The 69,505-nt window shown below is 52.8% G+C and overlaps 1 protein-coding gene across 1 annotated transcript; it reads left to right on the forward strand.

Annotated features, from left to right (window-relative positions):
- The first annotated feature begins 15,792 nt into the window (after positions 1 to 15,792).
- Positions 15,793 to 48,537, forward strand: SMAD6 (SMAD family member 6). Its single transcript, XM_082769229.1, has 4 exons — positions 15,793 to 17,059; positions 19,494 to 19,550; positions 20,750 to 20,827; positions 47,944 to 48,537. The coding sequence occupies exons 1-4, from the start codon at positions 16,300 to 16,302 to the stop codon at positions 48,483 to 48,485; spliced, it is 1,437 nt and encodes a 478-aa protein (XP_082625355.1). The 5' UTR covers positions 15,793 to 16,299; the 3' UTR covers positions 48,486 to 48,537.
- Positions 48,538 to 69,505: the final 20,968 nt, after the last annotated feature.

The raw sequence follows: 69,505 nt of genomic DNA on the forward strand, positions 1-69,505 counted from the left end.
AAGCTCTGATACAGCCAGCACCAGCAGAGTCCCCATGCAGCGGCCGCAGCGCATACCTGTGCTCAGGAGGTTTTATCTCTTCCTTTCACCCCACCTCCCGTTAGTTGCTTGGCAACTCGAACAATATTATTGCACACGCACAGGTGACATTACCTGCAGTTAGCCTTTATTTATCATTTTCACTTAGCAGATTCAAGCCCTGCCATTTTGAAGGCTGCGCACGGGGCAGCTGCCAGGAGGGAGGTAGTTCCCAGCGCCACGGCAGTGAGTCACCTGCCTACACGCTCAACAGGATTAGGCATTTCACTCCTTAATGCCTAAATGGAAGGTCATTAAAACAACACTGTGGTTTGGGGAGGATAGCAAGTCCGTAGCATGCTTGTTTTGGTGGCGAGTGAGAAGCTTGGTTTGAATCTGAACTGGTTCACGCTGTCCCATCCGGGCTCTGCCCGGTGCTGGAGGCTGCAGCCAGCCCGTGCTGACTCTGCTCTGGCTTTCCTGGGGCCAGCCACGTCTCAGAACAGCAGGGACCTCGCTGGGAGCCTTTGTGGGTTACGTTCTGGTCCTGCCAGGGTCTGCCTGGAGAGCAGGAGCTGGTGGTGCCACGGGCAGGCACAGGAGAGCCTCTGCTCCAGGAGCACGCAGCCCTCGAGTCAGGTGAAATAAGGGATGTGAGGCGCTGGGGAGAGACTGAGGCTCGAGGGAGTTGTTTCATGCAGCCCTTGGTCTCTGCCTTTTCCAGAGGGAAAGCCCTTGGTACTCCCCCACAGCTCTGGAGGTAGAACCTTTTCCATTTATTGTGGCAATAAAAGTAATTTGCTCCACCAGGAGCACATGGTTTGGAACAATCTGGGTTCCTCCAGATTTTTGCCTCGCGATTGGATTCCTGGTAACAAAAAGCACAGCCTCCAGTTCAAGCTTTTTCTGACATGATATTTCCATCCTGCCCACTGATCCTTTGGTGTTGTCTCTTTTGAGCTTGCGCTTTGGCTTTTCCCTCAATGCACGGTGGCTGTCACAGAGCCTGCCACACGCGCTGCCCCGTGCCTGCTGCCCCGCTGCTAGAGAGACAGCTGCTGAGCTCCGCTTTTTGCAGCTCCTGCTATGGAAGCAAGAGCTTTTCTTAAAAGACCAGGTTAAAACACAGCAGATGGATGCTGGAGAAGGCCAAGTGAAGAGTGATCTCCTGAAGTGAGGCCGGAGGAGGGCACACGGGAGGCTGGAGCAGCAGCAGCGGGGCTGGCTGAGCCGGCGGAGGGGCAAGGACATGGGAAGCGTGCCCCAAAAGCTGGGTGCTGCCACCGGGTACAAAGCCCCTGCAACAGCTTCAAGAAAAAACACCGTGGAAATTGTTTTCACCCCTCAGCATCCCCATATATCTGAAATCAGTCTGTGTCGTGGATGCCAGCTCTTGCTGCAGTGCGATGGAGCTACGAGCAGCGCACAAGGGCAAAGCCTCTCGCCACCGTGCCAGCCTCCTATCGCCGCGGCTGGAGCCGAGGGAGGGATGATGAAACGTGTTCCTCTTTAATCTGCCGGGATTAGGTATGTTTCATTGCTCACTGGGAAGAACCTTCCGCGGGATCAGTGATGTTAACAGCGACTAATCTGATGGTGCCAAAGCAAGTTCCTACAAAGCAGTCACATGAAGCTGGGGGAAGAGGCAAAGCCCGGCTCCGCGGGGAGGGACGGCGAGCGCTTTCCCAGTCTATCAGCTGAAATCCACAAACAACACGCTTTGAAGGCCAAAGGCAAGGAGAAATGACGATAGGGAAGGCACCGGCCAAGCAACCACTTAAGAAAAGAGCAGCAGGTAGAGGTGACCCACCACAGGGGCAGCCGTGGGGTTTCCTAACGCCATCCAAAGGCAGCTGCTATGTCGAAATGACACTGCTGTGCCTTCGTGTTGAAGGGGATGCTAGCAGAAAATGAAACGGGTAGCTATTGGGGGATTTTGAGTGGAAGAAATGTGTCATTTTAAAAATGGCTGATTTTTAGTCTCGCTTCTATTTTGAGAAGTGGGGAGAAGGGCAGGTGCTACTTTCTGGTTTGTGAGTGCTGGGAGTTGAACATCTGGCTTGTTCTGTTTCTTGTTTCACCAAGACATCTCTTAATTTTATAAACTGTAAAAAGGAAAAGGACTAAGCCCCTCTGATCTTTCAGAAATCCATTCCAGGATGGTACCTGTACTCGGTGTTCAGCCTTCTCTGTTGGTCTCACCGCTGTGCGTCATTTTTGCGTGCGTCCCATTCCAGAATTGTTTCTAGACTCCGGCCTCAGCCTCTGTAGCACAGCTCCAGAGAACTCAGTGGCTTCAGGTGTCACTTGGAGCAGGATCTGGCAGGCAGCCTTCGTCCTTTTCTGCTTCCTCTGGAGCTGTGGTGCTGTCTGTAGGTTGGGTGCTGCATTTTTCTTCCCTGCTAAGGCCAGCATTTGGCTTGGAGCATCCGCTGCTGGAGGAGAGCGACGTGGCCTCCTCGGGGATGCTCTGCAGCAGGAGACACAGAGAGGAGAGGGTTCAGGAGTGAAATGTGGTTCCTTCTTCACAAAGTGAGGCCAAGGCACTGGCTTATGCATTCAGCAAGAGAATCGGAGGGTGAACCCCACGGGCAGCACCTTGTTCACGAGGTGGGTGCCAGGCAGGGAAACTCATTCCCCCCAGAAAAGTGCCCTGCGGTTTTTAAACACCACTTAAACACAAATTTTTGTGTGGCTCCTCTGTTCGAGAACCTGTTCACTCCTTCTTTGCCCTCTGCCCTTGGTTTCCATCCGTAATCAGCACAGCTCCATTCCCTTGCCTTACTCACAGCTGGTGGCCAGCTACTGACAGACACCGGGAGAGACTTCAGCAGGACAGCAGAGGAGGAGGGCAGCGGGACAGAGGAGAAGGGCAGCAGCACAGCAGGGAAGTGCAGCAGGACAGCAGAGGAGATAGAGAAGAGCCAGGTGAAGACCCCGGCCGAGCACCAGGCAGGCAGGTTCTGTTCCTTCCAGGGAGCGTGGGAATTGACCTCTCAGCCAGGGTTGCCCGGGCAGTGGGATGTTGTTTCTTTTCACCACTGGTGTTGTGTTTTCGTGAGTGGTGATTATGACTTACATGTCTTCTTCCCGTCCCGGCTGATAAAGATATGATAAACAGAGAAAGTGGGATGGCTGCAGCTCTCCAAAGTAACCTGGAGCTGTGAAACACCAGAGAGGGTTGTTCATTATAAAAATAAAGCGTGGAGCTATTCCCATGGCAGGGAGATTTCCCTAGAAATGTTCTTCATCCCAAAAAAACCCACCATCGTCCGGCTCCTGCCTCTCCCCTCCTCTGACTAAATATAAAATATTCTTCACGTGCCTCATTCCGCTGGGATTCTGCAGTGGTTTGAGCAGAGCTGTTTTTTTTCACTGCCATATTTCAACATATGCCCCTTATGGCAGACAGCAATGTGCCTTTCATCAGTTTTAGCTTTTTGCTTAATTTTGCCTATGGAGGAAAAAGAAAAAGCTGTAAACATCCCTCGGACAGGGGTGCTGAAGTCTGAGATGAGTTTGGGGATTTACAAAATGGCACAGACCTTAGCAAGGCATCCACCTAATGGCATCTTCGAGATCCAGCAGTTTTATGAAAACATCAAATCTGGGATAAAAATGGATTATTGGCAGCTCCAAAGTCTTGGGGAAAAGGGTTGTTCTAGTTCTGAATTTAAAAAAAAAAGAAAAAAAAAGTGGTTTACAACTTTTCTGAGAACTGAGGCTTTGAACAAAAATGTTGTTTTGGTTGAATGCATGGTTGGATTTGCTCTCAAAACTTCGCAGCCTTTTAAAAATAGAAAGAAATGTCATTTAGAAACGGAGATTATTTCACCTCAAAGTACCAAAACGTGTCATTTCGAAACACTCGAATTCTCTTCTAATAGAAATGCAGCATCCATATTACGAGGAAGTGACCGACCTCGGGCTGGTGCATGTCTGAGACAGCTAATTTTGGATCTTTAGCTTAAAATCACTCATCTGGGTGGAGGAGCCTATGACCCATCACCAGCGACGTCTGCGGGAGCGAGAGCTGGCGCTGGGCACCAGGTAGGCTGCGAGGCAAATTAACTCATTATGCCACGGCTCGCCAGCTCATTTTGCTCCCTTTGAACACCACGAGATTCCTCCTTGTTAGTCATCACTTCTGCAGTTGGGCCCAGATTCTTTCTTAAGCATTCACATATTTTATGAAGTTAGAAAGACTTTCAAGTTGCAAAAAACCCTGATGTTTTTTATGAGGTTAACAATAAACAGGCCGAGCCCGAAGTGTGCGCAGTCCTCGGGTGAAACCCGCACCAAATTTCCACTGGCCTCAGCACAGAGGAGCTGGAAGGCCACGCTTTCACTTCCAGATCCTGCAGGGATGGTAGAAAACAGGGTTTGTACTGAAGCTGTGCTCGCAGATGAAGAATTGTGGAGTTTTTTAGGGTCACTCAGAGCCTGCTGACCCACAGCCCATCCGCTTGGTCTGGACCTGCTTTGGTTTATGGAGGAATTGTCGTGCTCCAAATGTCCCGGTGGTATCCAGGGCTGCGGGGAACTGGCAGAATCTTCCTTCAGGTGCCTTTACTTTTGAGGCAGCTCAATTTTTACTCAATGAAAGGAAAACCCTGTAGCTGCCCGTGCTAAAGGCACCGCAGGGAGAGGAGCTCCAAAGAAAGGGCTGGTGCTGAGCGATCCTCATGCAAGGGCAGAAGGTTTCCAAAATCTTTCCAAAAGCTTCATAAAACACCAAATGAATCTTCAAGCATTTATTGAAAGCAAAGTTTGAATGTTAATTCCCTCTCGCACATCGGCAGCGATTCTGGAGATGAGGAAATGAAACCACAAACCCAGCCAGTGATCTGCCCGGGGCCTGGGCTGTAAATCAGTCTCTGAACTCGCGAGCTGCTCGCTCTGCTCCCCCAGCTCCTCTGCTGGCTCTGCCGTGCCCCCACGACGAGGCAAAGGGCTGCTCCTCGTGCGCCTTCCCCTGAGTGCCCAGGGAGAGCATTCAGGATGGGGCTCGATGGCATCCAGACATTGGTGATCCTCGGGCAGGTTTTCACAGATTTGTTCCTGTTGCCATCCTCGCTGTCCCATATGTTCTGGGGTCTGCCTCTGTGAGTTTCAGCCCCAATGTTTGATTCGAAGGGCGGCTCTGATCCGCGTCCTCCAGCCCCGCTGCGAGTGGAGGGGCACAGGAACACGGCAGCTGCCCCTGGGGATGGCTCAGGAGCGGCGCAGGCAGGCAGTGATTCTCTCATGCTAAGGGATGGATTTCAGGCCCCGGTTGTGCAGTGAGGGGTGAGCCCTGCAGCTACCCGGCGAGCACCAGGGAGAGCCCCAGATGTTGTCCCATGGAGCTGGCGTGCCTCGACTTCTGCTCCCAGCTTGTGTCTCCGTGCCCTTATCGATGAAAACACACCTGAATTTAGTTTGGTAGGGAGTTCTGTGAGATTACGGGGAAGAACAATCGGTGTCAGGAGTTGTGTGCTGAAAAAGGAGATTTTTCATCTATTTTTAACGTCCTTCTGATTTTGCCCAACTCTTTTGTGATTTCTAATCTGGGTGGCCCAAGCCCTACGTGCGCAACCAGTGCCACCAGTGGCCACCAGTGCTCTGGGTGCCCCAGTTCTCCTCCGGGTGACAAACTCACCCATTTCTATTTCCTTTTGCATCAAGCAGAGTGAATTAGAGGAGCCGTGTCCCCAGCGAGCACCCGGCCCCGTGGGGGTCCCCAAAGCACCCCGGTGCCGGGCTGGCTCCATCCCTGCTCCGTGCGGGGCAGATGTGCCGCCGGGGCCGCGTGGGACTCTGCAGATCGCTGGCATTACGAGTTGTTTACCCCGTGCTTCGAGCAGGATGCTTTCCTTATCTGCCAGCGGAGTAAATTCCCCCCGGTGCTGTCATTCCTGGCCCGCTCCTGACTCCGGCGCGGCCGAGCGCTGGCGGTGGCTCTGCGTTATCTCCGGGCTGCAGCGAGACAGACCCAGCCTGCAGCAGCCCCGGGCTCTGCAGCGCGAAGCCCGACGTCTTCAAAGGCGGAAAATTGCTCTGTAATTTGAATCTTTAACAGCACATGGAAAAATCTACAGGAACTGGCCTGTATCATGTCTCCGAATGGCTTCATAAATATAACACTGAGGAATTTGGAGACTCTCGTGTGTGTCGGTGATGGATGTTTGCGTTCTGAGAAATGCGTTTGCTGCCTTTCCCTATCTCTCTGGAGCAGCTCTAACCTCCTGTGCAGCTCCTTTGCCCGTCCCCTGGGTACCTCCAGCCCCTGCCCCGTGTCACCAGCATCTCAGCAGCACCAGAGGGCAGGATTTAGCCCGTGTCACCAGTTTTCCCGAGCAGCGGGCTCCGGGGGCCCCTCCTGGGCCACCGCTATTGTTGTCGAGCCCCGAGCCCCATCTGCCCGAGCCCCAGAAGCCACATGTAGAAAGTTCAGATAGAAAAAAGCTCGATGGAATGTATTTATCTGAAAACAATAGTGTGTCTGGATGGAAAAATCAGTGTTTTACACCAGTCATGTGGTTGCTATTAATGGTTTCCAAAACACCCAGAGGTACTCGATGTGTTAAGTACGAGCAGGCAGCGGCATTTCGCTTGAGAGGCAAAACGTGCATCTTTGCACCCAAAACTGCCCTTCTGCTCCTGCCCTGCGTTGGGGAATCGCCCGTTCCCCAGATGTGCCAGCGGGGGCTTCAATTCAGAGCCTGAGCCTGCCACAAATCTGCAGCGGGGTGTTCAGGGTTTCTCCTCCATCCCCTTCCTGGAAGCAGGAGAGCGCCAGGGAGGCGCAGCCGGAGCCGAAAGCGGAGCGGGCAGCGCGGGGCGAGCTGGAGGCTTGGCTTCCTCGGCCACAGCTCTGCCGCAGCCCCGGGAAGCGAAGATCCGCTGATAGCCATCGAGCAAGGATTTCCATTTTTGGTGCGAGCTCGGCCTTAAAATAGACAGTCTTCGGCGAGGAAGAAACTCTGTTGACAGAACATAGGGAACATTCCTGCAGTGTACTTTTGCCGAGGACTATCTCCGTCTTTAATCTCCGCGCCGTTTCCTGCAGGTCTCCTGGGCCCAGCTTCCCTCTCATTGTTAGTGGTGCCTTTGGAAATGACCTCAGGCGGTTTGCAGCAGCCTGGCGACCCACGGTCAGAATGACTAACCCGGCCTGTCTCCATCCCTTGGACATGTCCCATTGACTAAATAAATGACAGGCACTGACATGTGAATAGAAACACAAACAGCCCGACAAGTGAAATCTTAACTCTTTGTAGCAAAGAAACCGTCCGGGAAGCAGAGGGGAAGGGCAGAAAGCTCTCGGCCAAGCGGAGGGGAAGGGCAGAAAGCCCTCGTTGGGTGGGCAGAGGGGAAGGGCAGCAAGCCCTCGCCTGGCAGTCACAACCTGGCACGCCGAGGGGCGGCTGGCCGGCCTCTCCCAGCCGCCCAGGACACACGGGGCTGGGGCAGCCAAGCGCCGGGAATATTATTTTTAATTGTTGAAAATTGTTTTCCGAAGCTTTTTATCTCCGCAGCGCTCTAATTAAAAGCGCAGCTGGGTGTCTGCCTGCCTATTTGCCTGTCTGGCTCGGGCGTGAAGAATTCCAGCGAGCTCTGGCAGCAAGGGTTAACAGCCTGAGCGCGGCTGCGACCCCACGTTGTACCTACACAGGTTGTACCTACACAGGTTGTACCTACACAGATTGTAGCTACACAGATTGTAGCTACATCCCTCTATCCTGTACCTACAAGGAGCTCTGCAGCCAGCCACACGTCAGCCTGCTATGGGGTCCACATGTGCTGATGCCTCTCCTAACGTCGGGGTCCTCTGACCCCGACTGCACCCCAAATTGGGGTCCCCACTAATGGATTTCACCAGGATCCGTCTTGCTCCCCGGGCAGCCATCGCAGCCCGGGCTGGGTTTCGGGCCCAGACTGGCTGCCTTTGAAATCTAACAATAGTCTCACCAATAAGAATAGAATTAGTGTTAATAAGCTACATTTGTGGATTTTTTTGGTCGGAAAAGTAGGAAAGTATTCTCTTTAATATAATCAAAATGTATTTTAAACGCCGTAATTACAATAATTAATAATGCTGCTTAGCAGTTATTAGCACTCAGTGCATTGTTAGGATGTCTGCGTTAGCTAAGGCTTAATAATGAGCTCCGTATAAATCCAGAAGAAGAAAATAATGATACGGGGAGTGGTTGCAGCGCTGTGGTCTGAAGGCTTCTTGCTTTAATGTAAGTAACAAATAATTCCCTCTGGCTCCCAGCATTTGTGGATAAGGCCATAAAAAAAAAAAAAAAAAAAAAAAAAAAAAAAAGGGAAAAAAAAAAAAAAAAAGGAGGAAACCTCAGCTAATAAAAATGCCACCCTTGCTTTACGGCTTTGGGAGAAACGTTTGTTGTTTGGCTCACGACGATATTTAATAGCTCGTGTCGGGGTGGTTGGTGTCGTTCCTGAGCACGCATCTTGGGGACGAGGGTGCTGGGGCTGGTCCCCCTGGTGTATGGTCAGGCGAGGTGATGCGGGAGCTGCTAGGGGACAACCTGGCTCTGGGAATTTATTTCTTTATGCAACACAATTCATTTTCTCTCCTCCCAAATGCTTCTTCTCATTAGCTGTAGTTCGGGCACCGACACGGGAGCGGAGGAGCCGCTGCTCCTGGGTCCTGGTGTGGGTTTTAGGCTGGCTGCCTGTGTTACAGCCAGCGGTGCCAATGACTTCAGGGCGAGCTCCTTTCCTCCCTAATCCCGCTTTCCATTTTCGCATTCTTCTGCGTGAGCAAGCCCTGGAGATCCTGCAGCCCGCCGCCAACGGAGACACTCAAAACACAGCTTGAACACAAAAAGCGATGTTGCCCTGGTATTTCAGTAACGACTGCCCCTGGCTACCTCCGGTCCAGCCTCAAAACAGAGAAGTCACTCTTCTCCTCTGCCTTAATGATCCTCACATCCCCATTTCGAGGTTGCAAGAAATCCAGGGAAGGACCCAAGCAGAGCGTGCCGGTCCCACAGCCCCATCCCAGGACCCCTCTGGAAGCCTGCCTCCTGCCCAGCCCGTGACTCAGCCCCCATTTCTATTTCTATTCCCACTTCTGTTCCTCCTCCTCTGAAGTTTTGGTCGGTGGCAGCAGCTTTTGCTAATGTGTCTTGCGGCTGCTGTCTCCGAGTTATTATTGGAGATGACTGCGAAATAACAGTGCTGCTCTTTAAGCCGCTCCTGCACCGCTGCAGAAAATATTTCCCCGCGCCGTGGTAGGCAGCTCCCTGCTCCAGTGACTGGCGTCTGCTCTGGAGCAGCCCAGACGCCAGGCACTCCAGCAAAGAGCTGCTGCAACAGGACAAATTGCCCAGGGCAGCAGATCTCGGCGAGGGAGAAAAGCCAGCAGCCCAGCCTGTCTGTCGTTGTGTTTTCTAAGGGAGAAAAATTATCTTTTTACAAGCCTGCCCTAGTTGGCTCTGTCCAGCCCTTCCCAGAAAATGCCGTCGTAAATAGAAGAGCAAACTGGTGCACAAACGGACAGGTTGCCATTTATATCTGACCTTTCTCAGCTCTGCTTTGATGTCTTCGTCAACCTATGCTTCTTCCTCGTCCTGCCGCCCCGCGATGTGAGCTCCCGCTGCTCGGAGAGCACCGCCGGGCGCACCGAGCCCCTCGCAGCTGATGGGCCATTACCGTCCCCTTTGGACTTCCACCTCTACTCCCTATTTTTTTTTTTTTTATTTTTGCCTTTGGACCGTCTCCAAAGGGAATAATCTTGTTTTAACGCTGCCCTCCCCGGGGAGCTTCCAGTTTTGTGTTTGCAAATCGTGCGGGTAGATGTGGGTATAGGGGCAGAGATACCCCGCAGAGGTGCTGGGCTCGGTGTCGTCCTCGAAAATGGCAATGCACCAAAAAAAAAAAAAAAAAAAAAAAAAAAAAAAAAAAAAAAAGTAAAGGGCAGTTTCAGAACTGGGTGTTATCTGCCTGGAAAAGAGTCCAGCAAGGCAGACTGTCTCCACAGGCTGCTGAATAAATGCTGATAAAGAGGACAAACTCCTGTGTTTGTTCTGGGCGGTGTGGTTTTCAGACGCAGCCTCTGGTGGGTGAGGGAGGCTGCAGTTCCCTTCCTCCTGAGCACAGCGTCTGTGCTGGGAGATATTGCTGGGCTCCTACAGCCAGCACGGGACAGGAGGTCAGTGCCAGGGACGTGAGAGCTGAGGCTGAGGGGGTTTCTGCGAGCTCCCAAATCCCCAACCCGCCCTCGTGCAGGTGGATGGCTGCTTTCAAGCCGTGCTCACGCTGCAGCATCCCCAGAAGGGTGGCTGCTGGTGGCTGGCCACCAGGTGGGATGCTCTCCTGGTCTAAAGGCTCAGGAGGCAATGTCCTCCCCCTGTCCATCCATGTACCTCCTTTTATTAGGCTGTGGGTTCAAAAGGGCGCTGAAAATCACTGTCGGTGGCATCAGGAAACACACTGAAAGCTTCAGTGGCAGCACCTTAACAGCAGCTAGGAGGAAAATTAACTCTGTGCTAACTGAAACCAGGACACACAGGAATACCCGAGGATGTTAGCAGTAGTCCCTCGCCTCCCTAGAGGGTTGGGAGAATAAATACGGTGATGGTGAATTAACGGTGCTGGCGTGTGGGCAAGAGGGGGAGCATCAGGAGGTGGCCAGAGGGTTGGGAGCTGGCTTTGAAGAGGTGGCTGGAGCTGGCTGCTGAGCTGGGTCTCCCCCCATCCCCAGCACCTGCAATCTTGCCAAGGCTGTGCTGGGTTTTATGGAGCTTCTGCTCGAGTGTGCTCGGAGAGAGGCGATCGCAGCACCAGGGGGACCGGCAGAAGATGCTGCTCGCTTCTCGGCTGACGTGGGGGATGCATCGGGCTCATTTTGAGTTTGTTTTCCTAAAAAAGTGAAAGCAGCAGCACAGGGGATAGCCCTGTACTCATGGCCCTTGCCTGACAGGTGGGTTAAATGCTTGGGCTTCGACTCAAACCGGGGACCTGAACCCAAGACCCCACATCCCAGATGGGCACTCACATCTCCAGGCTGGAAATTGGACTCTCTTTCCATGGATAACTGCTTAATTGTGTATACAAACTGGCCCAGATGTTCACAGAAGGGATTTAAAAACTGGGCTTCTCCTGGGATGGGAGAATTTGTGTCCCCATGTCCCCGTGTCCCTGCTAGCAGCCAGGGGCCTCTCCAGGGGCCGGGAGCCCTGCGGATGGGTGCCATCACCTGCAGGTGAGGACCTGCTGGGAGAAGATTTTACCCCGTGGTTTTGACTAGAAACCCAGGCTCGAGCCCAGGCAACCTCCCCAAACAGCCCTTCGTGGAAACGGATAGGTTGCTACAAAAAAAGAAAAAAAAAAAAAAAGAAAAAAAGAAAAAAAGAAAAATTTGGTTTTGCCACACTGACATTTTCTGACAGAAGAAAACATGTTGTCAAAAGCTTCCCGACCGCTCTGCTGGGAATGTGCTCTTTGCCATCAGTCCCCAAGGCTGGAGCGCTGGGGTGTTGAAATGTTACTACAGCCCTGGAAACTGTGAGTCAGCTCGTCCCACCCACAGGAGATACTCGTGGGAAGGGCCTTGCGGAGCCCGGAGAGGCGGCAGCCGCAGCGCTCTCCTCGCGGAGCTGCCATTAACCCGTTCTCATTAATTGCAGGTCGGGTAAAAGGCATCGGTGGGCTGATTCGGTCCAATTTTGATCTTTTTTTTTTTTTTATTTTTTCCCCGTTTATTTTTATTTTTATTTTTTGCAGCTTCCATTCCAGCCTGCCCCGAGCAGCCTCGCTGCTGCGTCCCCGGGTCACCCCCTGGGTGCCACCACGGCACGGGACGGGGCCGCCTGGATGAAAGGTGCCCGAGCAGATTTGCTCTCTGCTGTACCCACGTGCAGGGATTTCCATAATTCCTCGTGCCAAGAGGAGGCTGGGGCGGTGCTCTCCCACCTTTATTTACCCCTTTACTCTGCCCAGCCCCTGCGTGGGGACGCGGGCACGGATCGGTGTGCGCCGTCCCCGCCAGCTCCCCACCACCGCGGGTGGTGAAATGCACGGGACACTGCAGCCAAAATGGGGTGGAAAGGGTGAAAATAGCAAACACAGGCTCCAAGCCCCATGCATAGTGGTGGGCACCAGCCTCCACGTTCCCTCGATGCCCATCCTCTGGGCTGGGATCACATCCTCAGCCTGGAGCATCTCCAGAAGCCGAGGCCTGGGAGCGCTGAGCCCAGCGGTTGTGAAATTCGCCACGAAGGAGAAGCCTTCAGATGGTTTGGGGTTGGGTTTATCCAAAGGCCTCGCTCTGGTTTTAGCTTTTTCCATCCTGAAGACCGTCCAGGGTCCTATCACGGTACGTTGTGGCGCAGAATATAACACCAAAAGTCAGCCTGAGCTGGAAAATCGCCGCGATGTCATTAAAACAAACAAAATGGGACATTTCTGGTGCTGTCAGAGTTTTATTTTTTTCTTTTCTCTGGTTCCTTTCAAACTCAGCTTCCAGCAAAACCAGCCTGGTTTTACGAGGCCTTTCAGCTCTTGGCAGAGCCCCCTGCTCACATGCAACACTTGAGCCGTGGCTGCTCCAGCTGGGTTCAGGCACTCGGTGCCCGTGGGCACGGGGTGAGACGGGGCCATGGGGGGTCCCCAGCCTCTGCTGCCCCCTGCTCGGGCCACCCAACCTTCAGCACCCAGCACATGGGGTCCCCACCTCGACCCCATTTTCAAGGTGATAGAATGACCCAAGAACCTAACTAAGAGCTTTTTATATGGCGATTTTTAGTTTTGTGTTTTAACCTCTGCGCCTTTCTCTTTGACCAGAGAAAAAGAACTGGAGACCAAGGAGCTCGAAAATTGGAGATTTTCATCATGCTCTGCCCTGCTGTTGCCTTTGACTGTTCCTCGCCGTGCCCCCTCCCTGCTGTCGCCCCATCCTGGCCACGTTTTGGCTCTCGGAGGAGGTGAGTGCCGGGGCCCTCATGGGCCACCCACGGTCCTCCGGGCCCACGAGGATTTGGCTTTATATAGCACCTGGGAGATGCATGTCAGATAACGCTGGCAGGCTTTCAAAACCTTCTCTGCAGCTTTTGTGCCAAGACCTATAGGACGCGTTCCAGAGCATCTCGCAGGAATGTTTGTTATTATGGCAGGCCAAGAAAAAAAGAGGGGGGAAAAGAGGCAGTGCGGGAGCACATCGCTGTTAATTACCAAAAATCCTTTAATAACCGACATTACTATAAATGATGCGTGCATTACGGGGAGGACAATTGAGGGCTCTGTTTTTCTTGCCCCGCGTTGGGGCGTGGAACAATGCCCCCTTGTTGCCCACTCCTGGTGAAATTGGGGTTTCTCCATCCCGTACCTGCGCCCGCCGTGAAAACCCCATTGTTCATCACCCAGGGACAGGCAGGGATCCTGCTGGGTCCGAGAGCTGGCAAATCCCAATTTCTGCTTCCACACCTGAAGCCGAGCCCTTTCTGCAGCCTTTCCGTGCCTCTGCATTTACCTTTGTCCCACCAGCACGTGGCTGCCCCGGCTGGATGCTGCCAGGTTCCTGCGCGGAGCTACGAAGGCGGTGCCGTGGGGCGCACGCTGGGGCACCCACGGGCTTCCAGCGGGGCCATCACACGACCTTATCTCCACACAAAGTCCATCAGGAGGTTTTTTTGAGGAGGTTTTAAGGTTTCCATAAGAAATTGGATTCATTAACCCAAAGCTCGCTCTCAGCTGTGCGGGTGCAGCCAGGGCTCCGGAGCACCGCAGGTGCCAGCCCTGTGCTGCAGGAGCTGCCCAAAATTGCTGCTCAGAAACCTGCCCAAAGCGGGATTTACAATATCTCGGTTGACAAATTTTGTTAATTTCTTTCTTTTTTTTTTTGCTTCCTGGAGTTATCCGGGTGCTGTGAGGCCGGGCCGCCAGGTGAAGGTGCCCCACTGCCCGCTGCCCTTTGGGGGCACCTTCCTGGGGCTGCTGCGGGGCCATCACCGCATCCCAACTGCTCGATATCCCCAGTAAATCACGGGGTATCCACGGGATATCCCCATAAACCACGGCATAAAGGTGCGGGGGGATTTTTCTTTTATTTTCTTTTATTATTTTATTTTCTTTATTATTTTATTTTCTTTATTATTTTATTTTCTTTATTATTATTTTCATTTATTATTTTAATTTATTTTCTCTTATTATTTGATTTTCTTTTACTATTCTATCTCCTTTCATTATTTCCTTTTATTATTTTAACTTTCTTTCATTATTTTCTTTCATTCTTTCTTTCATTTCATTCTTAATTTTTTTTTCTTTTCTTCCATACCCTTTTCCATCCCTTTAATTTCTTCCTTTGACTTTCTTTTGTGCTGAAACGCCAAATTCGTGCAGGGCAGCCCCCCCCCCCCCGTACCCCTCCCGGTGCCCCCACCGGGCCCTACCCGGGGCACGCCGCCCCCCCCCCCCCCCCCCCCCGCCCCTCTCCCAGCGCTGCCGCGGGCGGGCACAAGGACCCAGCGCGGGCCCCGCGGCGCGCCTTTCATTCACGGCCACGCCGCGGCGCGCGGAGGAGGGCGGAGCCGGCTCGGCTGAACAGCCAATGGGAGGCGGCGAGGCCGCGCGTCACTCTCCGACTGACCAATGGGCGCGCTCCGAGCCTGAACTTTTGCCACGGCGGACGAGTCGCTGCAGCGCGGGGGCGTGGCCCGGCGCCGCGGCTCCGGCGGGAGGGAGGGGGGGGTGGTGAGGAGGAGCGGCGTTAACCCTTTCGCTGCCGGAGCGCCGCCTTGACCTACTTTCCCCGGGGCAGCCCCCTGGAACCCCCCCCATATTCCCATTCCCATTCCGTGCTGCGAGGAGAAGGAGCTGCGAGGAGAAGGGGCTGCGAGGGGAAGGGGGCGAGCGGCGGCGTTACGGGGGGGGGAGACGAGGGATGTTGGAGCGGGGGGGGGGGGGGGGGGGGAGCGTGTTGGTAAAAAAGAGGGCGCGTGTCCCTTTAAGAGCGCGGCCGGCCGAGCCGCTGTTTGCGCAACGGGCGGCGCGGCGCGGGGCCGCCGGAGTGTCTAGACTGGCACATGATGGGCCGCAGCCAATCGCGCCGCCGCTCGCCAGGGGCCCCGCGTGCGCGCCCGAGCCACACAAAAGCTCCGCGAGGGCGGGCGGAGCGCGGCGGCGGCGGCAGCGGCGGCCCCGGCAGCCGGCACCCGGCGGCCCGAGCCCAGCCCAGCCCAGCCCAGCCGAGCCGAGCCGAGCCGAGCCGGACCCAGCACCCAGCGCCCAGCGCCAGCAGCGCCCCGCCCGCCCCCCGGATCCTCACCGCTGCCATCCATGTCCTGAAGCCGGCGTCTCTAGTTCCCAGCCTTTTTTTTTTTTTTTTTTCGCTTTTTAATTTTTTCTTCCGTTTTTTCCCCTAGTTTTTTCCTTGTTTTTTCACGTTTTCCATTTTTGCTCCTTTTCCCCTACCTTTTTTACCGTTTTCCTTTTTTCCCCCCTGATTTTTCCGGGATTTTTTCCCCCTAATTTTTCCCTTTTTTCCCCTGATTTTCCCCCTTTTCCCCCTAATTTTTCCCTAATCTTCCTCATTCTTCCCCTAATTTTTCCCTAATTTTCCCCTAATTTCCCCCTAAACTTCCCCTAACTTCCCCCTTTCTCCCTCCTAAATCCCCCTTTCCTCCCCCCTTCCCCTCCTTTTTTTTTTTTTTTCCTTTTTTCCCCATTTTTTTCCTTTTTCCCCCCATTTTTCCCCCCATTTTTTCCCCCATTCCTCCCTCCCCCCCCCCACATCCCCCCTTTCTCCTCCCTAACACCCCCCCAGGCCTCCTCTCTCCCCCCCCACCTCCCCCCTCTCCCTTCCCCCCGGTTTATGCTCGGCCTCCCCCCGGCCCCGTCCCGTGCCCCGGGCCTCGCCGCCGCCGCCGCCGCCCCCTTCTCGCCGCTCCCTTCGCGGCCCCGGCGCGGCGGCGGCCGATGGCGGAGGGCCCGGCGGGGCGGCCGTGAGCCGGGCTCCGGGAGCTTCCCCGCGGCGCCGTCTATGCCCGCCCGGCGCCCCCGCCCCGCCGCCCGCCCCATGGTGCAGCCCCGCCGCGGGCCGGGGGCGAGTCGCTGCGCAGGGCTGTGGCGGGGCGCCGCACGGAGGAGCCGGGGAGCGGGGCCCGGCCGGGAGGGGGCTGAGATGAGATAGAGGCGGCGGCCGGCCGGCCACCAGCCCCCCCCCCCCCCCTCCCCTTCCCCTCCCGTCCCCTCCCTCCCCTCCCCTCCGCCCCGGCGCCACAGGGGGCGGCGAACGGCGCCGCCGGCCCCCGGCCGCCCGCTCCTCGGCGTATGTTCAGGTCCAAACGCTCGGGGCTGGTGCGGCGCCTCTGGAGGAGCCGCGTCGTGCCCGACGGCGACAGCGACGGCGGCGATGGCAGCGCCACGAGCGGCGACCGCGAGCCCGGAGCCGGAGGTGAAAACGGCGAGAAAAGCCCGGAGCGGAGCCGCCCGGCCCTAGGGAGCTGCGGAGGGGCCGGGGGAAGCCGCGGGGGCCCCCCGATGGCGGAGCGCCGGGGGGGTCGGCACCGCCGGGACGCCACCGAGGGAGCGAACCCGAGACGCGGCCGGGAGCGCGGGGGGCGCACGGTGACCTGCTGCCTGTTCGGGGAGCGGCAGCCCGGAGGAGCCCCTCGGGTCGCCCCCCCGAGCCCCGACGGCGGCGGAGCCGGTTGCGGGGCCCCCCCCGGCGGTTCCCCGGAGCGGAGGGGCCGCGAGGCTCGGTCTCGGCTGCTGGTGCTGGAGCAGGAGCTGAAGGCCGTCACCTACTCGCTGCTGAAGCGGCTGAAGGAGCGCTCGCTGGACAGCCTGCTGGAGGCGGTGGAGTCCCGCGGGGGGATGCCGAGCGGCTGCGTGCTGGTGGCCCGCACCGAGGTGCGTTTGGGGGGCCAGGCGGCTCCCCCCCACCTCCTGCTGGGGAAACTTTTCCGCTGGCCCGACCTGCAGCACCCCGCCGAGCTCAAACCCCTCTGCGAGTGCCAGAGCTTCGGCGTCGCCGACGGCCCCACCGTCTGCTGCAACCCCTACCACTTCAGCCGCCTCTGTGGGCCAGGTGAGAAGCGGGGAGGCGGGGGGGGGCCGTGGAGTTGGGGGGCAAGGGGGTGGTGGGGAAGGAGGGCTGGGGTTTGGGGACGGGGGCCTGAAGTTTGGAGAGGGGGGCCTGAGCTTTGGGGAGCAGTCCTTGGGGTTTGGAGAGGGGGTCCTGAGCTTTGGAGAGGGGTCCTGAGCTTTGGAGAGGGGTCCTGAGCTTTGGAGAGGGAGTCCCGAGCTTTGGAGAGGGGTCCTTTAGTTTTGGAGAGGATGTTCTAAGCTTTGGAGAAGGATCCTGAGCTTTGGAGACAGGGTCCTGGAGTTTAGGAAGGAGGATCCCGAGGTTTAAGAGGGAGTCCCAGAGTTTGGGGATCCCCCACCCCAAATTACCCCACGCCCGGCCAAGATGGGACAGGCAGCGGCGCTTGTGAGACCCACGCAGCAACCCCCTTTCCCCTATTTTTATTTTTTTTTTCCTCCCCCCCCCCGCGGAGGTCCCCCTGCTATTTAGGTGCCGAAGGGGCGATAATGTGCAGTTTGCATCCTGCTGGCGCCAGCCTGGCTCGCCGCTTCTCGGGGCGGCCACGGAGCCGGGCAATTACCGCCGCGCCTCCAGCCGCAGGGCCCCGCGCGGGGCTGCGGGACCGGGGGGGGAGCGGGGGCAGCCACAGCCCCACCGAGCCCTGGGCTTGGCTTTTGGCTTTGCCCCCTTCTTTATTTTTATTTTTTATTTTTTTTATTTTTTTATTTTTTTTTTTCGATGCGGATGGAGAAACCCCGGAGGATATCGGAATCCTGCTCACGGTCCCCTTCTTGGCAAGGGCTTTGATTTTATTTATTTTGCAATCCGGAATCCTGCCTCGCTTTGCATCACTTGGTTGAAAGAAACTTCTGTGCTCGGCACGCAGCGCCGGCGCGCTGCTTCCCCCCCCCCCCCGAAGATCGCTAGAGGCTGGAAGTAGCTTTTTGCTTCGATTGGAGGGGATGGGCGTTTATTTTAGAAGCGGCCAAAGTTTCCAAGCCGCCTTCCCGCAGCGATGGCTTTTTCCCAGTGCTCTGTGGCTGCGAGCCCCGGGCGCTTCTGGCGCGTTCCTGCTCTGCAAGGGGGTCCCTGGGCCGGGGGCCCCCCCAGCTCCAACTCTGCCTCTACTGGGGGAAGGCAGCGGGAGGCCCAGCACGGCCCTGGTGCCGCCACAAATGGTGCTCCTGCTCTGGCCACGGGTGCGCCTTCATCCCCAAAATCCCCCGGGGGTGATGGGATGAAGCAGCACAAGAACTCAGCCGTGTTTCGAAGAACCGCGCCGTGGCACCGGGTCCGGCTCTGGCAGGGGACCTGCTGCTCCAGGGCTGGACGTTGGCTCCGTTTCCTGCTTGTGTGTTGTTGTTTTTTTTTTTTTTCTTGGAGGCTGTTAAGAGCCCTCGAGGAGAGCATCTAGCTGCTGGCAGCGTGCTTGGTTAGGGCCTTTCGGTGCCTGTTTCGGGATGAGGATGAGGAACCTTTCCTTTTTGAGGGGTATTAATTGGGCAGAGGCCATGCCAGAGCACCACGGAGGGGATGCTGACGTCGGTTTTGATGAAATAACCCCAAGGGAGCTGCGGTCATTACACTGAGGGACTGGTCTTCTGCTCAGTGTGGGAGCTGAGGAGCGCACGCTTGTTGGAGAGGCCTGGGGTCAGCGTCCTGCCTCCGAATTTCCAGTGCGGCGCCTCCCCAGCGTCAGCATCAGCCCAGCACCAGCCCAGCTGCAGCAAGGCCGAATTCTAGAAGGAGGTCGTGATTGAGAAGAAAACCCCACCTCTACCCCAGAAAATGATGGAGGACCTTCCCCAGCTCGTCGCGTGGTCTTTACGCTTCCGAGCACAGCAGGAGCCAGATCGCTGACCCGATTCATCCAGGCACTTCTGGGGACTTGCTGCGGGCACGTGGCTGTGGATGTGCTGCTGCTGAGCACCGGGCACCTTCACGGGGTGAAGGACCAGGAGAGGACCAAACTGAGGCCCCCGTGACCGAGTCCCCGAGCAGCCAGGTGCTGCTGGACACACCAAAGTGACTTCGGTGGCTTTTTGGCCGAAGCCAGCCAGCCCTCAGCATCGGTCTGTCCGTGCCAAGAAAGGAGCCTCTCGTCATCACCCAAAATCCCATTTTTTAGTCTTTGTAATGTGGAGTTTTGGGAGCTCTCCCTGGGTCCCCGCACGTGGGTTGGAGCCGCCGTTGGGGTGGCCGTGCTGGGAGGCAGGACGGCCACGTTCCCAGCCGTAATGTCTGCCTTGAGAGGTCAGGGCTGACCCCAGTTCTGCAAAGACATGGACGAGGCTTGGTGTAGAGTTCCTAGTGGGTTCCCAGTGCGAGTGGGCTTTCCTCCGTTGTGTTTGCAGCCTTCAAAGCGCTCCTGACTCAGAAGAGATTTCATTTATAGACCGAACACAACACTAACGCAAACTTTCCTTTTTTCCAGAGTCTCCACCACCTCCTTACTCTCGGCTGTCTCCTAATGATGAGCAAAAGCCACTGGGTAGGTGCCTTTACCTCTTCTGATCTCCTGCAGCTCTCGTGGTGCAGCCCCGGTGCCGGTTACCGGCACCTCGCGGTGGCGCAGCGGGCAGCGGCAGGGATTTTCTGCCTGCTCATTACTTCTGAGCAAGCATCAGCTGACGGGCTTCGAGCGGTAAACGAAGGCCGGTTTATCATCCCAAATTGCCGTGCAGGCGCATGCAGATTTCCCCAACTGAGCCGAAGCCCATGGGGGCGTAATGAAGGGTTCCCGGGCGCCGTATTTTGTCTGCGCGCGGGTGCCGGAGCGAGGGGGGCGTGGGAGCTCCCGGCTGCGCCCCGGCCGGCTCCTGCCCTTCCTGTGCTCGTTAACCCGAGACGCAGCCTCTCCAAAAGTTGCTGCTCTGTAATTTTGGAAGGGCATTTTGCTGCTCCTAACGAATCAGAAAAGCTTTGGAAAGGGAAAAGCCCACCCTAGCCTTCGCGTGCAGAGCATCCTGCGAAGGAGATTTGCTGGTCATGGGTTGCTTTTGTTTTCCTTCTCCTTTTTTTTTTTTCTTTGTTAGGTGTGGGAAAAAAGAGAGGGAAAAAAAAAAAAAAAAAAACACAACCTCGTCCCTCCCTGTTCTCCCCACTGCGGGGTAATTCCCTTCAGAAACTGCTGGTGCTGCAGGGAGGGATGGTAGGGAGCGACACGTGACTTGGTTAAAACAACAGCCAGGGCCTGAAATCTGCTTCATTGGCTTGTTTGATTGGAAAAATAATAGTTAATCTGTGAGCAAACAGTTGAGCACTTAATTAGAGGGGTGTAAGCAAGAGAGAATAACAAAGACTCTTAACTTGTTAAAACAAAGTTTCCTTCGCTTCAGCAAAGAGGAAGGAAGGAAGGAAGCAAGAATAAACAGCTTCAAGAATTTTAATGGCGATAATTAAGTATAGTAACTATGAATTGTTTAGAGGCTTAATGTAACCTTATCCAGTAAGCACCAAGTTCCTACTTGTTTGATCGACTTTGCTGCAGTTATTTCTGTGGTCGAAGCGATTCAGACTTTGCACGGTGGAGGTACAAAGCTAAATGCTGCTTTCTGGCCCAGCTGAGAGTTTGTGGGGAGCTGTGGGCAGGGGATGGGAAGCAGGGGGGCCCTGGGCACGCACGTAGCGCTTGCAAATGCAGGAGGATTAAAAACTGGGCTTTTTTTTTTTTTCCCTGTCTCTTTGCAGATCTATCGGATTCCACGTTGTCTTACACTGAAACAGAGGCTACAAACTCGCCCAATGTCACACCCGGAGAGTTCTCAGGTTGGCAGGCGGTCGTGCTCCCGGGGAGCTCGGGGACTGGAGGAGGAGGAGGAGGAGAATGGGGAGGGGGGGGTTTGTGCTGCGCCCTCCCTGCGCTCGGCACAAACGGGGAGCACGAGGGGCAGCCGCTCAGGGCGGCTGCTTGGAGATGTCTGGGCTCCGAGGGCTGCGATGAGATGCTGCTGGTGGTGGCCCTGTGTGGCCACGCGTGTCCCTGGGGTAGCCACGGACCTGCTGTCCCCACCGGGGTGGCAATGGGGCTGTTTTCCTTGCAGTGCTGCCGTGCTGAGCTCGTGGGGTCCGCGCAGCACCGCCTGCCCTCCCTGCTGCAGCCGGGCCCTGCGCTGCAAGCTGCAGAGCCGTCGAGGCTTTGCTTAATGAGGCCCTGGCTTTGCTCTGCCCCACCCCTGCACCTTTTCTTGCATTTCGTGGTGCGCAGGCACCACCAGAGGCGGTTTTGCCTTGGAGCAGAGGATCAGGACTTGGATCCGCGTGGCGCTAGGGCTGTGCTTGGTGGTTGAACCTCTCCGGCTGGGGCTGAGCGCTGTGCGGCGGGGAGGAGGAAAGAAGGGACCCGTCTGTGGGACCTGCTTTTTTCCATGCCAGGAAGGACTTGGTGTGAGGCAGGGCCTGGCAGATAGGTTTGGGGTGGACAAACCCACCGAGCTATCCGGGGCGGAGCACCTGGGTGGGTTTGGTGCTCACTGGGGCCGGTGCAAGCAGACGGGGTGGCAGTGACTTGGCTGGTTCGACAAAACCCACTCCTGAGGATGCTCAAGCCTTCAAGCATCATGGCCTGGTGGTGTTGTGATCGCATGGCACGTGGCCCCGTGGGCATTTTTGGGGGATGGTCTCCCTGGGAGGCTCCCCAGTGGCCACGGGTCTGGCCGTGTGCGTGCCAAGTGGCTGCAGCAGGGGAACAATTGATAGGAGCACTGTGCCGTGATAAACGTGTGCTCCCAGCGCCCAGCAAAACATCTCCTGGGCTGGATCCGTCCCCGTAAAGCTCCCCGTGCCCGTGGCTTTTATTGTAACTTGATAATAGCCATTAATTACAGCGGCGGAGTTTTAAAAGCAGGGTTCCTGAGGATGTAATGGTTTAGCTTCTATCACAGCTGAGTTCTTTATGGGACATCTGGTGGGTTTTCTGGGCTGGAAGGGAGATTTTAACTTTTACTCGAACAATATAATGATAACATGTGACCAGGATCGGGCTGAAATCGGATCCCTGCTCTCCCCCTGCGTGGTTTCAAATGGTGTAACTTTTAATAAGAGTCTGGGGCTGCGTGATTTATTTTTCCCCAGCGCTCCCGATTGCTGAAAGAGGATAAGAGCCTCACTGAAGTTAACCCATACTTGTCATCGCTGCAGAGTAAAAGGAGAAAAAAAAGCACTTAGGCCATGGTCTCTGTGCCACGTTTCGGTTTGTTTATTCTCCATCCTGACTTATTTAGTGGGTCTGTGCAAACGACACAGGAGGCACACGGCCTGCCCTGCCCGCGCTGTGTGTACCGAAGGAAGGAACTGTGCCTTTAGCTCCCCTTCCAGAAATAAGGGCGTTTTGGATCCAGCATCAAGCCGCTACTATTTATTGCTCCGGCTTTGATCATCAAAAAGGCTTTTCCTCCGAAAACCACAGAATTCAGTTTGGGGTAACAAAGAGAGCCATTCTTGTGCTGTCGCTCGTTTGCTTGACGGGCTTCTAAACGGGAAGCTTTAGCGTGAAGTAGAAAGATCATCTCAGAAACTGAAAATGCTGTTTGAAGTTGGGCCTTTTCATGGTTACAACGATGATCTTTACCATCTGAAAGGCTGAAGCCTGAGGTTTGGGCCATGACACGGGGCTGTCTGCCCACGGAGAGTGGGTTTTGGGAGCAGGTTGGGAGCGCTTCTTGTTCCTCTGAAAAGTGCAATGGTCAGGAAGGGTCTGGGGTGGTGTGGGAGGCACTTGGAGGTCTTTGATCCCAAGTTTCCAGCCGTGGAGTTGAAGCAGCACCACGTTTAGGCACACAGGAGTTTGTCGGGTGGCCTCTGGTGTGCGTTAGATTTACTGGTGCAGCCGGCCCCTGGGGATCCATCGGGGCTGGTCCCTGGGGGATCCGAAGAGGAAAACCTGGGGTTTCGTGGTCCTGTGCAGCCCAGGCAGGTTTCTGTGGGCAGGCTCTCAGGGCCGAGCAGCCACGTGGGGACACCCAGGTCACTGCCCCAGCCTGGGGCTGCCGATGGTGGCTCCGTGCCGCGGTCACCCAGGAGGGGACGTCCCCAGCCCAGCTCGCCGGGACGGGGCTGGGGAAATACCAGGGAAAGGGCAAAATCCAGCGAGGCAGAAACAAAGCTCAGCCCCGTGACTCATAACTGGTGGAACATTTGTAGTAATTTCTCTCTCTTTTTTTTTTTTTTTCCCTCTTCCCCTCAGACTTGGCTCCTCCAGCAGTGCCAAGAAGCTGCTGTACCCGTTCGACTCGCCAGGCTTGCAGAGGGCTGCGAGGCTCTGCAAACTGGTTCGGGGTGCAGCGAGCAGCCCGGCCCCGGGGGCTTTGCCGTTCCCTGCCTCCCCCAGGGCTCTTCCTCACCCCAAAAGACCCCGTTCCCCATTCCTTGCCTTCCCGGTGGACAAAACCCCATAAATTTGCACGGGCAGCGATCCCGAGGTGCTGTGGTCTTGTTCATGGTGGCGCTGAGCTCTCCAAGGGCTGTGCTGGAGCAGGGGCAGCGGTGCCGCTTGTCGGGAGCGGTTTATCTGTCTTTTGGGGTCCATGGGATCATGTTGGGGCACCTCTTTTCCTTGAGCAGCTCTCAGGACGGGGAGGTCTGAGCCGTAGGAGCAGGCAGCAGCTCCCGCGGCAGCCGGTGCCAAGCCTTTGTGCTCGCTGCTCTGCCCCAAAACGCGCCGCTGGTCGCGCCGCCTCGCCTCGTGTGCCGCCGCACGCCTGCTCCGTCGCATTGAAAGTTTCATTGTTCCGAGGGAAAGGCCTTTGGGAATCGGGCTGCCTGCGGGGCTCCAGCCTCGTGTGTGGCAGGGCTTTGCTCCTCACCATGCCTCCCTCCTGCACGGTCCCTTGGCTACAAGTCCTGGCGAGGGCTTGTACCTGCAGCCAGGGGCTTTGCAGGAGGTGCTGGGGAAGATGCTGCCTGAGGTGTTCCAAAAGTGGCGTGCTCTTTGCTCCAGAGATGAATTCGCTTCCCCTGTGCTCAGGCTCTTTGAGAGTTTCAGCCCTGGTGAGCTCGCTCGTAGCATCTGAAAGGTGTGGCTGCGACCCTGATAAAGATCTGGGATGAATTTGGGGCATTTGGGAGCCTCGCCTGAAAGGATGGAGCCGGTGTGAAAACACATGGATGGATCCGAAACCTGGAGAAGGAAGGGCTTGTGTGCAGAGCTGGGCTCTGCCAAAGGATGCGCTCCGCATTACTCCAACATTGGCAGAGGACAATTGTGAATTAACAGAGTGGAGAAACAGAGACTGGATGGGCCAGAGCTCATTTAGATCACTTCTTTCAGGTCTTGGAAAGCCAAAGGATCTGCTTGTGGTGGTGGTGGGATGCAGGGATAGCATCCCTGTATGCCTTGGGGTGGCTCAGCCCCGTTGCAGCGATGTCCCGGGTACAAAGGGAGAGCTGCAGGGTTTTTTTCTCTGCTCGCAGCAGCCTTGGGAGGCTTCAGGAAGCAGATTTCCAAATGTACCGCATGGAGAAAGTGAGCGTCTCCCTTCCTCTCCCCCCAGAAATAACAGACCACGAGGATTTATGCTAACAAGGAAATTTATGAAGATCCTCTGTGTTAGGGATAGGAAAAAAAAAAAAAAAAAAAAAGCCTATAAATATGTAAGGCGGATGTGTGTGGAAACTGGGCAAACACTGCCCTTTCCAGGCGGGGGGAGAGACTGGGAAATTACCTGCTAGTAGAAAACCTGCTATTTTTCTCGTTAGGCAGGCAGTTTCTGCTGGAGGTGATGAGGCAGGGGGGTTTGCAGCGGGTTTGGGAGCATTTTGGGGCTGGGGGCTGAGGTTGGGAGCAGGCAGCATCGCTGACCCTACTCCTCCTGTCTGTCCCCGTCCTGCTCCAGCAAACAGCCATCCCCCCTAAAAAACGAGCGGAGCGTATCTGTGCATCCAGCTTAATCACAGACAGATGTTTATTTGGGCCAGTAATGGTTTTGGTTTCCTTTTTCTTTCATATTTAACTTAAAGCTCGCTGGCGTGTCTGACTCGGAGCAGTCCATAACAATCAGGGTTTGGCTAAAAGGTTTTCTCGTCGGAGGAGCGCGCGCCTTGCCAAGAGCTACTTCTTTGATGCAAAAAAATACATCCTGGAGGTGCTTTGTCAGATGTTTTTATATTAAACATTTTTCCTCCATAGTTTTAAGTTTGCCAACGGGAAATAAAGTGCATCTATTTTCCAATGGGCTTCAAGAGAGGAATTCTGCGCGCCGCGTGAAGGTTTTCCCCCACGGCCCGTGGGCTGCGTGGATGCTGGAACACGGATCAGAGAGCGCAGCCGCACAGCATCCCTTTTCCCTTCCTTTCCTTTCCCTTCCCTTCCCGAGGACTTCACACCACCAAACCTCGCTGTGGGAGCAAAGCCTTCAGCCCTGCCTGGCCCCGACATCAAAGGCAGCCCCGAATCGCCGAGCGAGCCCCCAGGGAAGGTGGGGAAGTCCTCGGGGTTGGCACCCCTGGCTTGCAGCACTCACTCCTTTCAGAGACAAAGGTGTGCAGCAAGTGTCCTCAAACTGTCTGGGCTGGTGATGAGTCCTCCAGAGCCTGCAGATCTACAGGAGGGTCCTTGTTGGATTTATTACCTTGGGGCTTGCCACAGCGGTGGCTCCGGTGGCAGCTCCTGGCATGGAGACGTTGGTTCCTGCGGGGCAGGAGGGCAATGAGGAGCGGTGCCTGGAGGTGGGGCAGCACAGAGACCTCACCGACCTGCAGCTGAACTCATCTGGAGCATCAGGACTCAGCAAACACACCCTCTGGGGCAAGATGATGCATGGAGAAAGCCCTTTAGACCCCAGGCTGCAGGGACGTTCCCTCATGCAGAGCTCCCTCCGGTGCAGCGGGTGGCTCAGGTCAGGTCCGCAGCCCCGTGGTGCGTTTTGGGGTCTGCAGGAGCTTGCCCAACTTTGCTGCCCGTGCACCTTCGTCTTGCCTTGCACACCCAACGCCCCATGTGGAGCAGCAGGGAGGTGGTGCTGAACCCATCGGCACGAGGATGAAGTTCTGGCGGCGGCTGCGCAGCTGTGGAAGGGTTTCTAAGGCGAGTGCCACCTGTTTGTAAAAGTATCCTGCGGGTTATGGGCTCGCAATGCAAGCCTTTTGGGTTTCGGAATTGATTTCTGAGCTGGGCCAGGTTAGTAGTGTGGGGAAGGGAAATGAACTTCAGAAGGGGTGAGGGGCTGCTGGGGAACGTGCTGGAGATGTGAAGAGATTTGTGTGCGAGGAGAGGGCAGTTGGCTCTGCGGGCATCCCTAGAAGGGAGGAAAGGCTGTTCTCAGGGTTTGCAGCTGCTGTGCTGTGAGAGGACATCACCAGCCTGCAAAAATGCTGTCCTTCAGGAGGAAAGGTGTCATCTGGGATGGAAAATGGAGAAGTGTCAGCGATGCATCCAGGATCAGCGGGGCAGTGGAGCTGGAATCGACCCCGTCACCACCCACCACGTGCGTTCCTCCACCTATAAGAGATCCTTCCTCTTCCATCGGTCCTGCTTTAACAGGCAGCACTTAGAAAAATGTGGACAATCAGAGCTGTCCCTGCTCCAGAAGGACAGAAAAAACGGGAGCTGGCTGCCAGAGCCCTGGGATCGCTTGTCTACAGCAACACAAGCCCGCGACTTGCACAGCCAGCGGCAGGAGGTTGGGCTCATCGATATTTGGCCCCGTGCCTGCTGCAGGGATTAAAGCAGCTTTGCAGACGATGCCTGTGCATTTGTGTGTGTACACAGAGCTCCTCGGGACGTGAGAAATGGCCGTGGTGGAGCCGGTAGGATGCTGTAAAGGCAGTGTGTGTGTGCCTGGGGTGCTCTGGGAGCATCACCCTGTTCCAGAGGGAAGCGATGGCAGGGCTGGGGATGGGGTACCCAGTGGGTGCCTGGAGGACGGAGCCCCAGAGGTGCTGTCCCTCTGCAGCAGGGACTGCTGGGCAAGGGGACAGCATGAAAAGCCTTTGGGGAGCAGTGTGGGGACAGCACGAGCAGCGTTTGGGGAGCAGCAGAGTTTGGGGAGCAGCGTTGTGCTGGGGACGCTGCATTTTGCAGCATGTGTTGTAGAGGAGTCAGTCGCCTTTCCTCTTCCTTCCTTACCTGGATCCACGCTGGCTTTCAGCAGCTAGCCGAGATGTTTTCGGCGTAGAAGTTCTTGGAGTAAGTACAACACCCAGATAAAATATGTTTTTGTCTGTGGTTCATTGAGTAGTTATGGTGTTTGGCCTTGAATCACAGAGCAATCACATCCCTCACTTCTCCAAGCACCTCAGCATCACACTTGGAGGGAAAAAAAAAAAAAAAAAAAAAAAAAGAAACATCAGGAAGTAAGCAAGTTACTTAAAAGTAAATTAGTTTAATCTTTGTAGCCAAAACACTACATTCTTGCACCCTATTAGGAGTTGGATACGGCTTTCTAGGTAGTAAAAGTCCTTTTGATGTAACTCCGGTTGTGTCTTTCAAGCAGTGCACATCTGATGGCACGGCTTTGTTTGAACTCCCTCTCTGTGCGTGTTTTACTTCTTAAATGGATTTGCTGAATACTGGCCACAGTGTATTGCTGACCTTTGAAAACGGTGAATGTTTTGAAGGGGAATTTTGGCTTCTTGGAGCGACCTGTAGAGAGAGGCTAGCATTCAGAGTTACAGTAATAGATTTTTTTTCTTTTTTTTTTGGTGGCACTTTGATGAGTGAGAGGTGTTTATAGGCTTGATTCATACCCGAGTTACTAAGGTTTTCCACGGAAATAACTTATTAAATCTGTGGCGCTTACCGAAACGATTGAAGTCCGTCGATTTGCTATTCATCAAAGGCACCTCCTTTCCTGGACGCCAGTCCCTAACTCAGCATTTTACCTCTGGAGGATGCTCAAATCCAAGCGGGGTGTGCGGTGCGGGAGCTCGAGACGTGTTTTAGTAAGAAAGAGAAAAAAAAAAAAATACCCCAAGACAAACTGGAAAAAAAAAAAAAAAAAAAAGACTTCAGGAAAAACATCTCCCGTCCCTCGGAGCGGCTGATGGTTAAACCTGCCTCTCTGGAACACTGCTTATTTGTGTGGATTTCACTTCGCCGCTCAGCAGCCGAAAAGTACATCCCTTTACTGCCTCTGGCCGGGCTGCTGCCGGCTTTGAAGTGCCTCGCGTCCCTGGAACCACAGGGTAAATCTGCTGGCGAAGGAGACTCGGCTCTTTGTCCTCCCGAAGTGCTGGGGATTAGGCACGCGGCTGTTCCTGCTCACATCGTGCTGCGGGGCGAAGCTGCTGCCTAGAGAAGATGCCCCGTGCTGGGGGTATCGGGCTCTCAGGGTGCTGCCCTTGCTCACCCGCCTGTTTTCAGCCAAGATGACCAGATCTGAATTGCCCCACGCCACAAAACCCGTTCCTGCCTCTCCTTTTGGGTGCAGACTTGCTCTGGGAGCAGCCTCACTGCGATGCTTCTCCATGCAGGCGGTGCTTTATGTTCCGGGTTATAACCTGCTAAATTTCCCAATTTCCCAGTGATACAAGAAGGGAGGCAGGAGAGATTATTTCTGTATCTGTGTATGCATTGATTCATTTCAGCAGTTTTTCATTCCTGGGGGAGCAGGAGGCCTTTCCTGGCAGTCAGAGGGCCCTGTGCAGCAGGGTTGGTGTGATCCAGCCCTGCAGCATCCCTGCTGCTCCCCTCCATCACCTTCAATCCTGTAGCAGCCTCACTGTTGCAAGTGGGGCCAGGCTCTTCCCTCTGCCCTGGGAAAGCAAGAGGCATCCAGAGGATGTTGAGTTTTTCCCAGTGGCTTTTCTTTGTTAGCCTCCATTTGGAGGGAAGCCTCCAAATGTGGCTTCTGGCACCTGCAGGGGCTGTGCCAGCTCCACCGGGAGCTGTTCCCTTCTCTTTTTCCTTCCCTTCCCTCTCAGAGCGTGATTCCCGGAGCAAACCCTGCACCAAAACCCCCGTTCTCTCCCCAAAGTGCCATGTATGCATGTACCCTGTCTCACATTTGCTGTCCCAGCTGGACTGATGGCAGATGGGCAGTCTCCACGCTTGGGTTTTGTAGAGCTGTGCCGGTGGCTTCCCTCCCCTTCCTCCACCTGTGCTGAGGTTTTGGGGTTTGGGGATGGTCCTTGTCCTAGGTGGGAGGATCAGGCTGCCCTTCCCTGCCTCAGCTGGGCTTCAGAGGCTGCAGGATTTTAGGAATCAATTTTAGGAATCGGTGCTGGATCCAGCAAGCACCGTGCCGGGGATACCTGGGAAGGATTCCTCGCAGCAGCGCTGAGGAAGGTTCAAGACCCAGATGTGTCAGTTTTATCTATATATTCCATTAGAAGGAGCGAACTGTGCCAGCAGAAAGGCTATTTTTCAGCTCTTTCCATTTATTAAGGTCTCGTTTGCTAAGATTTTTCCACTCAAAGAGCCAAAGAATGTTAAAGACTTTTTTAAAGGAGAAAAAAAAAAGCCAGCTGCTTTACTCTTTCACACATAGTGATGCAAACCGCTGTTGTCTATTCAAGAAAGGGAAAAAAATATGGATATAATAAAGAACAAAATGCATTCCCTGGTTTGAAAACCAGCCTGGAACGCACCTGAAAAGAGCTGCAACACTTGGGGCATCTGCTCGGTGGGTACCGACAGCGCTGTGCCATCTCCTCTATGCTCACCCTATCTCTGGAGGGTGCGGAGCTGCAGATGTGCTGCTCAGAGCACGTCTCTCTGCCTTCATTTCCTTGTTTTTTCCCCAGTCCTTTACAAAACGTGGCTGGTTCTGGTAGAGGGGAGAGTGCCCGGCGCAGACAACGGCTGCTTGTGAGCTGCCGCGCCGGGCTGTGCGCTGGGAAGAATGGCACAGTTGATCCGTCTTCCCCCACCACAAGGCACTGCGCTCCCTGCCTGCCTGTCCCTGGCGTGCCCGGGCGGCAGAGAAAGCAAACATTGACCGTGGTGGCTGTAAACGCTCCTGGCTCTGCTCTCAGCCCCTTCTGAACAAATGCCGTTGTGTCCCCGCGGCGGCCGGGCGAGCGCGGTCACATCTTCCTCGTGCGCTGCAGCTCGTGCCCTTTTGCTCTCTGAGCCTTGAAGTGAGCAGCGTGTGAAAATGAGATCGCTGTGTGCTTTCTTTTTCTGTTTTAAAGTGAATGGGAATCACAGTATAACTTTTTGTAAAAAGGGAACCAGAGAATTGCACTGTGTTTTGCCTTGTGCTCATGTTTCTTTAGAGTCTGATGCTTGCAAAAGGGAAAGAAATGGATGGGGAAGGGTCTTCCCACTAATTAAGTCAAAGCAGTAAGCATAGCACATGGGGAGTGTCGTACTAAAGCATTAAAAGGCATTTTGAAATATCCCACAGACAGCTGAATGGGCTGGCTCCTGTAGTGTCCTCCTCTTGGGCTTAAGTGGCTGATGGTGCTCTCAGCTCGTGTCCAGGTGTTGCGTTGCGTTGTATTGAGTTGGGTTGCATTTTATGGTGTTGAGTTGTGTTGGGTTGTATTGAATTGGGTTGGGTTGGGTTGCGTTGGGATTCCTGGTGGAGTGAAAGTGGTGTGGCCCTGCTGGTGTTGGCCTCATGGGAGTATGGCTTTGGCTGTCCCTGCTTGTCCAAGAAGAGGAGTAACTCTCCTCATGCTTTGAAGAAAGGTCCATGGACAAAGTTGAGCCAGATCTCAGCTAAAAATTGCTGGTAATTACAAAAAAACTCCTGCTCTAAATTTCAACCCGTTCGGTTTATTTAGTGCAACAGCTTGGTGCACCCAGCTGTGCACGGAGCGAGCAGATGCAAAAACTGAGAGTTAAACATCATGCACCCAAACCAGCCCTAGAAGATGTGTGTGTCTGCAGCCTCCACCCAGGTCTCGGGCTATTTCTGCCCCAGGGCTGATAATGGTGCAGCTGAATCCATGAGGTTTTGATTGAAGCCCATTGAAAGCTGGAGGACCCCTTACAGAAAGGTTTTATGAAGGCCTGGAAGGGGGATGCCATGGCTTGGAGGGGCACGAACACAGGGGGCAGCCCTTCGTGGGGAGTCCTGGGCTTGTTTTTCCCCCAAGTGTCTCAGGAAGTGCTTTCTGAGATCTGCAAAGAAAAACCAACCAACCCCAAAAAAAAAAAGAAAAAAAAAAAAAAAAGAAACCAACAAAACTTTATGAATCAATTGGGAAGCCAGTAAAAATTAGTAGTAACAAGCTCATTTCAATAGAAATGGGTTTGCTGCTCTGCCGGCTGCCAACCATTTATGAGACTGGCTCGGTGCCGGCGAGCAGGGTCCAGCACACTGCATCCTTCCACCCTCCTGCTGCTGGAAATAATTTGTGACTTAAAAAAAATAAATAACGCTATTGTGGAGCTTGTTTTATGGTTGGGGCCTGAGTTGGGCAAGGGTGACAGCTCCAGCTCCGGAGTTTGCAGAAGCTGGCTGGGGGCTTTCTCCTCCAGCACCTCACGTGGGTTTCTGCTGGGTTTCTGCAGTGCAAGCGGGGACGCTGGTGGCTGGGTGCTGGATCCACGGCGTGTTTAGTCGGCTCCCCAAATCCAGGGCAAGCAGAGCAGAGCTGGGGCAGGTGGTTGTGCCGAGGCAGGAGGATGCCAAGTGTTGGGTAGCTCAGCGGCACGCGGCAAAAGCCTTACGTGGGGCAAGGAGCCTGGGTTTTGGTGCTGGTGCCCTGGATGGGTCTGCTTGTGTCGTGTTTTCTGCCCCATTGGGTCGGTTTTCATGCAGGGAACCTACTGAAATGCTGTCTGGAGGGAAGGGAATGGGCTGGTTGGTCCGAATGGCAGTGATAGGTAACTTCTTGACCTGCTGCAGTCTGTAACCATCGGTGGTGGTTGGTTGACGTGTTAGGAATGAGCCCACCAGAGGATCCCTGTGGTGGCACGGCCTTCGGGAGCTCTTGGCCTTGTGGGATGGGTGATCCTGGGATGAGGGGTGAGCTGTAGTGCGCTGGGTGCTGGCTTTCCAAGCCCAGCTGATGCATTTGCCTCATCTTCTGGCAGAGCTGAGCACTGGAGGACTCTGTCTGCAGGACCAGGTAGCTTTGGCAACAAGCAGCTCCAGGCCGGGCATGATGGGCCTGGGGACAGCCTGGACTGGCAGGAGGTGTCCCTGGATGGTCTTTAAAAACCCTTTATGACCCAAACCATTCTGAACCAGTGACACTATCCCTCAGGAGGGGACAGTGTTGCTCTGGTGTCCAGGCGAGGCGGTGCTGGGCCTCCCCAGCACCATCTGCTTGCACCCCGGCCTCCTCCACCGCAGGGCAGCTCCGTGCCCAGCTCCAGGGCTTGGGGGCACAACTCCTTGCACCCCCAGGGCCTGGGGTATGCATCCCGTCCGTCTTCTCATAGCCGAGCTGATTTACACCCGGGCTCAGAAGATTTTACAGCCGTCCTCTGTAAAAAGAGGCAAACGGCTGTGACGTGAGCCGGGGATCCGTGGAAACTTCCACTCCGGAGGAGATCAAGGAAATTCCTCTGCGAGTACAAAGTAAGGTAAAGATCCTATGTGCGCGGCGAGTTGCTTTTCCCCCCATTGTTGAGCTATTTTAATGAAAGGGAAATGTCAGCAAAAGTGTGTTTAAAAAAATGTCACTCACGCATCGCTGGGCTTGGAGTAAGAGCTCTCCGGGCAGCCTCTTCGCTGCCGAAACAGAAAAACGAAGCTGTGTTTTATGCCCAGATGATCACGGCCACGTATTTTGAAGCACCCCTGCTCTTTTCCACGTAGAGTCACTGCTGTGGGCCTCGGGAGCTGGCCTGAATCCAGCCGTGCTCGAAAGGGTCGGTCATTCGAGACTTGAAGCATTAAAGATCTTTGCAGATCAGTTTTGCTCTCGCCGTACTGCATTTGTTTGTGTAAAAAGCCTTGGTGGAGTCGGTATGCGTCTGTCTTTGAAGGGCTCTGCTTCAAAGGCTGCCTGTGCTCGGTGTTTTGTGTGCTGATACTCGCTGCCTCGCCTGGAAAAGCCTCGGCCCTCGGCTGGGTTAAAACCTGCAGGAAGGAAGAGCCGAGCTTGGGGTTTGGAAGCCATCAAGGAAACTGCGTGAGGGAGGGGTGAGCGTGCCTACATGGGCTGGTTTGTGGCTTAGCAGAGAAAAACGAGCTTTTCTTCAGCACCCAGGTGAGCGCATTGATCTGGGACCAGATTCATTCCGTGTCTGCAGGTGGAAGGATCCACTGATGTGTTCATGCTCACAGTCCCTTTCCAGCTTGATTTTACACCCAGAGTAACCCAGGAGCACGACCCATTATCCATGGAGAGACAAAGTACCTGAGTGACAGGTTGTAGGTCATGGGGTGATGATTTTGGGGCCACTTCAGGGCTGCCCGGGTGGCAGTCCTCGTACTGAGATTAATCCAATCTAATATTAGATTAATGCATAAGTCCGTGTCTGAGCCACTTTTATAGACTCTCACTGCAGGCTACAGGGAGAAGGAGGGTGCTGGGATGTGTCCTCATGCCCACCACGCCAGAAGAGGGGATTTAGGTACTCACACACAGGAAACCCAAACTATTTTTAAGGGATGGAAACGTGCCGTGCTGGCTTGGCCCTGTGCTCCCTGAAATGAATGGCACGGTTCTGGACGGGGGCCGTTGTTTCATAGCAGTTGGGAGCATGATGTCAAGGGCAGAAAACAGTGTTTGTTGTTATCAGAGTAAAAGCTGAATTTCTTACAGCCTTTTCCCGGGCTGCCGCCCCTTCCAGCCCTCCCCGGCCCCTCCTGATTGCTTTTCCAGCCCCGTTACACAACGCGCGGCCGCTTGGCTCGCTCAGCTGGTGGCGAGCAGCGTCAGTAGCTGGAGATGTGCAGAAAGGGGAGCGGGGTTTGGTTGGGGTTTTAGGGCCTTTGAGATGAGAGATGCCAAATCAGCAGGGAGTTCTGCTAACTGAACAGCTCGCGAGTGGGGCGCAGCCACCTGGGGACCTGGCACTGAGCGGGGCTCGGGGCTCATGGAGACAAATGTCCCCTTGGGGTTGGGGTTTGGGGCTTGAAGGATGGATTTACAAGGAGGTGAGGACAGGAGGGCTGCTAGCAGCACATGGGGTTGCTTAGCCTTCTGTCCTTGGAGGCTGCACTATGTCGATCAAGCTCTGCCCTAAAGGAACTTCACGTTCCCACTCATCCGCTGCTGCTGCTGCGTTGTCCTCCAAGAAAACCTTTCAGAGGATCTCTGCTCCAGGTTTACTCACAGCAGGCTTTCCCCCATTCATCCCAGGTCTCTCCTAGTTGCTCTTTCCTTGAGGTTTCACAGCACAGGCTGGGGAAGGCGCTGGGCCCCGACCCAACTTTGCCATTGCCTATGGGTGTTGAGGTGTTTGTGAGCCACGGTTGCTGAGAAGCAGGGAATGGGCAAAACTTGGGCAGCTGGACCCTTCCCTTGGGTGCAACCACATCGTTAGAAGAAGGAATTATCCAGGAATTTGAAGTGTGTTGGAGCTGTTTTGTGCCACTGATGGCAGAGTTTGTATGATCCAGGCTTGCTTTGTAGCTGGTGGCAGCCCGAACAGCCCGGTAGACTCTGAAAAAGACAATTTGAGTGCCGGGGGCAGTCTCAGCTCTGAGTTACAGCTGTCTAAATCCAACCTCAGGGAAGTCAGGGGAGTTACTTGGCATTTCTGGTCAGTATTTGGGGCAGAACCTGGCTTCCCCTATATGCATCAAGGAAGAATTGATTTTAAAAAAGGGGGAAAAAAGGAAAATAGGTTGGTGAGAGGCTGCTCGGTGCGGGCTGGGTGTTGTGGTGCTTTCCTGAAAGAGTTGGTGCTTTGGAAAAAGGGGTCGCCTCGAAGAGCAGCGGCCGCTTGCGGAGGGCACTGGGTTATGGCAATAAATAGAAGCGAGCGGCACTTCTAGAAACGCGAGGAATGTGAAAATGTTTAAATGATTTAGTAGGAGAAAACTTTATTTAAACATTTAATCGAGAAGCACGCTTTCATCTTTAAAACATCAGTGTTTGAACTTCCATCCAAGTTTTTTTTTCCTGGGCTTTCCTTGCACTTCATCATGCACAACACAAAGCCGTGCCTCGCGAAGGGAATAAACTCCGAGTCCCCCGTTCCCATTTGTTGTCGTTGCCTCAAACACACCTAAATTACAGCGAGGGAGCAGTTCCGGGGAAAACTGCTGAACAAGTTGTTCCCTGCTTTACTTAGGGAGATGTGCGTTTATTTGAAGAATGGGAGCTAGAAGGCCCCGTGTCCGAGCAAACCTCATAAAACTGCACAGCTTTCCATATGGAAAGCGCCCTGGGTACAGATGCAGCTGTCAGCACGATGTTTTTTCCCCATCACAAGCCAAAATCCACCTAGGGGAAACACATCTCTGTGTTGGGGTGCAGAAGGCAGCCGAAGAAATCCAGGTTCGGGTCAGCCCTGGCACATGGCACTCAGAAGAAAATCGGTTAATCACTTAATTCTGGAAGAAAATCACTTAATTCTTGAAGTGGGTGCTTAGCAGAGGCTGATTTTGGATGTACGTCAGCGTTGGCCGTATGATGCAAAATCCAGGGCTTGCATTTCTAAGGGAAGAATCTCAGGGCTTCTGTCCAGAGTGTGGCCCACTGGGTGGCAACTTTAAATTGATTTAAAAAAAAAAAACGACATAGTAATTATACTTGCTGCTATGGCTTGGTGCACACACACCTTCCATTTTGGGGTGAAGGAAGGGGATCAGCTTTGTAGTTATTTCCCATTTGTGCACATGAGCACGTGGCAGGATGGAGCCCATCGTTGAGCTCTGGGAGCTCTGTGCCACATTTCAGCCTCCCCACTGTCACTTCTGGCCCGTTGGGTCTGGGCTTAGCTTTGGAAACGTCTCCATTTATGCTCCTAAAAACGTCCCTGCGTGTGCCGCACCGATGGCCTGCCGTGCTCCGACGTGGAGATTTACGCTTCCTAAGTACACTGCAGAAATTTTCTAAAGTAGCTTAAATATTTACACAATAAGCATTTAAGGAAACTCTGTTATGTCTCTGAAGGAGCTGCTGCTCCTTTGGGCCCAGCAGACCATGAACGAGGTCTTTTTTTTTTTTTTTTTAATTGTCTGACCTCCAGGAATTTCTTTTTTTTTTTTTTTTTCACCTAACTGTTTTGAAGCAGACAAACAAATGGAAATTCATACACAGGAACCTATAAATAATGTTAATGGCCTGGCTTGTGTCCTCAAACGCCAGGAAATTTAGAGGCATGACGGCGAGCTGGCCCCGGCCCTGGCTGGGAAGGGACGGTGGGCGAGGGCAGCGCGCGTCCCGGCGGTGCCACCCAGGGGTGGCTGTCCCCAGGGAACGGGGGGTGCGTGGGGACCCACACGTGCCAGTTCCCGTTTGGCAGGGAGAGCTGTGAGCCCGGGATGCTGAGCATCAAGGGGTTTGGGATTTGATATTGTGGTTTGCAGAGGGCTCTTGGACCACGGAGCTTTTTCTGGCATCGAGGGCGCAGTCGCGGTGTGGTGGTTTTGGGGCAACGTGAGCATCCCCGGTGCGTCCAGCCCTGCATCCCTCACCACTCCTGGCCGGCTCCAAAAATGCTGTGCCGTGCCCCAGGGCAGGCTGTGGTAGCAGCCACAGCTCTGCCTGCTTTGCCTTGCCCTTGCCCCAGGGTGGAAAACTTTCTTTTGCCATCAAATCAGATTTTGCAAGGCTCCAGCACTGCTGCTCCTCTTCAGCGTGCAGCATTGTCCGGTTCACACGGGGCCCTGGTGCCAGCAGCCCCTCTCGGGGCTCCCCACCAGCACGTCCCTGTGCGCTTCCCGAGATGCACGTTTTATTTTTTTCCTCCTGCTTGCACGGCAAACGGATGTTTAGATCCGAAAGGAAATCAGGTCGCTGTTTTCTCGGCTCCGCGTGCAGCAAACAGCCCTCGAAAATAACTCCTGCCTCGCGGTGCCAGGAAAAACAGCAGAGCCAAAGCGTTGCAAGCAAAGAATTGCTCCTTCTGTGAGCGTCCTCCTCTGCTGCTCCAAGTCTGCATGTCGGGCCCGTTGTTTTTAGGTTTTGTTTTGAGGTTTTGAACCCCGTGAGCTGTTCCTTCCAAAGCGAAGGGATTTAGCACGCAGCGGGCGCCAGGTCTCGCTGGTGACTTCCTCGGACGGGGCAGCTTTAGGGTGGGAAATTGAACGACGGGTTGTCAATTTGGGACCCAGTGCTGGGACCCAAAGTGCCTGGGGCTGTGCTGGGGTAACCGAGGCGAGGTGACCCTGAGGGACGTTGGTTGGGAGAGGCAGTGCTCCCTGGGGTGTCCCCGCGGGGCTGGGATCCCGCAGGGCCAAAATCCCCTGCAGGGAATTTTGGCCGGGGCTGTGGGAAGAGCTCTGCAGCCTCCGCACAGCCCAGCCCGCGTGAGTCAGCCCGGGCAGGAAAGGAAAAGCTCGGGAGGTTTGGAAAAGCGGCTGGGAGGGCAGGCGATGCCCTGCCTGCACCCTGCCTGCACCCTGCCTGCACCCACACCCCGCCCCACTGGTACCCAGGATGGGATGGGTGCCACCAGCCCTTCCCCGGCTGCTGGCCCCCAAAAATCCATCACCCATCAGCCTCCGGCTGCTGGGGTGCTCCAGCAGTGCAAGAACCATGATTTTGGGGCAGAACCGTGATTTTGGAGCCTGTCCCCATCTCACTGGGGACCGTCTCGGTGACGCTGCGGTGACTGCAGGCACCGGTGCGCCAGGGCGGTGCTGGGGAGCAGGGGCTTTGTTTTTCGACTTGATTTTATTTTATTTTTTTTTCGTTGGGAAATGCAGCCTCTTGCAGTCATGCTGTCACAGTTAAAATAAGGTTTAAATTACAGGGCTGGCTGTGGCTTTTTCCCTTTCTTTCAGAATTTTTGCCAACTTGCAATTTACTTAATGAAATCCTGCTATTTCGTTTAACGGGGATATTTTTTGCAGATGTTGATTTAACCCAGCTTTATAAAATATGTGAACTGTGCAGTTTCTTTCCTATTTTTAACAATTTCAGGATTCTGGTGCAGTAACACGACAGAGTTTGTAACGTCGATAGCGTGGTTTGTTTGTCCCGTGCAAAGGCTGAGGTTGAAGGCTGAGGCTTTCCGTGTCGCTCGCGGCCGCTCCTCCCCATCAGAACCGCTCAAAATGTTGCAATAAATGAGCAAAAGGAATCCAGAGGAGGAAAGCGTCGAGAGTTGGAAGCTCTCTGCTGCTCCGTGCATGCATTTCTGCAAAATCTCGGACTGCTCTTGCATGCAATTATTCTTCAGGTGGTTTTGAGCAGAGGGTACAAAAATACTCATCTGTGTGTATCTGCTGTATGGATGAGCTGTAGGGGAACAGAAAGAGAAACGAGGCTCTCCCCGGTGGTTGGCAGGCTGTGTTTTTCGTGTATTTCCCCAAATACGCCTCCCTTTATTTTTTGAGCTGGGTTTCCCTGGAGGGAGGAGGAATTCGGCGTTTCTCCGTTAGCGCTTGGCTGAGTTGGGGCGCGCGGTCTTGAGCTCGTTAGCCGTAACGAAGCGCTCACGTGCTCCGGTAATCTCCCTGCCTTTGCTTTACAAAGAGCCCGACCTGCTCTGCCTCCCTCCTGCCCCTCGACGCACGAAGCATCTCGGGGATGGCCCCGGAGGAGCTGCAGCCAGGAGCCTGGCACAAACCCACCCTGGAAAAGATCATTTTTAGCCTTAAATTTCAGCTGCCCCCAAGAACGAGGATGGCTTGTTCAAGGAGGGTGGGAGGGTTTTTAACCCCAGCTGGGCCCTTCTTTGCCAACACCCGCTGGTACACCCAGTGCTGTTGGCTGGGTTGTGCTGAATGTTACTGGAAACGGGAGCCCTGGAGCCCCGTCCCCGCTGTAACACATCCAGCCCCTTCCACAGAGGGAAGCAGGGGGATGGGGGTGGCTGGGATTCGTGTCAGTGCAGCAGGACGCGATGCATCCCACTGAGCTGTGCGTATTTTGGTATTTTCCTTTTTTTTTTTTTTTTAAAGAAACTGTGGTTTTCAGAAATGAAAACAAACGCTCCGTGGCCAGGGAGGGTGAGGAGCGTGAGTCACCTCCACTCGCCCTGCGCACACACGCGGCGAGGAGCTTTGTCCTCTCAGAGATCCTCAGGAGATGCTTTTGGGGACTCGTGGAGACCCCACGTTGCTGTCCCGTGGGGGCCTGCAAACATCCTGGGGGTTACAAAAACGCTGCTTTCCCTCGTCCCTCCCGTTTATCCCTTGCAGAATGGGAGGCTCAGCAGTCACGGCCGTGGCGGTGGCACCATTCCTCCCAGGAGGCAGAAATGGCCAGCGTGGCATCCTCCCCGCTTGGCTGGTGAGGATGAGGGACCGGCTACGGGGCTTGGATCCGGAGATGCTGAAGTCATTGTTTAGTCTTTGCTCGAAGCAGGAGTAAGAGCCCGTGGACGTTGGCCACGAGCAATCGGTGGTGGAGCAAGCCGCTCGCTGCAGGGAAGGGCTGGAATAGCCCCAGAAGATGTTTACACATAAATACATGAAGCAGCTATCGGAAAATCTGGCGTGTGTGGGTGCACACGCATGCACGCAGCCCTCTGCACGTTCGGCCCGGCCGCGGCCGTGCAGACGTGTGGGAGCGAGCGGGTGCCGGAGGGCAGGAGCCGTCCCCAGCACCCCACCTCTATCCCAGAGCATTTCACTGCTCTCCACCAGGTAACACCCCTGGGACCTTCCCATAGAGGTTTAGCCCTGCAGTGTGGCTTGCACGCAGCCGGGATTGTTTCCTTGCACACCCAAGGTCTGTAAATTTCTGCTGAATTTCTGCAAAGCCACCATGAGAGGACTCGGGGTGAACGCAGGCGGGCGCAGCCGCGATGCTGCAGCCCCGGGGCTCGGCCAGGCAGCAGGGCTGGGGGTGAGGTCTGGCTGGAGAAGGGTCCTGGGCTTAGGGCAGTGAGAACAGAGCCTGGAGCCCCTGCCTGGTTCCTGTATATGTAAGGGCATTGGAAAATAAATATATTTATCAAGGTGGCTTGGGGAGAATTGGTAAGCCTGCAGGGAGGTGACAGCCAGAGCCCTTTTGGGGACTGAGGACAGGTTGGGATGTGGGGCTTGCAGACAGTGTGGGTATCAGGGAAGGTTTGGGGGGAAAATCCAAGGTTTTGGTTCTCCCAGAGCTCCCAGGCTGGGATCTGTGAGGTGGGAGCTGTGCAGGGCCGGACTCCGCACCCAGGCGGCCGGAGAGGAGCAAAGCGTCTCGTTCCCAGCCCCCTTGGAGAAAAACACTTGACAGGCTCCTGCTCATCGCCCCCAGGGAGCCTCCCCAGCCCAGCACTCCTCCGTGGCAGCTTGTTTTCCAGGTTGGTGATAGCTCCTGCAGCTCTCGCAGTCCTTGACACTCGCCGTTGGGTTGGCATCCAGCCGACAGCCATCTGTCTGCAGCGCCCGGCGTCGCAAAGATGCTGCTCAGGGCTGCACGGCGGCCTCAAGCCGGCCAGATCAGGGTGGCCTTGGGTTTTTTTTTCCCTCTTCTCACGTCGCCTGCCCCCTCCAGATCCCCTCTGCTTGTTTGCAGGCGTCACAGCGATAGAGAGGAGAGCAGGTGGAGGCTGCGCCTGTGCACACACTGGAGGAGGTGGCTCAGGCTGCAGCGTGGTCCCAGGCTCTTAAAATACAGCTGGCGGTGGTGGTTGAGGTGGTGTGGCTTGGATTCTCCTCTCAGGGAAGCATCTCCACTCACTTTCTGGTTAGAAAATGCAGAAAAACGTGGTGAGGCTGGTGCACTCTCAGCTGGCTTGGTGGTCCCGTGCGAGAGCTGCAGCCCCAAGTCCCCAGCACTGCTGGAGGAGCAAGGTTTGCACCTGGGGCAGGGCCCTGCTGGGAAGTGCTGAGCGTCCATCTCCTGGACACGGCTGATTTGTGGTGGGCAGGATGGAGCCAAGCTGGAATTTGGGGCTCAGGGTGGCAGGAGATGGGGCTTGGGGAGGTGGCGCGGCTTCTGCTGCATGCCTGGGTGTCTGCGCCTGCTGTTTGGAGGAGCTCAGAGCTCTGAATTGTGCAATAAGTGGAGTTAAAAAGGGCCTTTAAAAAAAAAAATCCGCTGTTTTCTTTCCATGGTGGGTGGAGGGGTGTGTGTGTGGTGTCCTGAGTGGTCCTGCTGCCGTGGATGCTTCTGTAATTTTAGCGAGCGTGGGGAGCGGGGAGGTTTGAGCATCCTCAGAGGCATTTCTGCCACTGTCTCTGCGACGTTCTCACCACGTCAGTGTCTGGCTTCCCAAAACAGCTCCGTAACCTCAGCATCACAGCCCCCCTGGGCAGAAAACCCTCAGCTTAGTGCTGGTGGGCACCAGGCAGGGCTTGGATCCCGACACGGAGAATTATTCCCATTTCTCTTCAGAGGAACCTAGTAATTAGTTTTTGCTTTGAAAACACTTGGAAGCTCTCTGCTGCAACTGCTCCTCAATCAAAAACTGTTGTTATTTACAAGCCCTTTTCCAGTATGTTTCTTCTGGGGATGCTCCGAGTTGTGGCAGTGTTTCCAGCTCTGGCCATGGAGCAGACGATTTTCCTTCCCAAGAGCATCCCCAGGGATCTCAAGGAGCACCCAGAGCTGCTCCGACATGGCCAGCTCCAAAGCCAGCGGCACAGACGGCTTCAAACAAGAGCAGAGCTCAGCAGCTCCCATGGGATTTGCCACATTTTGCTTACAGGGTCACTTGGAGGAGCTGAAAACTTAAGAGTGCTCGACCTAAAAATTAAAAAAAAAAGGGATTTTTGTCTTCCCATTTCTTTGCAGCAGCCTCTCGCTGTCATGCACTCTTTCCCTGCAGATGGACTCAGGGAATGAGGCTTTTCCCCAGGTATTAGTGCATTTTGTGCACCGTGCCCAGCAAACAAAGCTAACCCCTACTAGGCACCACTGGGGAGATTTTTCAGCAAAACTCCCCGATTTTATGGCACATCGGTTAGCGCAGTCCCCAAATCCGGGATTTCGCAGGGCTCGGACGTGCCCAGGGCTGGCTTCCAGGAGCGGAGAAACCTCAGCCAAATTACGGCTGATGACAGGTCTGGTGCTTTCATAATTGGCAGCGACTGCAGGTGATTACGTTCTGGGCTGCTTTTGAAGATGTATTTACATTGTTGTGCTCGCTCCGACGTGCCAGGCACAGCGCGGTTCCTTGCACAACGCCTGCAAGAGAAGCCGAGGTTACACCGAGACTGTTGGACTACAGAAAATATCACCCAAATCTCCAAAAACATCGACCTCGGAAGGAAGGCATAAAAACAGCAGTGAAAATACCTGAGCGATGCTCTTCCAGTTTTCTTACTTTTGGGGCTTTTTTCACCCTTGGCTGAAAAGACCTTTGGAAACCACGCAGGGGAGATGAAAAAAAATGTCCTAAAATCCCTTAACCAACCGCCTGGGCTGCGTATTTAACAGCTAGAGGAGGTACAGCGGAAACAACCCCCTCGAGTTCAGCTTGAAAATAACCCAGCTGATGCTGGCTTACGAATTTCAGGGCAGAACGAAACCCGGCCTGTGTTTGTCTTTGAAGGATATCAGAAATCAGCACCAGCTGATGATTTCACGGAGTGGTTCCTTCTATGCACAGAAAATTGTTTTCGTCCTCGTTCTTGGCGTTGGCCGCTGTCCTGTGTTGCTTTTGTTTCTCGGGCTGCCATGGAAATGTCCCCCTTTCCCCCCAGGCCTCTCCACGCGCCTCTTCCACCGGCTCTGTTGCCCGCCAGACCCTATTTTTTGAACTAATTCAATTAATTAACCCAGCGCAAGTGTTCTTCTGAGTTAATCATCTACTAGGTTAACGAATTAAATCGGCTCATGGAGGAGGCTGGGGAGCGGCAGAGCCTTGGTCCGAGGTAAGGGCTGGAGGAGGAGGAAGAGGAGGAAGAAGAGGAGAAGGAGAAAGAAGATGAGGAGGAGGAGAACAAAGAGGAGGAGGAAGAAGAGGAGAAGGCAGAAGAAGAAGAGGAGGAGGAGGAGGAAGGTGCCAGGAGCACATGCAGGGGATGGAGGAGCTGGGACCCCTGGGCCATGTGGTGGTGCCACCAGGCTGGTCGCAGTGTGAAATCCTGCTTTGTACTGCAGGCCCAAGGCGAGCAGAGCCGTGTGCCTCGGCCTGGCATGGAGCTGGATGCTTTGTAGCATGGGGAAGGCACAGACATGAGGAGAAGGCCGAGGAAGAAGCCTGGGGCTGTCCAACCTCCGCTCCCCGCAGCTCCCTTCTCCTCGGCCTAGCCTGGGTCCCACCGCAGCACGACCTTCGTGCTTCAGCAGGGAGACCAAAAAGTGAACTACTCCTGGGCCAGTGCTGGAGCTGGGAGAGTGGCTGCAGCCCCTCAAAGCCCCTCAGGTCCCTCAGGACCCCCCCTGCTCCCAGTGAGGGCAGACGGAGCTGGGTGGCACGTCCCCAGTGCCCGCATCCTGCTCTGGTGCTGGCCGCAGCGTGCGGGCTCTCGGAGGGGGCTGAGTGGCACATTCCAGCTGAAACTTGTAAGGCTGAGGTATTTTAAGTATATTGGCTTAACGAAAATGGTTGTGAGCTTTGCTGGGGCAGATTGACAATTATTATTTTTTTATTTTTTTTTAGTTTGCAGGGCCATAAAAATTCCATTTCTGCCGTGGAAAGTTTTAACCTCTTCCTTGCCCCCGGAGCTCGTTTCTGAGGGCATTAATCAGGGATTTGAGCCGATGGCTCCCCGGTGAACTGTTAAAAGCTTTGGGGGAAATGTGTGTATTCTTTGTGCCGGGCTCTTTATCTGGAGCCTGCTCCTGATGTCCCTGTGTGGCTGTCCCTGGGTGCAGGAAACAGGCTCCTGGGCTGCGGCACAGGGCAGAAAAAAGGCTCAGACTGGGGCTATGGAGGAGAAAAACTGAATGGGAAGAGCTTGGCCTTTGAGTAACAGATGTGATGGAGCTCAGTGGCCATGGGAGCGTTAGGAGCAACTTGGGAGGGGCATGTGGCTCCACCACAGCGATGGAGAATCCTGTTTCAAATACTCACCGAGCACTCCTGCGGGCTGGCAGCTGCCAAAACAGGATGATATTTGGGGAGAAATGGGGGCACTACTCCCTTTTCACACCATTTCTGGGGCCCCATCATCACCAGATCTGATTTTGTAGGGGGACCCGCAGCGAGGGTCTTCCATCCCATCCTGCCTCCTCTACGTGTGACACCAAGCAGCGGGCAGGGACTGGCTTGGAAAAAGCATCTTTATTTTTCCCCTTCTAATGAACTGCTTTGAACTCTGCTGGCATAAAGTGCTGTCAAATCCCAAATCACGTGAAACCTCCCGTTATTTTCTTTACCTCCACGCTCCGCAGGGAGCGAGCGCTTACAGCGTGTGCTCTTTGCATTTATTCTCCTACCCAGCTCCCACTCGCCCGAGCCATGCAAGACCATTTTCCCGTCAAGTTCTGGTTTTGATTCTCCATCTCGCTTCCTATCTTGTTTTTTTTTTTTTTTATCTCAAATTGTTTGAATTTCCTTTTGGATGTGCCTGCTGCAAGGCGCTGCAGCGGCAGAGGAAATGGTGACTGGGAGGAACGAGCCCCCGAGTAAACAAGGGCCGGGGTTTCAGCGCGTACATCTGATCGATGGAGGTGGCTCTGATGGAGGAGATAGCCCTGACGCCAGCCCGAAATGTGGCTGTTAGAAGTTGGAGCTGCCTACAATGATAGTTGTTAAAAATGCGGCGTATACCATCGAGGGAGGCACGGCTGCGCTCAAATATTTTCCTTTTCTTCAAAAAGAAAGGCAACAAGCATGCCTCTGTTCCAGGAGAAGAAGGGGAAAAAAAAAAAGTATATAAAAAAAAAAAAGTGGGTGGTGTTGTCTGTGCGTAAAGGGCAGCATGGAAAAAAAAGGAGGAAAAATGGAATATTTATTTAAATTGCTTTTCTGCCGGCCGCCCCTGCTGTCTGCTGAGTGGTAGCGGCTAATAGCTGGAGGCGAAACTAATACTTGGCAGCGGATAAGACACAGCACAGGCCCCCTTGTATTAGGGGCTTGCTGAAGTGCTTGCTTTATGTCAGGGCTGCAAGATGAGTTCATCTTTCCAGGGGTTGTTTGAAAGCACTGGGAGATAAAAGAAGGCGCAGGAGCCCGCGCGGCCGGGGCACGGGAAGGGTCCTGCGGGAGGCTCGGGGTCAGAGGCTCGGTGCTGAGCCTCCAGGTGTCTCCTCGAGGTGTCTCGGTGTGCCCACGGGCTTTCCGTAAGGCGTCTCGGATTCTAGATGCAGCAAAGCATGAGGTGGAAAAAAAAAATCTGATTTTCAGCCCATGCGTAGGTTGATGTCTTTACCCCAAAATGGGAAGCAGACACGGTGCTGAGGGTGGTGACACCCACACTGGTCCATGTGCTGCTTTCCTCCTGAGGTTTGAAGTTATCCCATTCTAAAAGGAAGGGAAATTTGGGGGCTGAGTGGTAGTTTCTAAAAATTGAGGTAACAAACCTACCTACCCAAACACTATGTGGACGTTGAGGGATGAAACACGCAGATGACTGCTGCCAGCTTTTGGGCCCGGCAGATGAGAAGCTCCAAGCTCATCTGTGGCCCCCAGCAGCACTCGGGTGGAACAGGAGCGAAATTTAGCATTTGTGAAGGGTTTTGGAAAGGTGCTGGGGGCATCTCGGCTGTCTGCCGTCCCAGGGGAGAGGTGGTTGTGACAATTGGGGTGTACCTGCAGTGAAACTCGGGTGCTCGGCTTTCCTTTCTTGGTATTTCCATCATTTATGAGCTATGTGATATTGTATCTCCTAAAATCTGGAATCTCTCGCCTTTCAAAGAGCGAAACACTCTGATGTCTGCATGGTGGTAGGCCAAGGGTTGTGAGTGGAGAAGGCCAAAAGATTTTCGTTGATGCCAAGCTCTTGATTTCGGGGTTTGTACAGATGTGGCTGGGGACAGTCTCACTCCAGGAATGGTTGATTCAATCAGACTGCATTTGGGTCAGATTTGTGTTAATGCCACGTTGGTTAACAGTTTCTGCAATCAGGCATTTCAGCCTTTTGGAGTGCATTGGGTTGTTTCTTCAGCTCCTGGGCATTCAGGGATGAGAGGTCATTTGAGATGGAAAAGCAAGTGCAGGTTATCAGCTAAAGAGCAAGAAAAAGGGGAAAAACCTTTCTGTTTGCTGATTTTTGTCTAAATAGAGCCCATGTCAGGGGCTGTCCCAAATAAGGAGCAAAAAGAGGCACTTGGAGCTCGAAGAGGAGCACAAAATGCACTTTGGAGACCTGTGGCTTTTTGTAATTGCTCCATCCAGGAACGGGCCGGTGGCCGCAGAGCAGCTGCTTGGTCAACATCTCTCCTGGCTTTCTGCTGCTCTTGCTGTGGGGTTTGAAAACAAAAGCAGCCCCAGCTGAAGCGTGTCCCCGTTTAGCCTGGCCATTGCCACATCTATAGGGTCAGACGCTGCAGGGCCTGCGTTTTCCCATGGCTTTGAGGCCCAGGACATCAGCTCCAGTCTTGGGAGGCACAAAGCTGTTGTTGTGCTCCTCCATGGTAGGTCACCAGAAACACGGGGAGAGTTCCCTTCCCACTTCTGGATACAGAACACATCAAACCAAAATGGGGCCGTTGGCATCTGTGTGGGGTCCTATAAATTATTTGAACAGATCTGGGGGGGAAAAGGGTCTGATCTGGGGTTTTGGTGGGGGTTTGGACCACGTGGAGGGGACGATGAGCACTGCCCGTGGCCAAGGGCATCCCGCCGGCTCTGCCTCCTCCCTGCTTGCCCGATTACCCCCATCTCCCTTCCCCTTAAATTTGCACAGTTACAACTCAAGTTAAAGTCTTAACAAAGCCGCTTAATTCAAAGATCGTTAATGGGGAGGGGAGCCCATTCCCCTCCGGGGGAATTTGAGCCTGAAAAGAAACGGGGCTGCGGGGCTGTGCTTGAAATCCGGTGCGTCAATGGGGTCTCTGAAGCAAAATAATGGCATCACCCCGCGTGCGAGTTAATCAGACTTGATGGCACGGAGGCGGAGGGGTCAGCAGGCCGCGGGCGCGTGATATATTGTCAGGGAGCTTAATGCCGGCCGCGGAGCAGGGCAGAGCTCCTGGCTTGAAATCCCGGAGCGGTTTGCTTTTAACTGGAGGTAGGAGCGGGGCTGATGTCTAGCAAGAGGTTAATTTGCCCCCTCCGGGGCCCTTGTAGGGCTGAGGTTCCCATGTTCCTTCTGGGGGCATCATAAAAACTCCAGTGAGCTTTGAGCAGATTTCTGGCAGTCTGCATCCCTCCCGTCTTCCCTGAATGTAATTCCTAGAAAGAAAAGGCGTTTCTTATTGTTCTGGAGAGAACTCCAATGGCTTTATAGGAGGACATGTATAGTTCGGGGAAACTACTCCCCCCTTGGCATGAAGTGCCTGCTCAGATTTCGTGTTCCCCCATGGGAACATCAGCACTGCTGTTGAAGAATATTACGAAGCAGAGCTCCTCACCCGAGCAGTTCGTGGGCATCCTCGGCGTTTCAGCTCAACCCAAGTTTGCCTTTGGACGTGGGGGTACAGCACCACAGCAGTGCTGGAGGAGCCTGGGGAGCTGCCAAAATCCAAGGGTGGCCAAGCTGTGGTGGGGGTATCGGGGTACAGCGTCCCAGTGGGATCTGGGTGCTGGAAGTGGTCATGTCTTGAGTTCATGGGGTCCTGGCTGCTGGACGCAGAGCTGAGCCTTAAATCGGAGAGAGAAAGGGGTGTTGGGCTCCGTGGGAGGTGGAGGGTGGCCTACTGGGGCACCAGCCCTTGCTTGAGCCTTCTTTCCTGGGGCCATTTGACAGAATTGGTTGAAGACGAGCGTTGGGTTGAAGACGAGCGTTGGGTTGAAAGACGAGTGTTGGGTAGAAGATGAGCTTGGGGTTGAAGATGAGCTTGGGGTTGAAGATGAGCTTGGGGTCGAAGCCAAGTTTTGTTTCCACAGGAACAGAGCTGGTGGGTGGGGAAAGCCATTCGTTTGCCCTCAGTGCTTGTCTTCTCCCAGGCAATCACAGCAAACCTGACTCTTGCTCTGCTTTCCCCCACAGATGCCAGCACGTCGCCCGATGCCGTGAAAAGGAGCCATTGGTGCAACGTGGCCTACTGGGAGCACCGGACGCGCGTCGGCCGCCTCTACACAGTGTACGAACAGTCTGTCAGTATATTTTATGACCTACCTCAAGGAAACGGCTTCTGCCTCGGACAGCTAAACCTGGAAAACAGGAGCGAGACTGTGAGAAGGACTCGAAGTAAAATCGGTTACGGGATTTTACTTAGCAAGGAACCGGACGGTGTGTGGGCTTACAATCGCAGCGAGCATCCCATCTTTGTCAACTCCCCGACACTGGACATCCCCAACTGTAGGACTTTGATCGTGCGCAAGGTGATGCCGGGCTATTCCATCAAGGTGTTTGACTACGAGAAGTCCTGCCTCTTGCAGCACACCGCTGAGCTGGATTACGCGGACGGGCCCTACGACCCCAACAGCGTGCGGATCAGCTTCGCCAAGGGCTGGGGGCCCTGTTACTCGAGACAGTTCATCACGTCGTGTCCGTGTTGGCTGGAGATTTTGCTCAGTAACAATCGATAACGGTCAGCCTCTGACGAAAGGAAAATGAAAAAAAAAAAAAAAAAAAGACACAGACTATCCCAAATATCACCTACCTAGATTTAATATAAAGTTTTATATATTATATGAAAATATATATTATACTTGTAATTATGGAGTCATTTTTACAATGTAATTATTTATGTATGGTGCAATGTGTATATGGACAAAAAACAGAAAATGCACTTTGGCTTATATAATTCTTTCAATACAGATTTTTTAAAAAAAAATTATACAGCAAAAATAGGAGAAAGCCCTAATTTTGATGTATGGTTTTTTTGAAAATATTATTAATACCCAGACAAAAAGCTAATACCAGTCACTCATTGATAATAAAGTATTCGCATTATAGGGGGGTTTTTTAATTGTCTTTTTTTTTTTTTTTTTTTTCCCTGACTGAAGTTCAGAGCAGCATCTGCTCAGGCTCTGCAGTCAGGAGGGATGTCCAGAGGGGTGACTGCTGTCTCCCATCCCAGCCAGGCCCCTTAGAAAAATGGTCAGTTGCTGGCCAGCTGCAGCAGTGTCTAAGAGGAGGGGAAATGGGGACAGCATGAGAGCGGGGAGCAAACAAAAGGTGAGAGGGAAATTTCCTATAGGTGTCCTTGGTCAGGGCTCACTGCTCTTTGGTAACACACAGCATGATGGGGATGTGGGGATGATGTGTGTTCCTGTTCCCGTTTGTGCAAATCAGTGGGTAGCAGTGCTGGTGGGAAGAGCAGAACAGAGCACGGCCCTAAAGGCCAGTAGGACCCAGTAGGACCAGTCTTCATTGTCCAGCAGGACCAGTTTGCGTTACTGACCTTGCACTGCCTTGGGTACCTCCCGGATGCGTTTGATGGTTGAGAAACAAACGGTGCTGTTGGATAACTCGTAGTTGGGTGACTCCTCTGCTGGAGGAGGAATGGCCTGAATTTTGGAAACCTGAAATAAGGTGGAAGTGAGTTGGACGAGGCTTGTGCAGGTTCGTCCCGTGGCTCTCCCAGTCTGCCAGGCAATAACGCAATACCAAATCGTTCCTAAAAAGGAGCAGCTGCAGCCAGAAGTCCTGGATCGATGAGCTTGTCCCGGCAGAGGCACATTCTGGAAATTGGATAAAATCAATTTTGCTGACTTCTCCATCAGTTTTGTTCCTCTCATTGCTGTAGCACCGTGCGCCTGCACGGGCAGGTTGGGTGGTGTTTGGCTTCACTTTGCCAGTAAAGTTATTTGCTGTGTTATTTATTGCCAGTGACTGGTGTGGCCAAGTCTTGGAGTTTATTACAAATCTGTGTAAGTTGGCTTTTTGTGAAGTCCCTGCCTCTGGAGTCCGGTGACTTTAAGGAGCTCCTCAGCTTTCAGTGTTAAGGGGATGGTTTTGTAGTCCTCATATTTGCAGAGAAAAGCAAGCAACAAGAACTTAATGGCTCCAAACCCAGACAGGAACTAAAACGGGACTGACTTACTATTAAAAATCCCTCCTGATAATACCTGGGGGGTTCGACAGCAGCTATGAGCAGGGATGGGGCAGGTGGGGACCTCACTGCACCAGGAAAGGCGCAGACCCGGTGTGGATGTTGGGGAGAGACGCGAGCAGGGAATGTCGCAATGACATTTCTGCAGCTCATTTTTCAAATTATAACCATACTTGAAATGATATTTAATTGGGACCACATTGGTTGAGTTCACGCAGCATCGGTACTAATATGACATCATTAATTTTTGTTTGTGTTACAGCCATTGTTGTCAGGGAATGGTGTCAAAACATGTCACTATCGTTTAAAGCCAGCTTTCAAGAGCTTTGCGGGGTTTTTTTATCCCGTTTGGCTTAGATTTGGTGTGTTGTGCCATACCACCTACATCACTCGCTGTATCACTTCCATGCACTTGGTTAAAAGATCATTTTTATTTTAAGATTTATTTTTATTTTTTTTTGACAAAAAGAGGGTTTTGCAAACACTGCCTTCGTTTCAACTCAGAAGAGCCAGCCAAGAGCTGATTTGCTTCTCCATGTTTGCTGCCGGTTTCCTTTTCCAGCCTCCTCTTTCCTGGCTGCCCCCTCACCACCCAGACGGCCTCACACCCCTGCAGCACCCATCCCTGTCAGGATGTCATTTTGTGGGACATCCTTAACCATCTTTTGGGGCCCTGTCCCTTGTGCCCTCTCCTCCTCCACCCTCACACGAGTGGAGGTGGCAGCGTAGCCCCAGGCAGTGCCAAATCAGTGCACCCACCTCTAACACGTCCTCAGGGAAGGACAATGAAGGACAAGGGAGGATGCCCTGGTGCTGTTTGCTTTGCTCCTTGCACTGCCGTGGTGGCACCGAGCTCCTGGATTGCCTCAGTTTTTGCTTTTCCCTGTGCTGAAACTTGGAGGGTTAAGGTCGGGGTTTCCGTTGTGCAACCCACTGACGGTGCTTCATTTTTCTTTTTTTATTACTCATGCGCTTCCCCGGGCATAAATCTAGAGTTTTATTTCAGTTGACAGCGAGGCTTTAAAGGGAATGAAAAGGATTTTATGGAGAGGCAATGAAATAAGACATCAAGTATTCCTCGCTGTCCCTTTTCTCCCCTTTAATGCTTTACTGTAATCGTTCGAACTTTGGCTCCTTTAAAGAAGCTGTAGGACTTTCTGAGCAGCACTGCCTGCTAAAAGCCTTCCCATTTACAACCAACAACCCCCACTGCTAACTTTAAATCCCCCCAAGAAAGCCAGGTGGGCAGGAGCAGGCATTTATCTGCAAGAACTTTTCTCCCTGCCAGGGTTTGCAGGAGCAGCTGGGCATCGTTGGGCGCTGCTATGGACCCAACGGGTCCCAGCTGTGCTCCCCCAGCTGCTGGTGTTTGTTCGTCAGCCCCAGCCCCTGTAGGAGGGGTAATAAACCCCTCACCAACCCCCACTTTTCCCCTTTGCAGCATTGTGAGCTTGGAGTTTGGGCTGGAGAGCTGGAGGTTTGCCGAAAAGCAGCGTTGAGCAGCAGCATCTCAGTGTCAGAGCTCGGAGGTGCTTGCACCACTTGATGCTTCTCCGTGAAAAAGGTGGGTGAGAGCGTGCCTTGGTTGGTCCTTGCAGGCTGGGGGTGGTGTGGGTTTAATGCCAGGGCTGGTGGAGCTCCCTCAGCCCTACAATTTCCTTGTCCATGCAGAGCCTGATCGTGCAGGAGAGCCTGGAAGGAGCAGTCTGGGTCGTGCTGGCTGCTGCAGGGATTGTCCCCAGGGGTGGTGGGACAGGGAGGTGTCTTAATGGGGTGTCTGGGCTGCAAACCTCACTGGGCACCTTCATCAGAGCACTAAGAGAGGAGTCCATGGTTGTTTGTGGGGTGCAGCTCCAGCCAGGAGTGTTAATGCTGCCTGGTAACATCCTATTGCCAAGAGCACCCAAAAGCGCAATTCTCCCGGAATTGGGCCTGAGTCCTTGTGGGCTTTGGTGTGTGGAGTGTGTTTATTTGACAAGATCCTCTTAATTTGAGCAACATCATGCTTTAAAGCTGTCTGTGCAATGGGCTGATGGGAAGCAGCCAGTTGCTGCTGGTAGGTCCTGAAGATGTTCGTCTTCTCTGCCCTTGACTTTCAGTGCTATTAAGACTGTGAAATATCTTTTGCTTGCCAGAATGGGAAAGAAATGAATGCTAAAAGGAACCATGCTCAGCTCTTACTGGAAAAAAAGGCTAAAATCCTATTGTAGCAGTTTTTGCCACTGTTCTACAGGCTGTTAACCTTTAGACCATAATCTTCCTTCTCAGGGCTTTATCTCACAGTAGAAACATGGGGGATGTGTTCAATGCACGATTAAAAGCTGACTATTCCCCTATAGCATGGGCAGGCAAGGGGAAAAATTTGCTGTTGATGCAGAGGAATGAGCTCCAGGTGATGCTCTTTGACTTCATGGTCACTGTAAGGAATTAAACTGCTCTGGTTCTTGGTTTGGGTTGAAAACCAATATTTTTAACAGAGTTGCTGAAGGACTTGGATGCGTACCCACACTTCCAAAACCCCGGTGGCCCCAATAGGCTTGGGCTTTGTTTGTTCCTCTGCTGTAGCTGTGCTTGTTGTTGGCAGTGGGGCAGGGGATGAGCTTTACCTGCTGCCCAAAGCATTTGGTGGCACCAGGACGGAGGCTGAAGCAGCCGTGTGGTCGGGGCTGCTGCTCTCCCTCCTGCCTCCGGATGCCTGGCCTCAACCACGGCCCTTCTAGAGGGCAAAAATACGGGTTTGCAACAGGTACAGCCCTGACAACGGGTCGAGGAGAGCCCGAGATGCTGTGGGTGACTGCGGAGCATCCGGGGTTATTTCCTGTCAATAACTCCTTGTGCTTCCCTCAAAGGCCTTATGTTCCGTTTGGTGTGCGATGAAGCATTGCTTGCTGCTTTGTGGATAATCCCCTCTATATTCCTGATTTATGAAAGCGCTGGTGCGATGGACAAAGTAGCATCTGTACTATATACACTGTGGGAACAACCCAAAATTGCTCTGAAACTTCACTGGCTTACAATTATATTGGATTCTATTAAATTAAAACACATAGCACATATATTACACAATAAACCACAGCTATTTCATGGATCAAATTAAGTTTTATTTGGGCAAATTACAACCTTTCTTACAGTTGGGCCTTTGTGAAACCATTCCTTTTTAATAAAAGCAGGCATTTTTGGCAAATGCTCTTAAAGTGTGCATTCCCAATAACTGCTTATACTGTTGCTATTCTTTCTGGGATATATGTGGCTAATTATCTTCTCCTATTTAGGAGAGGTTCAAATGAGCAGAGTGGTATCTTCCCTTTCCTCCCCCCCCACCCCCCCGTGCCTCCCTTCTGCTGGAATTTCTTATTGCTTTCCGTTTTTATTAGCTTGGCTATGGAAGTCAGCAGAAAAACCTTCTCCTCGTTAAAAGCAGGAGCCTGTTTCCCGGAATTTCTGGGGAAAACGTGACTCTCACAGCCAGCCCTGGTTTGGGGCACAGAGCTGGAGACAGGGCCCGGGGAAGGGGGATGAAAAGCAGCGTGCGCACCAGGGAGCTCTCGGGGGGTGGAGGATGTGACCCCTTTGCAGAGGCAAAGATTTGGGGGGAATGAAGGTGTTTCTTGAGGAGGAGGTGGCTTGAGGTGCTCCAGCTGCCATGGTGCTGGGGATTAGGTTTTCCTGCCTGTCTGAGGAGATGCAGGCTCTGGTTTTAAGGCTGGGATCTTGTCGGTTCTTATTTAAGCATTTAGTTTCTGCTACAGCTTTCCCTGCGTAGGGACAGCTCGGTGCATGTGAGGCAGCAATGCCAGACCCCATGAGAAGCCTGTGCTTGCTCATCCTTGCGTGGATTTTGTTGAAATTGAGTAAAGGGTTCAAAAACTGCGGGGATGGACAGGCAGAGTGGCTTGGTCCCATGTTTCCTTAAAATCTTTGTTAAAAAATAAACCCAATCAGCCATGCCTTAGCTTTGGGAAATGCTGCTTGCTGGTTTTCCTGCTTCCTGCTTTCCATTCACTGTTGGGCTGAGATTAGAGCTACTGATATTTTCTGTGAATAATATTTCTCATGGTATTTTTCAGCCTGGACCAGGAAATAGAGGAAATGTCCTAAGTGAAGTCTTCCTTGGGTAACATCAGTGCAACTTCTAGACCAGTGAGGCTGAGATAAACAGCAGAGGAGCATCCAGCCATGTGTAGTCCTGAATGCACGGTGCAAAACCTGTGTAAGCTTTAGGTTCATGGTGTTTTATATGGCAGCAGTCCTGTGTAGTGTTTCCTATGGCTCACAAAGAAAGGATGCCAAAAGCTGGATGTGCTAGCAGGTCTTTTCAGTGTGTTTCCAGTCTCTGTACTTTAAATCCTGGTAAAACACAAGTATGGGATGGCTGCTCATCTCTGGTTCTGTGGTTTTTTGTGTTCAGTTGAGGGCATGGATGGTCCAGTAGCACCTCTGGGTATGGGAAGGATGCTCAGGCTGTTAGCTCAGTCGGGTGGGGATTTAAGGAGCACTTCTAGCTGTCACTGTGGAATTCTTGGAATAAACTGTCCTGGGCACATTGCACAAAGCTTCAAAGCTTTTTGTCAGAGTTTTCCAAGTCCTTCTGGGCACTATTGTCATAAGATCAAGAACTATTATTTAGCCTCCCAAATCACATCTGGATGTGTTTAAGGGATTGTTTGGCATGATTGCATCTGGGGGAGGGTGTTAGCCCTGGCAGTGGGAACTGGTGCTCAGGGGTGTCAGTGCCAGCTGCAAGAGCCCATGGGCTGGTAGCATCTCCCCATCCTGTTCTCAGCCCTGGGAAGGGATTCTTGGGTCCAGTGGTTTCACCATTGCTCTGTATCTGCCATCAAGTGCTTGCTCAGGGGTTCCTCATCTCATGTTGGTGCCACGAGGTGTGAGGTTAGGTGACAGCCCTGTGCCATGTGTGGTGGGGCTGTCTGCATCCCCCAGAGGTGCTGTGAAGGGTGGATGTGGGCCCATGACACAGGCAGGTAATGGGATTATCCTTTCTCTAGAAGAGTCCTAGAATGGCTGCTTTTATGGATTTTTTTTTTTTTCCAAATAAACATCTCTGACCTGTTGCCTGCTTCCTGGAGGAGCTCAGTGCTGCAGTGTGATGTGATTATGATCTGGGAGGTTTGGGCATTTCCTTGGTCCCCAAAGCTTCCTTTGCAGTCTGGCTGCATGCTTTGGAAGGAAACTTCTCTACCTGGTTTTGACTACACCTTGTCCCTGGCTTGCTCATCCAATATCTGTGGCTTCTAGGATCTTCCAGCCTGAACTGTATATATATATATTTTTTTTTTAAGCTCAATGCTGCTCCGTCTCAGCCCTGGTCTGAGAAGGGTCATGGTCTCCTACTGAAACCCTGACCTCGATACTCAGCAGGGGTATCTGACATGCTGCTGAGCTTGGCTTTGGGATGCAGACCTGCAGCCCCAACCAATTCCTGGGGAAATTCATGATGGCTGGGGTGTTCCTGCTCCCAAAGGATGCTTGAGGGCAAGGTAAGAAGAAAACCCCCACTACCCTCTGGACATTGCTTTCCTTCCCCTTATTCCACAACAACATAGTTGATGGAAATAAGCGTCACAGTGCATTTAGTTTTGAAGGTCTTGTCTGCCAAGCTTGAACACGCAGATCTTAACTGAGCAGGCACCGAGCGCTCGCAATGGTTAATTATTACCCAAACGGTGTCTGAGCGAGTCTGAAAGGGCCGAAGAATTATGAAACTGTAATGAGGGAGGCCCATTCTTGGCAAAAGCTTGAGTGATTCAAATGCTGGGGAATTCAGTGTGTTTTTCTTTCTTCTGAGGACTTTGTGAGCCAGCCGATGGTCCGGATTGCATGGTGGGGATTGAGTAGGCACATCAGTCCAAGGGAGCTGGTGGTGTAAGGGCTTCAGCTCTGTCACATCAGCTCTTTCAAAATAGAAAAATAGCTTTGAGTCTATGGTAATCATTTCTTAAACATCCCAAGCATGTGAGTTTCTGGACCTGCCTGGTGCTGGGTCTCAAGGAGAAGCTCACTTTGTGCTGTTTGGCTGGAGGGAGGCGCAGGTGGGACCTTGCAATGGCCATTTTCTCTGCTCACCTCTTGAGGGGTCTGTGTAGTCTTTAAGCTCATGTACTGGCAGTTCTCACAGGGAAGGGGTCTGCTTTTATGTGGAGTTGCTCTTTGGCCTTGAAAGACCAAGAGAAAAAGTTGAAACACGCTGGAGGTTTTGGCTGAAACTTCTTTGATATTCTTCCTGTTGAAAAATCTGAGCCCTATGGGATCTTACTGGGTCATCTTCAGGCTATGTGTGGTCTATGTCCTCCCTCTGTAGGATCTTAACCTTTTGTCTGCCTGAGGAAACAGAAAGTGTGGTGCCTCGAGAGCTGCCCACCCTGCTGACACCATGGTCCGTGTTTGGGGCTCAGCTGCCTTCAAACAGGATTTCAGTCCTCAATCTTGTGGAGGTGAAAACACCACTGGGGAGTGGTCCCTGGCATGGGTCTTTAAGGGGAATAAGGTTTTGAACAGTTTAATTTGAACAGTCCCTGTTTTGGATTCCTGTGATCTCTTTCTGAAGCTCAGCTCCCTTTATACCAATTAATTTTTCAAAGTCTCCCAAATAAAATTGGAAACTGGAGCATACAATGGTTTAGACGTGGTGACCTGCTGCTACTCATCCAAATGCCCCTTGGAGCTGAGGGCCACCCCCAGATCTTCCCCATCCTCAGTGCTGTGTAACAGGAGGCTCCCTGCTAAGCACCACTTCTGGGGCTGGGTCCTTGGCATGGGAAACTTCAAAATCTGGTTTTCTTCCTACAGACACTTCACAGATCCCCTGAATCCTGTGGGAATGCCTCCAGTATTCTGACCCCGGGGGCTCCGTGTCCCTTTCTGAAGTATCCCTCGTGCTCCTTCTGCTCATCTGATTTTTCATCTGTTTCACTTCCAGCTTTTCAAGGACCAGTTGCACATAGATGGTCAAAAAGGCTCTTCTGCTTTGCTCAAAATGTGTCCCAGGAGGAAAGTCCCCACCGAGCTGCCTTCCTGATGCACGCAGTGAACTGCACAGGATTCCCCTGCTGTCATGGCTTCTGGCACTTCACGAGGGCTAATTTTTACCATTGTCTGCTCAGTGAAGTGTTTGCAGAGCAATCCAAGGACCTGTGCTCTGCCCCAGGTGGTGGCTGGAAGGAGATATTAGTGTCCTAGGTTGCTTCTGAGAGCTCTGCCTCCTCGGGGGTCCTTGTAGTCCCAGTGGCACTGCTCAGGTGCCTTCCTGGAGCCTCTGGGCAAGCCAAGGAGCTGGCTCCTTGCAAAAATCTTTGCTTGGAGTCAGCTGTCATGGTTTGGGGCTCAGCAAGGGGATATAGAAAGGTTTTCAGGTGCTTGAATTATCACCATGGTGTGGTGGTGAGACTTCTTGTCAGGAACACTAGGAACACTGGGACAATGCAAGGGGAAGGGAGCAGCAGGAGGAAAATCCACCCGTTTTCTGGGATTGGGGTGCTGGTTGTTGGTTGATTGACCCCAGGCTCCAAGGTGTGTGTGGTGATGAGCTGGTGAGTGGGATCAGCAAGCTGCTGGCACCACCAGACCTGCATCTAGAGGGCTTTGTGGGGAGCTGGAGGAAGGACGGAGGCATCCAAAGAGCTTCTCCAGAGAAAAGAGATCCAGAATGCTCTTGTGAGCCAAGAATTCCTTCATCTTGTAACTGCATTTCTTGTATTTCCTGCTTTAAAAATCACGAAGAAACTTAGAAGCTGATTAGTTTGAAGGATGCCCCATTTTGTGGTTTCTCACCTCCAGCTTAGCACAAAGATGCAGCCTTGCAAATTGCTGCAGTTCCATTAGATCAGCACTTTCTCATCAAAAAGCGTTCTCACAATTTTTTGCTTGGCTGTGGAGTCGAAATCAAAACAATGATCAGTTGACCTAAAAGACAGATGGGGATTTTTTTTTTTTTTTTTAGTGTTCTGCTTTTTGCATTTTCTTCCCCCTTGTCTCTGGGAACGACCTGTGTGTTGTGAGTGGCCCCTTAGAGTTCCTCCTGTTTTGCAGATGAAGTCATTGCAAATCCCAAGAAGCAGGTTAACTGAGATGGCAGAAAGCAAGTGTTATTTCTAGGGGATGCCATGCATTTAATAAAATGTTTCTGTTATGGGCAGTCAGTGCCTGCTAACCCTGCTTTAGAAGTAACTTGTTATAACTTCACACTGTGACCTGTTTGTATCCAGGTCTTCCACGTGGCACAAGCCACTGCTGGAGCTGTGCTTAATTTCCCCAGGGCCTGAGAGCATTCTCCTTTCCTGGAATTTGGGGACTGAGGTGTCATGTCCGTGTGGGTGCCCTCTCCCTGCACTCACCCCCTGTAGTTGTGCAGCACAAAGTGCAAGGGCTGCACCAGTGGGACCTGTACATAAACCTCCAGAGGGAGAATTTCCCTGCAGGAGGGCAGCCCTCCATCCGTGGGAACACATCAGGGGACTGACTTTTTCCCAGTTTTACCAATCCTTGAAATTTGACTTAATCCAACCACAGCGAGCCTGTTCCCTGCACTGGGTTTAGTGGGCAGGCCTTAAATACGCAGGATTTGTGTTGCTGTCGGTGTAAGCAACCTATTAAATCACAGCGTGTGTGGAGTAATTTGGGCAGCGAGACTACAACATCTGAGGTGACTCCAAGTGTGTGGTGCCCTGATGGGAACTGACCTCAATATTTATTTTCCTTTCTAGCAAGGCTTGATAGCCGTGTCCTTGAATTCTTGCATTAGTAAACATCCCAGGGAAAAGCGTACATGAGCTGGTATCGAGCAAGATGAAAAGGGGCCATGTGCTGATTTTGGAGTTGTCTAAGAAGCAATTCACTCTAAAACCAGGCCAACTCTGAAATTGTCAGAAGGATTACAAGTGCCTCAGCTTAACATTCATAAACTGTGGATTATCAATGTAGGAGAGAGCCGTGAGTCTGTCTTTCAATGGGATGTTGTGAAATGTGTTTCCTTCAGGATGAGTATGGGGGATGGTGGGAGATCAGAGCTGCTGATCAGATTGTGTAGACCATGGGAAATCGTCCTACAGCTGTGTTGTCCTGTAAAAACCCCTCTGTGTGTCTGAGCTGGCTTCAGTAATATATATGCCTCAGAGAGGGAACCAGAGCAAAGGTTGGTAAAGCTTCTGGGTGTCACCCCCTTAGAGCAGTGGTCCTGGAGTCAATGGAAAACATCTGCAAAACAATCACAGAAGTCTATGCAGGCAGAAAAATAGCATAGGGGAAAGTAGCAGAAACTTTCAAAGCTCACCCTACTTCTTATATGGTTGCAAATGAACATGACTGAGGATGTTAGAGAGGTTGTTCTTACTCTGTATATCAAAGCACCTCTGGGATTATGGTGTTGAGATGGGCTGGGAAGCTTTGTTCCTTCTCTCTCTAGATCTGCTGTTGGCAATGTCTCCCTCAGGTGACTCTCAGTGAGGGGAAGACTTCAAGAGGCTGGTATTTATTTCAAGCTCTGTGCAATGCTGCAAGGGGTACATTTATGCAAGCCCTGCAGGCCCTATGGTCTGCTCGAACTGGGGCTGCAATTTGGGTGGATCTGGGTCAATCCTGACCTGGTGCTGCCCCATCCTGACTGATAACCAGGCTGATGTCCCCAGGTGTGGTGACAGCCTCTGGCCGGCTGCTCCCCTCCTAAGGGGCCTCTTGTGCTGAAGTGAGCAGGGAAGTGCAGAAAAGTAGAACTGCTGCTTGTCTCTTTTCCTCGTTAAAAGGAGTGGGAGGGAGAGAAACATCCAACGCGACCCCCTGCCCCCACGAAGCCTACCCTTGTCCTGGAGTATTAAAAACATCCTGGAGCTGAAACCATGCTTGTGCTCGTCAGTGCTGGAGGAGGATTTCTGCCAAGACACTGACCCCTTGTGGATTTTGCAAATGTCTTTGCATCTATTTTTCCCTCTTTGAAAGGCAAAAATCCTCTTTCAGACCTTTGCTTGGTCCCTTGCAATCCGGAGCTATCAGAAGATTTATTATTAAACGGAGGCTCCGGGGTGATTTATGAAATTACAGCTGAGCCGTATTGTGCACTGGTTACAAATTGCAAAGATATTCCATGGGACGTGAGCTCCAATGAGCCTGGGATATATTACACTATGGGGAAAAGGGGAGCTTAAAACCAGCTGGCCGACTGTAACAACTACAGCCACTTCTCTTTGATGAGAAGATGATATACATCTGGGTTTAATACAAAACATGATGGACTGACACTGGCTTTCGGAATATCTTATACAAACTGGATAATTTTCACTTTTTTTTTTTCCAGAGCTGTTGCACCACTTTATTCTAAGTTATATTCCTTTTTTCCTGTTGTTTCTGCATGTGTTAGTGACTTCTTCAACTTTTATAAGGAGCTGGGGGTTGTTTCCCACCCGTTTCCAGAAGAGTTTCTCCCCGCTCTTATCGAGTGCATGCAGCGATGCTGCAGTGCCATATGTGGGATCTCTGAGCTAAATTGGCTACCTATAAATACACCCCAGATGTTGATGGGGGAAAAAGGAAACTGGAACACATTATCAGGAAGGATGTGTCTTCTTTGGAGCAAATCCCTCCCATGGAGACCCCTCCTCTAGCTGTTAATGACTGCACTTCTCTAGGAGGAGTCATCCAAGCACCCTGCCATGGTGGGTGCGTGATATATATTATATATAAGGACACCTCTTATGGCCCTCCGGTCAGTAGGAAGTCCCCACGAGCCAGATGCTATAGGTTGTAGAGCCGTGTAGTTGCTCTGAAGATGAACCCAGTGGAGCTATGCTGATTGACAACATCTGGTCTAAAAATCTCCTGCCATCCACAAAGGCATGTCCTGGTCAGGTCTTGGTAATGCGGGAGTGGGAGGAATTTGTGAATTGACTCCTCTTCCTGAGATTTGCCATGAGCAGATTGCTCATGCAGAAACATTTTCAAACACTTCAATCCAAGAGAACAGCGATCTCCTATTTAACTTGTTAGTAAGTCACAGCATTTCATTTAACTCTCTTGTTTGCGTAACATTTAGCTCTGGTTTTGTCTGGCCTGTGTTAGCGTAGCTCTTAGATCTGCCTTTGTGAATATTTAATGGTAAGTCTAAAGTTTCTTACATTTGGGGTTTAAATTGACCGTCGTGAATAACCCTAACACGCACCCATTTCCAGTAAATAATTCTCAGAGCCTGCATGCAACTAAACTTGCCTCAATCTTTCCAGACCTTTTCAGGCTGTGTCCATGGTTCCCTGCCGTAGTGCTCCTGGGAAGTACCTGTGAATATCCACAGGGTATAAATCCTGCTCTCCAACGGTTCCTGACAGAAGTACTTGTGTTCCCCCAGACCCAACTCTGGTCACTGTTTGGTACCATCAGGGAGCAGGCTGCATCCTTCCTGCTCAGCCCTCTGCACCTACAGGGGCTGCAGCTCAGATGCTGCAACCTCCCAGGCTCAGCTCTTCACCTTCGGGTTTAAAGGGATGAAATTTTTGGAGGGCTGCCCCCAGCTCTGGGAGCTGCTGGCTGCGTGCTTTGTCCTTTATGGAGTGACCTGTGGATGGTGAAGCCCTTACACCTCTGTGTCAGTGTGATCCAGCATCACCGTGGTGCTGGCTGTGGGTCAGGATGCTCCAGCTCCCAGCAGATCCCCCCGCAGTCGCCTTTTTAGGATTCTCTGGACCAAGCTGTGCTTTCATGTCTGGCAGCGTGGTCCCCGGAGAACCCTGTGGTCTGGCCTGGGAGAAGTGCTGCGAGGAGGATGGAGCGTAAAGCATAAATTTCTGCAACACCAAGCAGTCCTGGCTGAGCCTGGCCGTCCTAGCAGGGTTACGAAATACCGACATGGCTTTCTGAGATACTAATTAGGGATGGACAAACCAGAGGGAAGAAAATAAGAAATCCCTTTGCACTCTTTCTGGGGTTAAAGAAAGTTCAGCTAGCTTTCTGCCTCCCCCTGTTATTTTTCCCTGTTGTGCAGGCTCTTCTCATCCAGGTTCCAGCAGGGCTTGGCCGCGGAGCTGCTGGAGCGCCGGGGGAGGCTGTAGCTGTCGCTGCAGGATTTCCAAACCGGGCTGAAAGAGGCCGGTAACCTCAATATGTGACTGGGAGCAATCCCCCTCTTGTGCTGCTGGCTCCCCAAAGAGGAAGAAGAAATCAGGGATGTGTCACATACCCAGCAAAGATCTGGTTATCGCTTGGGGAGATGGTAAATGTTATTCCATCTCCTACAGGTGGGGAAGGTGCTCGGTGTGGGGCTGTGCTCAGTGCTGCAGGATTGCTGAGCTCTCCTAGGGTCTGGCCAGGGTTTGGGGGTGCCCAGCCTGCTGTTGCCAATTCAGCTGCTGCTCTTCCTAAACCCTTCCCATAGAGTGAGGAATGCTCACAACCCCTTTCTGTGCTGCTAAGTCACTCTGCAGCTCGCTGAGCGTCACAGGAAAGCTTTCTGAATAATAAACAGCAGTGCAAGTGAACGACCATGCATCCATGCATGCGTCTTTGGCTGTGCTCTGCTCATCTCATTTTCCACGGGAGCCCCTCTCCAGCTCTTTGTGCAGAGCTCCCTGCCTCGGCGAGCTCTGCAGCGCTGGCTCAGACCCACAGAGATTAAAACCACGCGATCACAACGCGTTTGTGTCTGGCTAATGAAGCCCTGCATCCAGGGCAGAATTCCTCTAATGCGTTAGGAAATAGTTATCATTTTTCTTTGGCACCGCGTTCCGTGTTTGATAAGCAATTGCCTTTGGCCAAAAGCAATGCCAAGATTTTAGTGCTTGTTACAGAGCTAAATATGTGATATTGCAACACATGTAATTGGGATAATTTAACACCCCATTAACGGAGCGCAGGAATGACCTCTTCTCTTACCATTGTTTGGGTACGTTTTTATAAGTCTCGCAGCCCTTTGGGAGAATATTTTTTTCACTGAAAAATTGAGATATTCCTCATTTTGGAGCACTGAGCAGAGGCTTTATTGCAAATGCTTATTTCCAGTGGAAAACCTGGAGTCAGATGCATCCCAGCTGAGTAACTGGGAATGAGGGGTTCGTGGTTCCCAATCCTACTTCTGGCTCCAGGCATGTTGCCTCTTTGCAAGGGACTGTAAAAGGAGGGTGACAGTCTGACTTTTGACCTGGCTCTTGTGATATCCTTGTTACAAGGCGGGAGATACCTGGAGGTGACTTGTGCTGGGGATGGGGTCAGTGACTGTCCCTCCTCTTGCCTTATGGCCTCTGGGGGAGTTGGGCACATTGGTGTGTGGATTCATGAAGTCCAAAACCAGGTCTTCTGCAGTATTTTCAGAAAAGCTCTTTCAGAGCAATTCCAGGCTGTGTTAGAAGCAGGAAAGACTGGCTGTCGCAAGGGATCTCAGCCTGTAAAGCTGCATTTCTGGTTGAACCTTGCTCTTGAGCTCTGGGTGATGGGGCTGGCTCTATTTGCATCAGAATAGCTGCTTTCCTGATCCTGAGCAGCATCTCCAAGCCTTTTGATCTTTGTGAGCATATGCATGTGAGAGGTGGACTCAGCCGAGCTGGCTGGATGCGGTGGTGCACTGGGGAGCTGGCAGTGACAGCCCAACCCCAGGAGCTCGTCCCAGGTCTGTAATTAAACCTGTTAATCGTCTTGCAGTGGTTGTGGTGCATTCAGGTGAAATCTTGCTGGATTTTAGCCTGACAGCGTGGCTCCTTTGTGGGGTGAGGCAGAAGGGGTTGATATGGGTCCAGGCTGGCCCTTCTCCCTCCTTCAAACCTGCTGGAAGCCCAGGCTCATGGGGCACCAGCTGCCTTCCCTCTGCACCTCTTAGATTAAGAGCAGCTCTAGTTTTAGGGCAGCCCGTCCCTGCTCATGCATTTTTCAGAAAGTCATTTTGTTGCTGAAAATCTGATTTCACTCAATTAGCATCCAAAGGCCCAGCAGGGTCTGAAGGCAGGGGAGCGCCTGGTGCTCCTGGAGAGCAAAGCCAAAGCCACAGACAGCAACCCCCAGCCATGAGGTCCTGCTTTCCTGCCAGCTACACTCCGCTAATTGAAGGGACAGTTTAATTTTAGCCTTTCTGGTGATGCTGTTCCTTTCCTAATTAGATCCAGCCTGATAGGAAAGACAAAAAAAATTAACTTTAAACCTGCTGGAGGGTTTCGCTCTCCCAGCTAGGCAATGCTGGGGACTGGTTTTGAGTCTTGAAGCCAGATAGGGCTGCTTCTGATTAGCAGGGAAGGCTGCTGGAAGAGTTTTGCTCTCATCCGCTGCTGGTGGGTGTCTGCGAGCGCTGCTCTGCCTGAGCCCTCTCCCAGCAGAGCAGCGAGAGCCAGGGAGCTGCTGCGTGGCTCTGTGCTGTGGGGTGGCCTGACTTGTGTCATCCTGCTTATGTTCTCAGCAGCGCATAGATAAAAGGCAGCACAAATGAGTTTAAAATTCACATGTATTGTTCTTATAACTTGCCTCTTCCCAGTTAGGCTCCTTCCTATATAAAACAAAGGCAAAACTCTTTGCAACTGGGAAAGCCATTATAAATAAGTTTAACTTTGTTATGATGCCACTGAAAACTTGTGTACAGTTATTAGGATGTCATTGTGCTTAAAAAGCCATCCCAAAGCACTTCTCCAAGCAAGCAGTGTTTTACTCTCATTGCTGCATGGGGGTGCCTGCCCTGTTGTGCCATGCTGTGGCTCCAGCTCTGCCTCTGAACACGAGCTCTGAGCTGAAACCAGGTGTCCTTGGTCTGTGCCACAGAACAAGAAATGCAGATGAAAAACAGTACTTGGCACAAGTTGGTCCAGTGATTTTTTTTTTTCAAATTCAAGTATTCTTTCTCTCCTGAAGTACTTTTTTTCAATAATGTCAGTCTTTATGATTTAATCAATTGCTTTTGAGTTGTAACAAGCTGGTTTTTTAAATTAGGATGTCCTAAAAGCTTGGTTTTGAACATTGAGTCAATTTTTAGCCTGGCATGGTGTGTTGCGGATGACTTCTACCCCATCAATAAAGGATTTTTTGAATAATTCTCCTCTTTTTTTCCTAGATGCTTTTTGTTGCCCAAGGGAAAACTATTCAGCATTTAGAAATCTTGGATTTTTAGGGCAGAAGACTATGAGGCAATGCTTTGAAGCTGGAATCTCCTAAAACTTGCAAACTATTTTTCAGAGCCATCAAGTGCTATGGAGGAAACTCCTGTCCTGCTGGCCACATGGTGCACATGTACCTGAACGACCAGCTCCTTGTTGAGAGATTTAATTTTGCTTTTGCCCTTGGTGTTCATTTTTGGTGTAGATGGGTGAGAAATGGTTAAGGTTTTGCTTTGAGGGGCTTCCTTTGATGTCCATGGTGCTGCCTTATCCCTCGGATGGTGGGATCCGGGATGTGGGCAGTGTGCTGTGGGTGCCTGTGTCCCAGCAAGGAGCCCCAGCCTCCTCCAGCGAAGCCCTGGTGGGCTCGGTTGCTGTCTAGAGTGCCTGCCTGACAGGTCCTGTGCCTTTAGGTACCTGGTGACAAATATAAAATGTTGCGGTCTTGCCCTGAACAGGTTTGAAATGAGCTGAGTGAATCCAGTGGGATGTGAGAGCGATCCAAACGTGCAGGGAGTGTCGCCAGCTCCGCGCTTGCTTTCCCCTCGGGGCGACGTCCCGCTCGCATGAACGGGGAGCTGGTGGATCGAGTGCTGTGGCTTGTTTGATCTGCAGGGCTGCTCTGCTTACACACGTCGTCTCTGCTCTGAAAGCTCTGTTGATTTTTAGCTTGCATCGGAAGCACACAGGCTCTGAGACCTGCAGAGCCTACCAAGACTCCCATCCCTGATGTATTTAAAAAAAAAAAAAAAACTTTCAAAGAGCTTGAAGGACTCTGAGGGCTTCTCTTCTCCTAAAAGCAGAGTTGCCTGTTGGTTTTGGAGGCCTGCATTCCCCCTGGCAGCTTTCCACGCATATTTTTAGAAAGGAAGATCATACCTTCCATCTCAGAAATAACCCAACCTGGCGACTCAGTTTAGAGCACAGAAATGCAAAGCTCCCTGCTGCTTCCTTCCATGCAGCACTGCTCGGGCTCCCATAGCCTGCTGCTTGGCCATACCTTGGTCAGCTTTGGGCATCTCACACCAATTTGGGAGCAGGAGCGTGCTGGACCACATGGACCTGTCTCCTCTCCACCAGCGGTGGCTTCTGTGGGTGTCCAGCTGCCAAATTTCACAGCAGCATCTCTGCGTTGAGAAGACCAGGGCACCAAGTCTTGTTGGAGACCTTGCTGTTGCTAGGAGAGAGGTAGCAGAGGTAAAAGCATCTTATGTGAGTCTCTTGACTAAGATAATTTCAACATTTTGTAGTGTGGTTTTTTTTTTTTTTTTTTTTGGGGGGGGGAACACCATCAGATCTATCTGCCTGTTACAAATAAATAGGAGGAAAACCTGTGTGAGTGCATCCCAGTGAGAGATCCCATTTAATGGTTCCAGTTTGGCCCTTTGCTCACACAAACAGCACCTCCAACAGTGCCTGCTCAGGTGGAGCACGAGGAAAGCCAGCTCTGAGCCTCGCAGGGGCAGGATGTCCCTCCTCACCCCTGCTCTCTGAGCAAGCCTGACCCAGCTGCTGCCTTTCAATGCGCCTACATTTATTGGTAAAGCTGGGATAAGCCCCGAGCTTAGCACCAAAATGAAGTTGCTGATTTTTTTTTTTTCCCCTCCCTGCTCAGGGCTTGTGCATTGCAAATGCGAAGTGTAATATTTAATGAGGGCACTGGGGTGCTCGAGCTCGTTTAGCTGCTGGTAAAGCACCCGGAGACCCGCAGCACAAAGGTGCTGTGTGCTGCTGTGATAATCGCTCCCCTTCCCCTCGCCGAGGCTCAGCCTTACCCACAAGTGCTGATCACACTGCTTTTTATTTTTTTCCACTCACCCTATCAGCTGTATTATCTGGAGTGTGCTCTGAGTGATTGCAATGTTGAAAGGCCCCAGAGTTAATTGGCATTAAGAATGGTGTAGTATTATTAGGTGTGCCTTAATGTAACAATCTCCATTTTCTTGTATTTACTCTGTACTACTGAGTAAATGCAGAGATAAAAGAAGGTGGAATTAGCACTTCTCTTGCTTGCACTAAAGCCAAGTCGCATTATTTTCTTTTCTGTGGGTTTAGGCCTAAAAGTAGCTCAGGTATGTGCAAGTTTAAACAAGACGAACCAGGGCCCCATTAAAAATTACTCTCTCCTGGATAATATTCAACACGGGATTAATAGTAAAGGGGCTGATGTCATCCGAAAGCTCCCGTGACCCTTTGCACTTATTTAGCACACTGCTGAAATAAAACGTTTGTTACGCAGAAGACTTTTCCTGCTGGAAAATCTGATGCTGCCACCTTTCCAAAAGCAGTGGGAGAGGTATTCAGGGCAATGAGCAAAAAAAAATGGCAATTAAGAAACCACCTCCTTCCAGGATTACCCTTGCTGCCCCTGCGTGGTGTGTGCCATGTGGGGTCCCGGCTGCATCCTGCTCACTGCCCATCGCTTCCCATGGTGGCAGGGGTGTCACCAAGGTCACCTTTGTGGAATTGCTCCTGATCCATGCCACATTGGTCATGGCTGGGAATAAAAGGACTGTGCAAGTTTAGGCTGGACTTGGGAAGCCCACCTTGTCCTCCGAGGGCCTGTGTGAGCCACGTCCTGCATGGCTGCCTGGCCGCTGCTAAATGGGGCTGGAAAAGGGCAGGATCAGACCCAGGCGTCTGTCTGGGCTGCCAGGTTACGAGTCCCCGATAAGGAATGGGGCGTGCTGGCGAGTAATTACATAGCCGCTCTCATCTCCGGATCTTTACAAACATTAATTAGGAGATTTCATAAGATCAGTTAGCTGCCTTTCCCTGTGCCCGTAGGGACTGGGAAATATTGCAGCTCTTCCCTGGTGCGCAGCAGATGCCTTGCCATGGTCAGGTTGGTGGCGGAGCCAGTGCTAACGCCCTGCATCTCCTTGTGACGCTGCCCACGCTGTCTTCAGCTCCAAAAATAATTGTTACATGTGGCTTTGGGTTTCTCTCCTGGTTTCCTGGGTGTAAATATATACCCAGCATGTGAGTGTAGGAGAGCCTGCCTTGGGATAGTCCCAAGATGAGCACCTGCAGTATGTTGAGCATCAGGCACTGGCAATATTGATCGTGTGCCTCCCTTACCTGCCCTCATGCTGGGGCTGGTTATCAGGCTATCGGGGGGGATTATCAGGCTTGTTGGCAGTCCAAGGCTGGCTTCTGCTCTTGTGAATCAGCAGCTGTGCTCCAGGTACGGGGTCTGGATGGCTCAAGCTGTGGCACAGTCTCTAATAAAGTCAATTCACTTATTTTTTTATTTTTTTTTTCCCAACAAATGTCTCCTTTTTCTTAATTTAAAACACCCCACTGAGCAAACAGCTGTCTGAATGGGTTTTGTCTGAAGAACTGGGGGTCTCGGGCCTCACTCCAGGGTTATTTCCAGGCAGGGCTATGTGTATGAGGGTTATTGGTGTTGCTGAGACAGTCTTTTTGTTTCTCGAGGTGGGGTTTAATTTTATTTATTGTCTTTACGGCAAGCTTTGGTGCAGGGCAAATCCAAGCAACACTAGTTTGCTCTGCCAGCCACTAAAAGTAAATATATAAATGCATGTATATAAAACTGCAATCACTTTGGTGGTGCTGCCAGACCTAGGTGGGGGAGACCTAGGGCATGGTTGGGTGGGATCATCCCCAAACCCGTGTCCTGTGTATGGGGAGGATGAGGAGAAGCTCTGGCCGGGTTAGCTGCAGAAGCAGTAGTTTCTTGTTGCCCCATGGGTCTCGGTCTCTGCCTTGAGAAGTGGGCAGCTGTGGGTGGCTCTTGGAGGGGCAGTCTGTTGGTCCCTGGGTGTCTTTAATGGCCCACAGGGCAGTAATTCTGCCCGATGTCAGTCTGTGTCTGAGCACGGGGCACAGGGAAGCACCCTGAACTTGGAGCATCTGGGCCCGTTCCCATGTCCTCGCCTGGGCTGTGCTGGCTGGAGGTGTGGGGCTGGAGACTGGGGACCACAGAGCTGCCCTGCCCACCCTGGGCCCATTTTGGGTGTCATCCCAGTGAGCACATCAGCTGTGGGTGGCTGCCCATCACCAGCAAGGAGAAGGGATGGGGATGAGGACGGAGAGCAGCCTGCTCAATGGGGCTGGAGCTTGCGGTGCCAGGGACCTGTGTGGGGCTTTTCCAGAGGCGCTCCCAACAGAAAAATGTCACGGGACGAGTTGGGCTTGTTCTCCTGGCGGCATTCGCTCTGAAAGCACGGAGGGAGCGGAGCTGCCTCCTTCAGCCAGCGCCGGGCTCCCAGGCTGTGGGGTCAGGGCAAAGGGTGAGGTGTGCCCGTCCCCTTGGTGCACCCCGGCTGCCCTGCAGCCCCACTACCCTTCTTCCCCATACTCTCATCAGGCTTGAAATCATGCTGGACTGTAAACTGAGGTTTAAGATAAACTAAAAAAGGAAAAAAAAAAAAAAAAAAAGGGTGTGGGGGGGAAGGCAGAAGGTAATAGGATAATCAGGCTCCATATTGATGCTGTCTAGTGTAATGTGGGGAAAAGCAGTTGC

Source organism: Aythya marila (assembly GCF_965140915.1).
Source record: "Aythya marila genome assembly, chromosome: 11".
In the NCBI taxonomy this organism is placed as follows: Eukaryota; Metazoa; Chordata; class Aves; order Anseriformes; family Anatidae; genus Aythya; species Aythya marila.

What these genes read in the sequence shown, in the direction of transcription:
- SMAD6 (XM_082769229.1), top strand. Translation starts at nt 16,300, where the DNA reads ATGTTCAGGTCCAAACGCTCGGGGCTGGTGCGGCGCCTCTGGAGGAGC. An exon ending in CAGCCGCCTCTGTGGGCCAG is followed by an intron (nt 17,060 to 19,493) that starts GTGAGAAGCGGG and finishes CCTTTTTTCCAG; the next exon opens with AGTCTCCACCACCTCCTTAC. An exon ending in TGATGAGCAAAAGCCACTGG is followed by an intron (nt 19,551 to 20,749) that starts GTAGGTGCCTTT and finishes GTCTCTTTGCAG; the next exon opens with ATCTATCGGATTCCACGTTG.